The 72,089-nt window shown below is 40.1% G+C and overlaps 2 protein-coding genes across 3 annotated transcripts in view; one reads left to right on the forward strand and one right to left on the reverse strand.

Annotated features, from left to right (window-relative positions):
- Positions 1 to 1,702: 1,702 nt before the first annotated feature.
- On the reverse strand, positions 1,703 to 39,307 carry SH3BGRL2 (SH3 domain binding glutamate rich protein like 2). Its single transcript, XM_005518593.3, has 4 exons — positions 38,999 to 39,307; positions 18,294 to 18,479; positions 7,018 to 7,098; positions 1,703 to 5,946 (listed from the first exon to the last, which is right to left on the reverse strand). Exons 1-4 carry the CDS (start codon positions 39,041 to 39,043, stop codon positions 5,932 to 5,934), a joined length of 327 nt encoding a protein of 108 aa, XP_005518650.2. The 5' UTR covers positions 39,044 to 39,307; the 3' UTR covers positions 1,703 to 5,931.
- A 23,188-nt stretch (positions 39,308 to 62,495) lies between these two features.
- Positions 62,496 to 72,089, forward strand: part of LCA5 (lebercilin LCA5) — a 17,632-nt gene continuing 8,038 nt past the window's right edge. The window contains exons 1-5 of one of the 2 annotated variants that reach the window (XM_005518158.3): positions 62,496 to 62,594; positions 62,891 to 62,975; positions 63,078 to 63,199; positions 67,367 to 67,749; positions 70,213 to 70,742. In XM_005518158.3, coding sequence (XP_005518215.2) covers positions 67,551 to 67,749; positions 70,213 to 70,742 — 729 coding nt within the window. In that variant the 5' untranslated portion in view covers positions 62,496 to 62,594; positions 62,891 to 62,975; positions 63,078 to 63,199; positions 67,367 to 67,550. The remainder of the gene's footprint in view (positions 62,595 to 62,890; positions 62,976 to 63,077; positions 63,200 to 67,366; positions 67,750 to 70,212; positions 70,743 to 72,089) is intronic. The other variant, XM_088053856.1, reaches the window with a different exon arrangement.

The raw sequence follows: 72,089 nt of genomic DNA on the forward strand, positions 1-72,089 counted from the left end.
TTGCTCAGAGCAAGAATGTTCCAAAGGACATGAAATGGCCACTTAGGGCTTAAGTATCATAGTCCAGCTGGAGCAGCACTGATGCTACAGCAATTTACCTTAATGACTAAAGAGCATATTTCACAGCAATGCTGTATAGCTCTTCCAACCTAAAAGCCCTTTCATAGCTTAAACTCAAATTTATGCCACTCACAGAATACATCTAAAAGAAAAAAAGACATATCCTTCAAAATCAGGAATAAAAACAGAGGATTTGTAGCTATGAAAACCCAAAGATTAAAATGTGCAGAAGGAATATTATACCAAGAGTGCCAGTGATTATAGAAGTCTCATAGTAGGGAGATCATTTCCTTGGGGGTCAGCAGTGAAAGCCATTAAACAGACATCACCAGGTGCAGAGTGGTAGGGCAGCAGCAGGATGGCCAGACTGCAGCACCAGTAAGAGGCAGTGCTTGTGGGACCACAGCCATCTCAGCAAGCAGCATTCCTGTCTTTTGGAGATGGCACACGGCTGTGCCACTGTTCCAGGCAGGTGATATCACCAAAGGACTCTGCAAGGGCTATTCCCAGCAGACAGACCTTAGGCAATAGCTGAAAGAGAACAATATGGGTGTGTGGGCAAAGAAAACTGAAGCAGAAAAGCCAGAGCCCCATCCAGATACAGCTTTAATTAGAAAATCCACAATTAAATGACAAAGGTTATGTATCTGAACACATTAGTGTGCTGCTCATTTTACGTTCAAGAGTGATTCGGCTTTCTTAATTCTCACACCTGACAGGCTGACCTCTTCACATCCACATTCTTCCTGCTTCCCTCCGTTAGGCAGATAAAACTGTGAAATTCAGAGAATCTAAGGAAAAAAGAAGGGAAGGGCTGTTAGCCTTAACATCAGGCTCCATGAGGTGAATTTTTCAAATGAAGGATGAACTGGTGCTTATGTGCTGCAGACAGCAGCAGCACCCACACCATGTCCAGCACTGTGTGTGCTTTGCCCTGTGAAAGAGAAGTTGACACACAAATTGGCAGGAAAGAAGGAAAACTGGCTGAGGCAATATTGGAAATGCATGCAGAAAACATGAAATCTGAGAGTTACCCTTTTCCCATTGGGAAGCTGTGAACTGGAAGTGTTTAATGAAGAGCAGCAATGGGGCATCAGCAGCTGGAGAAGCAGAATGGGACAAACCTGAGCTGTTATCTTCAGCAAACCTCACCCACTACAGCTACATATTATTTGCCTGGCCTTGCCCCGAGCTCCTAGCCACCTTCTGCAGGTTTGTCTCCATGCCAGCATTGATCTGCTCCTCACTCCTTCAGTCACACATTGGTGAAACAAATCCCTCATGCCTAGGTGCAGTGGTGGTCTGGTCCTCTTGGAGTCAGAAAAGCAGCCATGCTTTTGTTTGGCATCTGGGGCTAGAAGTCCTCTACACCCTCACTCTGTTATTTAGCTGGGTAGACCCCAAACCTGCAGGTATTCTGGACACATTGCAATTCCCATGCAGCTACCGGGGTTCAAAGCCAATTAACATTTTACAGAATCAGGCTTTGAACCCATCCCAGGTGAAAAGTTCTGCAGTGCTTCCACCTGCAGAGGCTGCCCAAACCAAAGCACCAGGCTGCCACCAAAGCAAGCCACAGCAAGAATAAACTCTTATTTTTTCATTTCATATTTTCATTTTAGCACATACAGCACAGTGCAAATTTCTTTTTGTGAATTACAGTTCTTTATTAGATGAACACAGTTTAATACATAACACATACACAACCTAGGATGCAACATGCTCCCTCCCCTACTGAGTTACAGAATACTGATGCCATGAAGGGGAACACCAGCTCTGCGTTTGTGACCCCACAGGGATGTTACAGATGGCTGGGAGTGGAAGCTTTGCACACAGGTAGGTCTACACAGGACAGGACAACATACATGAGGAAGAGATAAAGATAAGGGAGTAAGCTGGATCTGCCCTGGCTGAAGGACTGCTCTCAAGAAGATGTTGTTTTCCCTCCCAAATTCCTTAGGGAGCAGGAGGGTGAAGCATAGGCCATGATGCAGCTGAAGTCCTGTGGAAAGCAGTGGTGTGTGGTGTCACACGTGGCGCTGCCAGTGAAGGGCCCCTGTGAGAACCTCTGCTCAGGGTGCCAGAGCAAGCTGAGGGCCATTCTGCACTGGGTCTTCCACTCGGGCTCCCTGTGAAGGGTGAACATATAGGGCTCCATCCTCCTCCCACTGTTCGTGCCAAGGGTAGTGAAATCAGTGAAGTTACTGAAAACCAATGAGATTTGGCATTTCCCTGGTGATCACCCCACTCTTGCACTCCTGTGAAGGGCCACAAGGCATTTCAGGGTCCTACTTCTGAACCATGGTAATGCCTGAATAAGACACCTCAAATAAATGGCCTGAGGGTGAAAAAGGACAGGGAGGGACAAGCAAGAAATCCACTGAGAGCTTGGCAGCTACTCTTCATTTCAGTGATAGCACTTGGGCTGCTCAACATTGAAATCAGACACTATTTTAAAGAAAGTGTAAACATGAATTTATGGGCTTTACTCCAGGTTCACTTCCCTTGGAAGGTTTGATGCTAGACAGTCAACAAAAAGGAAAAGAAAATTAAAAAAACAAAGTCACCTAGGAAAAATCAAGAGTTCAGAAGACTCATCAAAAACTGTTTCAGTCTTACAAAGAATGTGCCTTTTGACTCAGGCCTCAAAATAAATGTACTGTATTATTAAAAAAATAGCAATATAGAAACTATGCCTTTCTCAGTTCAAAGTTTAAGCACATCTAAGAAGACCCCACAGAAACAGTCCTCTTTCTGGCAAGGCACTATCCAGTAGTGTGTGGCACAAACAAAAACACCTCTATCAAAGCCACTGATACAGTGAATGTGCGCGTGCACGTCAGCCCACACAGCAACTTTAGCTAGGTACAAAGATTAAGTTTTACTCACACTGCTCTCCATTTCAAAAAGTGGGGTAGTTATAAGTATTAGCTAGAAACTGGGATCATTTGGTTCTTAAGCATAGTTTTATACACCAAAATTTTAAACAGAATTAAGAATTTCCTATCTCTTTCAATAAATGTCTCTAGTTTCCCCAGACCTTTTCAGTTACCTGATAGCTACATATCATTACTACAAAACTGATTTAAAAAATTCCAGATCATCTTGTGTAACAAACTAGAAGTCTACTTGCTTTAATTACAAAAATAAGGCTGTTGTACAACAGTCAAAATTCACATCCAAACATATATACTTTTTTTTTTTTTTTTTAAACTAGCTACTTATAATTCAAAAGCACACATTCTAAGGGACTTACACTGCCAATCCATGCAAGCAAGCAGGATATCTTTGGAGCTAGTGTTGTCCTCCATACAACTGACTATGCCCACACACATGCTCTGAAATAAGCCAGGTTTACTTAACAGCTGAAACAAGACTAACTCTCCACTAAACGAGAGCCTTCTATTCTACAATTATCAAAGTTCAAAAGGAGCTTTGTGAAATTAATTTCACCCCTGGAGAAATCAGAGTGTTTTTTCCTTTCACATCAGTAAGCCTGGGGTTTCACACCCAGGATTACTCATGTGTCTATGTTTACACACTTAGGTAAATTTATCAAACCTGGGACTTCAGGCAGTTCTCAAAGTTTACAACATATCAAGTACATGATAAATCCAGGATGGCTTCTCTGTAATCAACTGCAAAATTACATAAATTCATATATCTATTCATTTACAAAGTTAAATATTTAACTTCTTTTTAGGAATAGTTATATTGAATGTGGTGAAGTTAACAATGTACAGCTCCACCTCATGTCATATTCCCTTCCTATAGCGAGGTTCAAGTCTCATGAAAATATGGGATTGGTTACAAGAATGTCACAGTACCTTGACAGAGACAACATAATTCTTAAAAATGCATGTACATACATCAATGCCCATTCAAGATTCCTCTAAAGAAGGTGCTCTGGAAAAGATTTTGACCAGTGAATACAACCACAGACTTCAAATCTGTGTGTGCTCTTGTTCCATCTAGATCTTTAGCTCAGCTGAGCAGCCAGGTTTGTTCAGTCTGGTAAGAAGAAGGCTAAGAGGTGACCCAATGTTAGCCTACAACTATTTTGAGGGCCATTTAGAAAGGAATGGTGCCAATCTCTTCTTGTGACTGCCAAAAAAAAACATTGCAAAGGCAGCAGCCTCAAATTAAAGCCTAGAAGCCAAAGCTGGACTTGAAGAGATTTCAAAGTTTTCACTAGGAAAGCACTGCAGCAATGTCACTGGTTACTTAGAGAGTTATGAGATCTTCAGCTCTGGATATTCTTAATGCTCTGCTAGACAAACCCATATCTGATCCAAGCTAGTGTGGCTCTTCAGCCTGATTTTGACAGTGCCAGACCAGAAAACCTTCAGTTGTCCCTTCCAGCTGACATGTCTGGTATGCTATGATTAGTGATGTTAACAGAGTATGTGATCTGCTTCACAGTGGGGTTTTGTTGTGATAGTATTGCTTTCTGACACTTTTTACAAGTCTGGCTTCCTTCAAACCACACAGTCTGAGTAATTGCAAAGCAGCTTTTCTACACAGTGGCTGTCTTTCATTTGCCCAAATACATAAGGATGTCCACTCTGATGGCACTACCTTGCCAGTATGAAATCACTTGAGTAAAAGCTACATTACAGCATAGCTGTTATTTATGTATCTGGATTTGATTCAAAATGTGTGATGCAATTTTACTTCTGTCTAGAATGCATTTTGTAATGGTCACTGGCAAGTCATGGGCCTAAGTTCTGCTATGTGCATCAATGCAGTCCCACTGGAATAATCTCCACTTCCTTTACTTGGCTCCTGTTCCTCAGCTGAACAACCTCACTGGCCTCATTTGGCAAAGCACACACACAGCTTTCTCACTGCCTTTGAGGCACCTCCACATGACCACATCTGGGGATATAACCAGGACAGCAGCTAGGCAAGTTAAGCATGATCTTGGACCATGGTGGAGTGTTTAACCATGGGACTGAAACCTTGCTCTCAAAGTATCCCCCTGACCCTCATGTGATTTGTGGTGGAGCTGTGTGTTACTGAAGGTAAACTGAAGTTTTGGCAAAATTTCATTTTAAGACAGTCCAACTATAGAGCTCCAACCTTGGGTGTTAAGACTTTCTCAGTTAAGACATAACTTCATATTATCATTAGCTATGAGACTCCCTTTAGCTCTTCTGAATTCCCCAGTATTGCCACCAAGTGCTTTACTGAACATTTCACCTGCATTTGGAAACACGTCAAAATATTTCACTTTGGCACCTCCTTCGTGGTAGCAATTTGTTTTAAACAGTCAGTTGCAATGTGCATCATTAGACAAATTGAGTCTTCATTAACAAGATTAGCAGCCCATGTCTCTTAAAACAACAATGATCTAGAATAAACATCACAATAAATAAATGTAGAGCAAAAATATGGCAGTTATTGGCTTAGACTGAGATCTCAAGATTGATGCTTTTTACCTTCTGGATCATAGCCAGCACAAGCATCCTAATAACCACCAGCACTTCAACTATCATCATGAGCTAATTTGAACTACAGTAGTGGGAAGAATTAAAAAAGGTAAGGAATATGACAAGCCCTACACTTCCAATCCTTATTCTCAAACATACATGCCTGCTAGAATATCAGGGCCACTTGCAAAATCCAAAGACAAAAGTGAAACATCAACAGTGAGCATTTTTACAATGGAAGATGAGTAGCCCAGCCCTAATCCTATTTCATATGTGTGTTATTAGCTCCACATTATCAGAGAGCACCATCTCATGGCAAGCAGACTACTACTAATGGCATGTTTGCTCTATCACAGTGATCCAGTGGGGAAGCTGTTATGTGCTGAAGAATAAAGTCACTCATTCAGGAATGTGGTTGTTGATACTTCACACGAGCTTTCTACGGTTCTGACTCCTATTGAAAAGAGAAAAAATAAAGAGTATTATTAATTATTATTAACATATTATTAATGTTATTAATACATCCTTATCTCCCATACCTGTGACCTTTGCATATAAGGCGACACTAACCCCAGACCACTTAGGAGCTGAGGATGCATCTCTCTGAAGTACCACCAGACTGAAGCAGTAAGTTTATTGAGACACCCCTCCAGGCCTCCAACACAATATTTTCTAGGAACAGAGCTGCACAGAAGCTGCTATTTCAGATAGTGTTCTGACACAATCTTTTTCCTAGGACAAGTTATCCAATCTACAAGGTGAGGCAGGCTGCCAAAATAACCTGCTTCTGTGGTTCTCTGCTGAGGTTCCTTCCTACTCCTGTCCCTCAAGGGGTCCAGAAATAAATGAATTCCTGACAGAAGAAGAACTCTATAGACACCCAAGAGCTACCACCCAGGCCTGAAACAGTACTAGTACCAAATATAGATATACAGTATCCAAGGAAAGAAAAATCCTCCCCTCTGTGTCTGATCTACTGCCAAATGGTGCACCACAGACTGTGTTTGAACAAGTGTCCAGACTTCCATATGGCAATAAAATTTCCTGTTATACTGCCTTCAACAGAAAGATGCTACCTGGCTTTGTGTTTTGACCTATAGATATGTGTTTGCTAAAAATTAATTCAAAAAAGTTAAATTAAGTTCTGAGTGCTCCAACATTTCAGCATTAAAAAAATTGTTAATGCCTAATGAATAAATGCTGAGCCATTATGCCAGGCTTCAGAAAGTCCAGTGATTAAGATCCCAGTTCTGTCTCCTCTTATAATTAAGCCAGTTGCAATCTTTAAACTTAATTTACCTGCTGTCCCAAATTACTCCCATGTATATGCTTGTTTTCATTTAAAATGCTTTACTTTTCCTTACACCTATCTCAATTACTTCATTAGCATTAAGGTGATATGGACAAGGTATGGATCACAGCAAGGATGCATACAAACACAGAGTTCCATCCCACACAGGGATCAAAGAAAATTCAATCTCAACATCTCAATAATTCCATAAAAAGTCTGCAATACTCCACTAACCTTTGATGCCAAAGTAGGTTTCAGTCCAAGAAAGGAAAATACAGTGTTGCTCTCCTTTGATTCGAAAAAGCCATCATAATCCTAGAGAATTAAAAGAGCAAAAGATGAGTCAACGTTTGTATTCCTATTTTCCTGATTGATATTACCACACCTTGTATTAGACTAAAAAGTGACATGTAATAATGCTCATAAAAATATTGATACTTACCCCTATTCTCCTACCCAAACCTAAAACCTAAACAGAAATGATATCACAAACTACAACCTACAGTGGTGAAGAAAAACACATAAATTCTCTAACTTCAACATCTCCCACTACTCTGACAGAAAAGTATAAGCATGTACTTGCATCAAAAGAAACTCTGTTGTAGGTATATTTTAAAGGTATTTAAGTGCAGAATTTCTCCTAAAACCTTTATGGTGTGCTAGGATGAAGATGCTTTACCAGCATTTCAATAATGATACACTGCTATATCAGTGTGAACTCGGATACTTTGCAGTTGCATAATTATTTAAACAGCCTCAGCCCTCCCAAAAACACAACCATAGCTGCACAAGGGCAGCTCCTCAGCCTAACCCCCTATACTAAAAGCACCTGTGAAAGGCACCAAGAAGCCAGCAGGAGCATATAATGGTCCTCAGGCCTCAGATATATTAGCTGACAGAAGTAGAAAGAGTAAACCCTCTTAAGATGACTTTTTGTTGTTTTCTTCTTAAAACATGGCATATGCTAACTTAGGAATTAACAAAAATTTACAAGTAATTGCCAGAAAGCAAATCCAAGTAAAACAGGCAAATCAACTAAGCCATGGTGTAAACTGAAAGATTACTGAAAGGATTCCCAACAGTGCCATGGATTAAAAAGGGACAATATAATCATTGAATACCTAGAGGAGTAGTAAGTAATACTGAAGCTCTGCAGAAGGATGTCAGATTAAGCCCTTGACCTCTAAGAAGGAGACTTCAAAAGCTGCATGGACACTATTAAACCTTAAAAAGGTCTGTTCTGACTCTCCTAAAGTAGATGAAAACCCGTGAGGGATAAGGCTATATAAGCAACACACGGGAAGACAGTGTGTGATCTACCTGAGAAATAACCTTACTTTGCTCCACGGGGCTCATCAACAAGCGAGTCACACTGTCTCTGGGGCTGAAGGTAGGGCAGCAGTGGATGAGTACAACCCACAGCAAGAAGGACCCTTTCTTTAACATCAGGGCTGACCCAAACTGACTGAAGATGCCCATTACAACCCTGTAAACTACCAGCAGACAACCTGTGGGCATGCAGCCATTGTGGCAGACAAGGGGTCCCCACCAGGAATACTTTTTGGGTCCCCACCAGGAATACTCTCCCTCCTAAGCACCACAGGCAGTCTTCACTAACCTCCAGACACTTCTTTGTCTCAACAGTTTGTCCAAAGAAGGTTCTATGTTTGTTTGGGTGACTCATCATCTCTCAGCACCATTTCCAAGTTCTGGGGTTCTCCTGGAGTCTCTCAATCCCAGTAGTTCAGTTAGCTCTAGAAGTATCACTATTCTAAGACCATGGTTTTTACACTATTTGTTAATAAACTGGTAAGAAAAGAAAGCAGGAAAATGACTGAAAATAATGTCATAAGAAAAAGGGCCACACTCCTGGCTCAGACAATGACTGACACTCAGTTAATCCACCAAAATCTGTTTTTGAACATCTGTTTAACCTAACCTCCGTAAAGTAATTTAATACTTAATGATAAAAAGCTTTCTTCAAGTACTAGCTATCATTTTACTTTCAGAATTACCAAGTCCTGACTTGGTATGTTTTTTCCACATTTTTACTGATTACCAAACCTGGATTCACTTAATGAAAAAATTGTGAAGGTTAAGCGGCAAGCTAAACTGAGTCAGTCTGTGTTTGAAAGCACACAAAACCCAGTGGGGATTGATTCATTTTAAAAGGACCTGAATATTTAAGAACCACAAGAGATTATCCACCAGAAGCAATCTCCCTGATGTTTTGAAATATCTGCATTGCAAAATGTATTTAAATGCTATTGAAACTTACTTTCATGGGTGGTGGGGGAGAAAAAGCATAATGCTTTTAGATAAAGTAGAAGTAAATTTTAAATAGGAGAATTTTCCTAGTGATGTCTGCAATTACAACATATGATCTCAAAATATTCAAATGCGAAACAAAAAATGTTACAAAAAAGCATAACAGTCCTATAAAAATTTTAAGAAATCACTTTGGCACAGTAATTTCTTAAGAGATTATTGTGAAGTATGATCTCAATGACGCAATGGCTGTGTCATAAGTGGTAGGAGTTCAAAGTGGGCATCCCCAGCTTTTCCTGTAACACAGGCGAGATAAAAGATGTTCCAAAAACACCCTGCCTTTGATCTTACCATTAGAAGGGGAGGAAATCTGTGCAGATTTGGGCCACATGTAAAGACACTAAATCCATGAGTGAGGACATAAAAATTCTTATTGCAATAAAAAACATCACACTGCTACCAGCAGTAGATGCAGAGGCTGAAGAGGGAAAACAGCACAAGCTCAGTGAAAACGAGAATTTCATATCCAGGCAGGAGCCCAACTCACTGGTGACCCAATGGGTTCCATTTGGAAAAGTTCTGTGGGACATTCTGCCTCCCACAGAGGTTCATTCACTGGTTTTGGCAAGGCAGTGGTTCCCTCTTTCTTGCACCACTCTTCACCACCAGCAAAAGCAGCAAGTTACTACAACCTTCTTGTCACTGTCCCAAGCAGCTCTGCCCCAGGAGCACTGTGGCTTTGCTGGGATCAGTGGAGCAGTGCTGTCCTGTTCCTGTGCAAGAAGTGGCTCCCATTGTCAATGGGAGGCACTCTGAGAGCAGCTGCTAACCTAAAAATATACAAGTATGGCAAACTGCTACCCACTGCCCTACTTCAAAGGCAACTATGTGTACAAATATAATTTTAACTGTAGCATTTTAAATCATGAAACTTGGTGCTTTCCAGAGCTGCTAGTCACACTTCATTAATGTATAGAATTCTGGCAACATCGGTAGTTGATTAAAACTGATTAAAAACTGAGTACTAAAACTAGTAGGACATGGAGACAGTGGATATGAATCGTCAGCAATGCAGAGATGCTCAGTCCCTCTGGAGAACTTGAAAAGCCAAAAAACAGATGATAAATCCTATGACTGAGGGTATGAAATGTTAAAAAAAAGGACAAATGCCAGTTAGGAGGAAAAAGTACATCTCAGAATGGTTTAAAGGGACAAAGAAGGGATAGGAGGATAAAGAAGGTGAGTAAAAAGCTATTTCAAGGGACAATGGGCCTTTTAACAAGTTAACAACTAGCTGACTGCTTTAGACGTGGTTCCTCACCCTTAAAGTTGGTGGCAGGTCCATCACCCACCACATAACTGGAGCAGGATACAGCCTCTCTGTTTTAACACCACAACAGTTGCAGCATTCAATATGCTCAATGAGCTGCTGTGGAGTGGATTAGCTGACCTAATAAGCTCTTGCTTTGTTGAAAATAAACTGAAGCCACTGCAGGTGAACTACTTGCCTGCAGCTCACCTATAAACAAGCAAAATCTTGTTGGCCTTGTATGGCCTAAAGCTCTGCTTTGCTTTCCCAGCTCCTGCTGAGTGACTAAACTGGGATAGAGAGACAAGCTTTGGCTGCAAAGGTCTTCAGGACCAAAGTTACCCCAGAGGGTAATGGCAGGAAGGCGAGGAAGGCTGTGAAGCTCACTGTGGTGGCAGGATGCTTGGTAGTAGATGTGTTAGTGAGCATACGGAATGCATTTCCACAGCATAATGGAGATGTTAAAAGTTTCCACCACAAGGCTCCATGAAATAAAAATGTAGTAAGAATTACTAAATATGCTAAAGTGGCATTTATTTCAGAAAAATAACTAGAGACAAGGAAAATACTCAACCACTTTATATCTTGACTTGTTTGCAGTCTTTCCTAGGCTTAAGGTCACTGTTGGGACAAAACTAGGCTTGATGGACCTTCAGTCTCACAAATATAAGGCCATTTATGCCAATCTTAAGGTGTATCATACACTAGGTTTTAAAATTAACATGGAATCAGAGAATGACTTGGGCTGGAAGGGACCTCAAAGATCATCTAGTTCTAACCCCCCATAATCAGCAAAGCCATGTGGTGTTGTCTATTAAGTATGATGGTAAAAGAAAAAAAAGAAAAGAAAACAAAAAACAACCCAAGCCTCCAAGCCTCACACTCCCACAGCTTCATTTTTAAAATTTGAATCTTTGCAGTTTATCTTGGAAATAAAAGGTGCTATGGCTGCTTTGCACCTCTTTAAAACCAGATTAATCAAAGACAGGAGAACTTTGTTAATGTCTACATTGTGCAGTAATCCCAAAGACCATTGACTGCCCAAATGTTATATAAAACTAACATCAGTTTACTCTTTGAGACACTGGACAAGCATTCAGGAAATCTGACACAAATGCCTTAGGTTCTTCTGGCCTTCATGTGGGTTTTATGCCATTTTACTCCAGTAGGAAAACCACTGGTCCTTGGGAATTCTCTCCTCTTTAGAAATCCCACTTTCAGGGTAGGTTCTTCTCTCAACAGCAACAGCCTAGTTCACATAGCTCAAGGTGGCTACAGGATTAGCTGCATTCCAGCTGTGATGATTGCTAGACCTTAAGTGTGATGTATTCCTGGTGCTGGGAAACCAGATCACTGCAGTGGTGTGATTACAGACACTGCCATAATTAATTTGGCTCAGGATTTTGTTAAGCAGGTATACTCAGGATTGTTTAAATAAACACTGTCACTGCTAGGAGAAACTATTTACTGCACACCAAAGTTAAAATTGGCAGTACTGCAGATCAGCATAAATAATTATTTGGGCTTCAAAGAATATAACAGAAGCGTGAAGGCATTGGATCAAAGTAAAACACTAACACAGAGTAGATTTACAATTAGCAATTTTACCTTCACTGCTGCACCAAGATTAGGAGAACATTACATCTAATGAACTTTCAAAGACAGCAACTGTGAATAAAATTCTTTACAGAAAGTTTCTTTAAACAAGCATGTTGGTTTTGTTGCTGTTTGCTTTAGCTGGCAATGAGTGAGCTTGTTAAACATCTCAGACAAATCTTAATTGCTTACCACACCAAGAAGCAAAAAAACAAGAAACTCACCCAAATGCAGCTTGCATAGCTTTTCCTAACGATTTTTAAAGTGCAGTGATTACTGGACAACACTTACAGATTACTCCATTGGCATGCAATGAAATACATTCAAATGTATTTCTCTTTGCAGTATTTTTAATATAAGATTATGATCTCTCTATTCTTATGAAAGGGTCAACATAATTGCTCCTTCAAGTAGTAGTGAGGAACTCATAATTTAAACACATTCAATCAGCACTTTGCTACTGGCTGAGTTAATACTGTATGCCATTGAGAATGAGCTGTTAACATCCTCCCTGAAAAGGGCAGTTCAGTTCTCCAGAACAGATGACATTCATTTACTGATCTGATTAGGATTACAATAGAAAATTCTTACACAGCACAGCTACCCTCGTGGAATCTGTGTGCATGCGTGAGTCTCTTCTAATATTAAATAAATACACAAATAAAAGACGATCATGTCTCCACAAGATCAACACAGGACAAGCTAAACATGACAGTTTTCATTACCTAACCTTCTGATAAGATCTCTACACAGGGTTTTTAAAGAGCTTATAGAATTGACTCTACAAAGCAACTTGTTACTCCTCTACTAAAGGCCAGATGTTTATTTTGGTAATCTGTTTAGTTGTAGCCTTCCAGAAACAAAGGCTTTAATAAAAGGGAGCAGATGTCAGCCCCAGCTCTATTGTTTGGACAGTACAGGACAAACTCAGGCTGATGTGATGTTTGCCATTCATGCAGCAGTGGTGCCAGGGTACACAGACATCAGCAATCTAAGAACTGATATCCCTCACCTCCAAGGCAGGGAGTGCAGCAGGACTTCCCTTAGACAAGCACTGAAGACCTCAAACCTGGTGCCTAGTACCCACCTGGGGTAGGGGAATATTCAGGGGAGTTAGTGGCAGAATCTGTAAGTACTATGGATGGTAAGAGCTGTCACCTCCACCTTTTGTGCCCCTTCCAGCCCATTGTGTCATCTTGCAAATTGTTTGGATAAGAGTATTACCAAATCAGACCACAACAGGAATTTGAGATGGAAGTATCAGGGAGTTAACTATGGTAGTCAGGCTGTTGCACGAGTTAATGACTAAAAGACACAAAATGACCATGTTGCACAGAAGCTCTGCATGCCCATATTTTAACTTGGACACAAGTGGAAAAGTAATGGATTGAATTATTTCATCCTGGCTGTTGTTCGCTGACGGCAGCCATGACCTTTTCTAGATATTGTTCCAAAATACATCTGTATTCTGTGCAATACTATGTGACTTCAAAGTATTACTGCCTCTTACTAAGATTTCCTAGCCTTTCCTCAGGTACCATTTATCCTCTATTTTAGAGCTGGCCTTTAAAAAATACTTTAGTTAAGGTAGTCCAACATCTTTAATAATAAAACCTGCTTTTTCAAGAAAGCATGGCACAATAGGAAGTTTCTGTTCCATGGAAAGGAATATTAGGATCCCAAACAAAAATTTTAATGATTATGTCATACTTGCTGGTAAGTTTTGCAGAATATCAGTGTAATAAATATAAAAATTAAAAAGAAATGTGCTGTATTTTCTACGACATCCTGTAAAAGTAACAATTCTAATTTTACACCAGTCCCTTTTAAGTGTTCTAAAATACATGAACACCCTACATTATTATATTTATATATAAATATAAAATAATAATTAACTAAATAAGAAGTCTCCAAACAGAGTAAGGTATCTCCAGAGATGTCTTTGATGCCTATCATTTTTATGTAAAGGGATGGTTTACAAAATAACTGCTACTTCACTTTGAAACAACAACTAATGAAGTTTACTTAGCTCAAATAAAAACTGTGGTGTTCAACAGGATTGTAGTCTCTCCACTACAGGGTAAACAGCAGCACTACAATACATTACTGAAACGAGTCATGACCTCTCTGAGGAAGATAAAATTCTTGGATTATTTTATTTTTACTTAGTTGCTAAGCTTCTATTTTTTAAGCCTTGACATGGAGCAAGCTGGCTACTCTACACTTAGCCTCTGGTACTACATTTCCCTTTATAAAGTAGATATTACACAGAACTAAAACTCTTTTCCTCAGGAGACAGAAAAGCAATGACAAGTGGATGCCAAAAGCATAGGCATAATCTGAAAGTTATAACTAACCCTTGTGAATGATCTGAACAGAATCCTCCCAATGTAGAGAAGACTCTTGGGCAGAGGGTGCTTTCCAACACCAGCTCTGCCTTCTATATTCCTCACTTGAAAAAAGACCTTAATCAGGAAGATAAACAGTGCATGTCACTGGCCTCAAGTCACATTCAGCCTAGGGTTTGTGGATGAGCCAAAGCCTGCTCCAATACAACTGCAAAAGGCAATTAAGAACAATTTCACACACAGAGCTCAAATTTGCCATACAAGAAACTCTACTTCTGATAGCAAAAATAATTAGTCAAGAAAGTTTTAGCATCATTAGCCATTGTTACATGATCTCTGAGCAATTCACATTAACTTTTATCTAGCAAAATTATCCCACTTCTAAAAGCAGACCTGGACCAAAAAAATGCTAAGTGAATCAGACAAGATGTCTCTAAGGGTGCAGAGAATCAAATGTAGACTTGCTGGATACCGAATTAGCCTCACAACTCCTCTAGCTCCTAAAGTGAACACACTATAGCAGCATGCTAAGGGGAATTCTGCCACATTGTTTGAGGATCTAGAGTTCAAGCTCTCTGTACCTGTAGGCACAAGAATAATAACAAACTCCCCAAAGACAGGCCAGGGCAGAAAAGCTGAGGTGGCCTCTAGCCAGTTTTGTTAAATTCTTTTCTTTCTTTTATCAGTAAGCAGTTACTTATTTGCAATGTGACACCTATAAAAGAGGAAGAAAAAGAAACATGTCTGCATCTTTTCACAATCTTAAAAAAACCCAGAACAGAATGATGCATAACAGTGCAAAGAAATCAGGGCTACAATAATTGTCTGTGCACTGAATAGTTTCCCAAGAACACTGCACCTCTTTCAGCAGCCTATTTTATTTCTTTCTCGTCTATATGCCTTTGCTGTTTTGTTGGAGTTGACACCCATATATTACATTTCAGGGAAGGACAATAAATATCACATATCTCTGTTTCTACTGCTGCCCACTAGGCACTCTATCAGGACTTACCATAACACTCTAAACCATACAAACAGCCTCAAAGGGATAAACAAAACAAATTCCCACCTGGAGACAGATTTTCTGTTAATTTTGCTTGACCTAAATTTCAGGCAATCTCCCTTCAGTGGCAGATTTCTGCATATAAAGCTATCACTGTTCAAAGTGCTAACTTGCAGCTTCACAAGACTGCAGTTTCACTGGGAAGTGGGTATTTCCAGTCTTCTGAAAGATCCAGGAATCACTTCTACTCTAAAAAGAGTTGTGTACTCAGCTATGGAGAAGTGTGAAGCACAGCCCTAATTTCAGGCATTCCATTTTCCAGCATTTCTGACTTTCTGCTTAAATATCTGGGCTGCTGCAGGGCACTGCTGCCTGGGTGGAGAACCTTGTAAAAGGATGTTACGCAGATGTTCACATACCCGAGAGCCATGCCACTGAAGAACAAGGAAACAAGGATCAGGCAGACCAGGCTGCCAGAACTGAAATGGCTGCAGTGGACCTGGATTGGGAAGGTAAGGGCAAGCTGACCACAGCTCAGTGGGCCTGTGACACATCAGAACACCAAGGACGAGATGTAACATAGAGACAGGTTCATGATCAAGGGGTGGACCTGACCACTGAAGTCACTGAACAGGTGATCCAGGAATGTGAAACATGTACCACGACCAAGCAAGTCAGGTGGGTAAACCCCTCTGCTGTGGAGAACAGTGGCTGGGAAAGACAGTATGGGATTATTTTCTTGGGGGAACATAATCCACAATTTGAGTTTCATTTCATAGCCGTAGGTCAAAGTATTATAGCAGGAGCCACTAAATCTAACTGAAAATGAGCTCTGTAACAAAACCAGGCAAGACAAAACTGATTCCAGTGCCCAACAATGCAACACAACCTACCAGATCCTACTAAGGCTCTACTCCAAATTAACCCCACTTTACTATTCTTTATGCAAAGTACGTGAGTTTTCTCCAGAAACATGCACTAGACACTAGCATCCCCTCATTCTTACAAAGCACTAACTACAGCAAGATAACTATACTGATTTCAGATTTACACTACTGCAAATTTGAAAAGCAGGGTCATGTGTCTGATTTGTCTGAATGGTAGACTCTGTTCTCACATGCAATTTTATAGCAATGTCACTAAGATGAAACAACAGACTGTAAAGTCATTAAAACATGTAAATTATCGTATTGCTGGTGCTATAACATAGCACTTGATTATCACTAAAATTATTTGTGTTCTTGTGTGCTTGCACCTCTTATCTTGTTCACAGGAAATAAAAATTGTTCTTGCCAAGTACTTGATTTCAAAATCTCTTAGCATAGCTTGTTACTGAAAAATGGGGAGTGCATCTCAGAAGACTAAGAAAAGGAGACAGATTAATGATTAATAACTGTATCTGCAATTACATTTTATTAATGCAATTAATATTTTTAATAGAGAAAACTGGATTAAAAATTGCCTGGACACAAATCAGAAATTATTAACTACAAATTTCAGCAACTCAACTAACAGAAAGCTCAGCATTTTTTCAGTTTGTTACTTAATAGAGATTATGCTTTAGTTATTTATGTCAAGATAAACACATGAAGACACTCTGAATGTGTTTGAAATTAAAACACTCATGAAAACTGAAAATGACAAAGAGAAACAAGATGTGCAAGGTTTGCTGACTTCTACCTAATTGTAATATTTTACCCCCCTTTCCAGCACTGACCTCCTTTGCAATCTGCACAATGTTTTGCCTCCACTATATTACCTAAGAACTCCATTAACTAATGCAGCAGGTTAACTCATGAATGTTGGAGATGCTGCACATCCTTTCTCCTTCATCCTAGAAAATATAGTTTCTTTCAAAGCATATTTGGTCTTTGAAGATGTTCATGCAGACAGTGAAGTCTAGTAATAGGATTAAGTCTGCTCAACCAAAATGGCTATCAGCTCAGCAGACAGATTAATGAGATCATCTCACATGTTGCATGACATCTTCTGCCTTGCTAATTCCAAACAGCAACTTCTAAGACTAGGTTAAAACACTCTATAGGGTAAGAAACAACATGTAAAAATGTTGTATTTCCCAGGTAAACTAAAATCACACAGAACAATGTAAAGGTTATTATTGGTAAGTGAAGGGCTGATCCATAAGAGAGGGTAATAATCCCTTCCACGTCCCAGATACATTTCTTTGATTGACTTACCTTACCTGGAAGTAAGAAGATAAGAGTTAAACTGCTGAGGTAAACAAGTAAAACCAATACAAAGCACATGGGAAGGATGTTAAACACTTTGCTTCAAGAAACCAGTTAGCTGCTGCATCATACCCAATCTCTTTGCTGGAGAGGATCATAAATCACTTTTTATATGCTTCCTGCATTAAGCTAACAATTGCACTGCAGTCAACAGGCTCTCATCAGACCTGAGCAGCATAGCTGAATCTGCCAGGGACTAAGTCAGAGCCACTCTGGATGTACACATCAAAAGATACTGCTTCAGCTTGCACTGGTGGATGGAGAAGCTTACACCAAAAAAACAGTCCACCCATCAACCTCTTGTCAGACTTAAATCAAATAGTGTTCATTTATCCTAAACAATCTGATTGCATAAAGACAATCTGAGCATAAATGAAATTTACACCATGACAGCAGCAGAAAAGGTGTTTAATTACAATGAAAATAGAACTTAATCAAGCAGCAAGAACGCCACAAATTCCCAGCTTACAGTGGTCTCACCAGGCACTTTACCATCAATAGATTGTACATGAAGCTTGTGACATTTCTGATTTTTACATTCCTGGAGGGAATTCCCTAGACAGTCCTAGGACTTACATAAGAATGACCTGAATTTTCCCTGTATGATCATTACCTGATCCTATTGCCCCATTAATTCAGATTCTATTAGAGAAAGCTCAACAGCAAGTCCCATGTTTAAATGGCCAGCTGAGTGTACTGAATACTGAAACCCATTGAGAACCAAAAGAGCTACTTACCCCACAGTACCGATCATCACTGAATATCTGTGGTGGCAGTGGATTGCCTTGTGCAGGCTGCCTATCCTCAGGAATATTTTTATACATCCATTGTCTCTTCTCCTCTGACATGGTGATATCCACTTCTTCGAACTCAATGCGATTGGCTTCTAGAAACCGCACCACATCCTGTTGCCTCTTCTTTATCTAGATGGAAGAAGGAAAATTAAAAAACCTAGAGTCAGAGTAAGTCCTCCATAACACAGACATGCTTACAAATCTGAGAACATTCCACCTCTCCCACCCCACTTTCATAGGATGGGAAGTCACAAACTCAGAAAGACGAAGGAGAAAATATTTTTTGGTAATTTCAGCCTTTACCCTCTAAAGATATTTTTAAAAAGCCAGCTGTAGGGGTCTCTTCAGAAGTAGAAGTTAAAAGAGTCAGTCAGTTTTCAAAGACATTAGAGGCTACATTTTTAAAGTATACAGGCACCTAAAAATGTGAGGTAAATAACCTGGAAAGTCCCAGAAAAATTTACTCCTAGAAGTGTTCATTGAGATGAACATGTCAGTACATCTGAAAACACCCATTCCAGGTACACACATTTTTGTTTTTCTAGACACCTACACATTTTTTAAAATGCAGCTCAACAGTTTCCTGAGCAAGGCTTGTTGAATATTTAGCCAAGAGTGTCTCTCAGCATAATACACATGACTGAAAGTAAGCATGATGTCAACTCTTGAAAATGAACTCTTTTGCAAAAAAAGAAAAACATGAGTTTTGTATTAAATGTATGAGGTTTCTGCCCCTCAAAGAAATTATCATCTTTATACGAAGAGGCAGAACACTGGCAGTTTTTATCTCATTGTAGTTAAGATGGATTGAACTCAATGATCTTAGAGGTCTTTTCCAACCTTAATAATTCTATGATATTAAGATCACTCCTTAAGAGCTAGCTGGGCTTCAAGAAGATACACTCAGGTAAAGACAACCTCTGCCTCAAATACGACTTTACATCAATACAGCAACCTTTGAAATGAAAGTCTGTGTACTTTTTGCATCAATCTAATGAAATTATTACTTTCAGAAAGAAACTATAAATTATGTGCCACATTTTTTACAGCTATCATTGCTGTAATCTGTTTGAAAGATATCATTGCTGTCTTTTGAAAAAAAATTCAGCTTTAATAATTTTACAGTATTCCTGGAGTGTTGTATCCATGCAGTTGCTGGCTGGCATAAAGCCCAGGTGGATGAATCATGCCTGTGGGTATCATATGACCTAGATACTATTTGGAAATCAGAGGATTTTCAAAATGAATGTGCTAGTTGCTCCTGTCATACAACCAAGTCTATCTATCTAAATGCATCACAAAAATGCATAATTTGGGAAGCGATATTTCCTTGAAATAAGGCAGCCATCCCAAGAAACTACACATCCAAAGCTTTGAAACAATTACTGTCTTTCTTAAGAAGTGGAGTGCACAGTAAATTTGTGTCACGGTCTCCTATTCCTTTTCCTTTATTTGCACACACTGATACAATTTTTTAGGCATATGTGAAAGAATCACTTTTTCATAAAGAAGGCGGCTCCTAAACTTGCATGCAAGTAATGCATTATCAACAACAGCATAATTACTGCATCATCATCACTGGTGGTACCAAAGGCAACACGCCTTTTACTACATCCCTAAAAATTCAAAGTGTAGAAAGACAAAAATATTTTCCTCTGTCTTTCAACAAAAAAAAAAAGCTGAAAAAGCACACAAAAGAGATAGATTGAGATGGTCTTAATGCAAATATTAAATATCTGGTTAAACAGAAAAGAGATGTCTAAATTATATGTGGGAGAGGTCATTTCCTTACAGTGAAATGCTGCTAAATCTCACATGAATTCCCTCCTGCACTGGTCAGAGCCATGAGCAAACTCCAGAGTGCCTGGCCCAGCCCTCTGGCCCCAAGGCCAATTGGCATCCTCCAGCCAAAGCTACTACACCTTCAGCCTCTCAAAGCTGCTGCTTGCAAACTGCACACTGGGAATGATCCCTGGCATGCTGTAACATCTAAATCATGGCCACGGGCTGCCTGTGAGACTCTAAGTTAGCCTTGGCCAAAGCTGACTGTGCCAGCAATCATCCTTCAAACAGTTCCAGAGTACCAGAGTGCTCCATTCTCAGGGCCAGGAGATGCACCAGTACAGGTGTTTCCACATGGACCCATTTTCATCTGCTGTCTCCCAGCACCCTGTAAACTGAGCAACTTAGATTTAGTCAGATCCCTATTATTTCACAGTTCACACCATTAGAATTCTCCCACAAGCACAAGTTTCCTAATGCCTCATTTTATTTTTATAAACTAATTAAGATGTTGAAGTGAAGTAAATTGGAGTTTTTGGGTTTTTTTAGCCATAAGCCTTACAATTCTCCACATGACATCTGTATGAGTTATCAGCTGTGGATCTACCAGCTGCATAAACCTAAACAAAATAGCCTGAAAATTTCAAGCCAAAAAACTAGCATTTTCTCCTCCCCAATTTATTTGATTCAGGCCTTTAAACTGAAACAAGAGCATTAGTTGTATTTAAAATCCTATTAAATTATGCCTTGTTGTTTAAGATGGATGCTCAGAGCATCTGTCACAACAGAAGCCAGCTGATTATTCCCCAAGAAAACCACAGGACCTTTGTCTCTGTCTACAACTGGATCTGTGCCGCAGAAGTGCGTCAGCCTCACAATCCTGCCTGCAACTCTCATCTGTGCTCCCCCAGAGCCCTAAAAGCATTTGGCCACAGGAAACACCGAGAAAAGGCAACATGGCACAAAGAGCAGTGTCAGTCCTCGCTTCCTCACTAGCCTGTCCTGTCAAGAGCCCAGTGGAGAAAAATACATCCTCGTCTGACAAACTATGGAGGTGGATAATACTCTTTGTAAAGTATCTTGCTGCTACCAAGGTTTTCTCGAGTCTGATAATCCCATTTTCAGAGGTACCATGCTCAGAAAAATTTGGGTTGTGCCTATTCATACACCACTTTGGGAAAGCGTTTGTAGTCTTACATGACAGACTGCTTCAGCATCAAAATATTCTGGGTTTAATATCTTTCAGCACACCAAAAGTCACTGTAAAATACACCTTCAAAACATATATCCACTGTGAAGTTTCAGAGGAAAGTCTTTATGTAATATGATCCTAATCTATCTTTAAATGCAGTGAGAAAACTCTGATGGAGTTATCAGCAGTTATAGTCCAACATTTGCCTCCCCTATTTTTAGCTTGGTAATTCTTTTCTGAACATCATTTATCTGGGTTTGGTTTTATTGTTAATCTATATTTCTATTCACAAAACTAAGACAGGAAAAAAAATCCCCAGAGACAACTCAATTTTATCCTTGTATTCAGAGCCAGTATCTTTATTAGAATTAAAAAGCAGCAAAAATAGGATGCCCATTGTGATACATAAAACTGCTAAAATGAGCTAATCACTTAATCAGTAACCCAATTTATAAAGGAAGTCTATTGTAGCTAAAGTATTCTGTCTTTCTGTCCTAGTTTTCATTTCTTTATACTGATTTGCAACAGGTAACAGGAGGATGCATTTTCAGACCACTTTGGAGAAATATTTGGAAGACATACTCAGGCCAGTCCAGGTGGGACCACTGGGATTATCTGTTCTGACTATCAGCATCCCTGAATTAATTTCTTTTAGGAGCAAAGGGTTTCTTCAGACTTCTTTTCCCCTCTAAGCTCCATTCCTGAATTAATAATAACAGAGAGCTGGTCTTTGCAAATTGTTCCCATAATTAATTGACTGTCTTTACTTGAAATATTTGCTTGCTTCTGTTCAGAATCCACACCTCACTTCAGCCACCTCACTTTTCATGTCTTTGACCAGACTGAAAACTGTTCTGTTCTAAGATTTCTGTTTCCCACACAACTAATATCAGATCTCCCACCTAAGCTGAACAGTGATCTCTGGCAGCAAGAGAAATCATATTGCTCATTTAGTAGCCAAATGAGAATATGAGGATGTTACCATTATAAATCAGGTCCAGGTTGGAGCAGAAGTTTAGGAAAATCAGATAATATCCTCTAGCAAAGTTCCGTGGAAGCTTCTCATCACTTCCAACAAGTGACAGTTTCCTTCTTTTTTGCCCTGTCTATGGTTCCTGAACCTGCTTTCAGAAGTTCTCCTGTCCCAGAAAGGCTTCCCTACTGACAGCTGCTGAAAACCAGAGAAGCATAGCACGTGGTCTCTTCATTACTAAAAGTCAGCTGCATTTCATCATTTCTATACTATTTTAACAAAGATATTCAATATTTTGCAAAAATCTTGATAGTCCAGGATTTATCTAACCCAGATAGGATAAACAAATATTACTTCTACTCTACTATATCGAAGATGACTCAAGTTGCAATATTAATAGGAACTGTGCTATTATTAAAGATAACTTCTCTTTCTTTTTTCATTAGCCCAGATAATATAAATGGGACAAAGCAGACACAGTCTCAGTGTCAGATTTCTTCACAGTGTCAACAGCAGGAATATTGTCGAGTGTCTGGTGCTCACAGAGTGGACATGGAAGGTTGGTCTTCTGTAGACTCTACCTTCCACCTTCCGGAAATAAGGCACTCCCTGGGTTTTTGTCCTCCTGCCTGCAGGTGGAGGGAATGACAGCAGGTGCATTGGCTGGTGACTGAGATGTGCAGCACTGACTGTTTTACAGGCTCATCCTCTTGGACCTGAAGGAACTGAAAGCCTAGCCTGAGCTGTCCACTTATTCCAGACAGATCCCAAGAACAAACAGCCAACTTTCTGACACAAAATCCCACCCCCAAAATATATTTGGACCACACATGATGAGTGAGAACAAAGCCTTATGAGGTTATCTTCTAAGCTGGCTTGTCAGACCACAGGCACGTTTTAGAAGCCTGACATTTAAAAAACAAAAATTGAGTGCATGTTTAACTTCACCTTCTTACCAGGCTTGTTTCACAGCCTGGCATACCTGTGCCTCTAAAGATGGAGATGGTCCTACTAATTTTCCTCCTTTTTTTAATTTGGTTACTCTTTCCACACACCTGCCCTCACTCCAGAACTGCATCAGCCGTGTTATGCACCCACTGACTCAGCCAAAAACTGAATGTATTGCATTTGGCAGGGACACCTTTATGGTGCAGTTTGATGATACAGCTCAGCAGATCTCACTGCTGGCTGTCACTGAGATGACACAATGTTCCTCCCTCCTGCCAAGTAGCTCCTGCAGCTTTCCTCACACAAGCATAATGCAGGAACCAGGGGAACAAGGGAAGGAGCTTCAATAATGCCAGCACCACAGTCTCATCAGTTTATATCAGGAGCAAAACTGCATCCTTAGAAAATGGCTCAGCAGTGGCTAAAGCATGACCAGCTACAGGTATTTGAAATATGAACTGCATAAGCAGCATTTGTGTTACATAAACACAAGCTCGACTCACTCCCACGACTGAAAATATTAAATGTGAGACTCTGCCTTTACAAGTCATGTAAACATAACCAAAGGGACTGTTGCACTGTAAAATGCAAACATAATATAGCTACTGCAGAGGATTACTTACCTTCACTTCTCACACAGATGTGGCTTAACATATACTCCCAGATAATAAGGAGATACTATGCTCTAACAGATATAAGCCCTAAACACATTAAAGGAACAGGATTTTAAACTGTTTCAACACATTCTTTTCTTATGTTTCCACTATGTTTCTGCTCTCATAAAGAAGCAATAAAAAACTATCCCATGCATTCAAGAGTTTTAAATACAAATCTTCATGGTCCTGTTACATTTGAGACTGGGGTAATGATAGAGATTTTCTGCCAAATTTCTCTTTTCTTTGCCTGACTTAGGAAGGGAGAGAGTAACTGACCCCTGACGATTTTTTATTGCAGTGAAATGGCAGCACTGTGGCAGACCTTTACAAAGGTTCATATGATTAATTCATTGTTCTTGGCACAGGAAAATACAACTCAGCTATATACATATGAGAAAAAAAAAAAAAAAAAGGCATGAGAAGCTGTGATGAATAGAAGTAGGCTAATAGAGAAGAAATTTTTTAAATTAAAAAAAACAAAAATTAGCATTGTATAACTATTTCCAAAAATAAAGTGAGGGGCTCTCCACCGTAGCAAATACCACATTGCATCTAACATAAGGAAAACACTGTCTTCTCATAGCAGGCCTCCAAATAGCTAAAAGCACCTGAATGCTTCACCCTCAAAAAAATGAATGTTTTAATACCCCAAAAACTAACCACAGAACTTTTCAACCTGAAGAGAAACAGAACAGTGTGTGAACAGTGGCCACATGCAGCCAGCACTGCCCTGGTCTCCTGCTAGCAGCAACCTTCTGCTTGCACACAGAGACATAATTAAGGACACACAATATGAAACACTATTAAAGTGAGAGGGCAATCTGTTCAGCTTTATGCAAAATCAGTCTGCAGGTCTCTGGGAGCTGCTGAGATACTGCTTAGCCAAGGACTCTGCACACCTTTGCCTCTGTGCAATGTTTGCATGGTAACTTTGAAAAGAATCCAGCATTTAAGAAACACAAGTAAAATTTGAGACAGGTTTGGTTTTTAAGAGATTCTTAATCACAAGCAGTCAGCAAAGGAAGTCATTTTCTATAAAGCTACAAAGACAGTTAAACTGCTCCATGCCCAATGCCTGCTAGCCTCATACTGCCCTAGCCAGATGTTGCACTCTGATAAATGCATTTAAATCTATTTCTGTGTGTGCACATATGTCTATCACAAGGCGAGGGGAAAAGTTTATTATTTAAGGCAGTTTGTCTGCCTTAAATAATAAAAATTCATTGCTCTCAGTGCAAGTAACAGAGTAACATTCTGAAGCAAAAAGGAGTCTTTAGCAAGTATAAATACAACTATCACTGCTAAAAACAAGACATAATGGGAGTTTGCTCACAGGTTTATTAGGCATGGCTTCAATTAGCATAAAGGGAAAAAGAGAGACAAAAATGGAAGAAACAGAAAAAGGGGAAAGACCAAGAAAGGAAAAAGACAACATTCAACAGAAAAATCACCTAGAGACAGTGCCACATGGGGTGCCTTTGAGATGTACGCAGCTGGAAAAGCCTCTGAAGTCATACCCAGGTCTACTTCTTTTGAATTCTGTATTTTGGTAAACAAGGCTTGCTGCCAATGTACACAAATAAAGTAAGTAATTCTATAATTTTCTTCTTGCAATAGGAACAATGTGTTCTTACAGTGTTGAAAATCCATTTACACAGGAGTCTCCGATGGACTGTAGGAAAACAGATGCTATGAACCCCAAATTTTAGCTCATTGCTTCCCCATCAAAAGAATAAGAATGTCATTGATGCTGGATCTACCTTCCAATTAATAGCGTGATTTTTTTTTCTATCGTATCAATATGAAACTAAAAAATCAGCATTGCTGTGGAAATAAAAAATGGCTAAAACAAAGTGAAACTTGAAGACTGCACAGCAGGAATTGAACCAGAACCTGGAAGTCTCACTGAGGGTACAGGAAGCTCCAAATTAGTGACACACACAGAGCCAAAGGACTCCATGCAGACTGAGTAACATAGCCAGAAGATTCCCTGCCCAGCCTGGCAAGCAGCAGGTGACTGCCAGATTAAAGGTCAGGATGCAAAGCTGGTTGTTCTAGTAGGGGAGCTTGCAAAGCCTGCTGCCAGTTTAGATTATAACCTACAAAAAGAATCTTTCTATCTTGAAAACATTTATATTTGAGAAAATGCATGCTTGAAACTGCATTTTTGCTACAGATACAGGATCATTCCTAGTCATAGGTATTTTCTTGTGAGGACACTGGGAAAGCGTGTTGGTTCTTCAATGGTTCTTCACCTCTAACTAAAACAGAGGGCAGATTAGCAGAGCTTGTCCATAACTTCATCTGATTTTAAATGAGCCGCAAAATCCAAATTATTATACTAATTATACTAATATAATAGTTATTTTAAACATTATTATATATAATATATAAATGCATATTATGTTATATAGTCTATATAATAAATTATATATAATTATTATATATAATATTATTACATAATATTACATATTATTATATATAATGTAATTACATAATATAATTATTAATTATTCTATATTGTTATGTGTTAGGACCTTTTTTTTCCTTTTAAATGAAATTGAGGTACCTAGTGGCTAGCCCAAGAGACAGGAGAAACTTTGACCTGCTTGGAAGATCTCAGGGATTTGTAAAATATATCACTTCTCCTGATGGAACCATCCTGCAGGGCTAGACTATTGCTTCAAAAGGCTAACAACTCAAATCTTAGCTGGCAGCTAACTTCTTTCAATAGATAGATGTTTTTGTTTGCAATTTACCATATGTTTCAGTAGTTCAAGAGAGTGGTTAAAAAGAAAGTGTTATTTTCATGCATTTTTCCAGCAGAAACCTTTCAGAGATGCCAGAGAATAATATAAATCTCCTGTTTGGCATTCAACATTTAACTCCTCCTCGTACTACTCCCTTTTGTCAAAGTGGCATATTTATAGCAAGTATTTTGCATCACGAAAGAAACCCTTTCAACAAGCAGCATCTATCTTCCTTTTCAAAATACACACACATAAATACAAGTATGATAACTGCAACCCTTATTATTTCAATTACTTTTCAGCACCTACTAACTAAATGCAAGTTGTTCTCTGATCTCTATGCTATATTACATTTATTCATGTTTATTTCTTCTGATTTCTCCAAGTTTTTTGATTCTGGGGACTATCCTTTGCTCCCCAGCAAAGTTCCAGTTCAGCAAGGTGGACGAGAACCGTCAAGTCTAAACTATTGGAAAGTCAGTCCTGCATAGATGAACAGAAAGTTGATCTTTCGGTCTCACAGCTGTGCAGAGTAAGCGGAGTGGGGGACAGTTTGCACACTGGAGTCCAAAACTGCTGCAGTTAAAAATCTGCAGGGATTTAGAGATGCTGCCTTGTTGTGTGCATTGGCTTGCTTGGTAGAATTATGATTTTGGGAAGTAAAACATTAATCCATTTGTTTCTTTATTTTCCTAAAACATTAAATATTTGGTAATTGAGTGAAGTTCCCTGAAATAGCACCAAAAAGAGCAGCTTTTTAAGCATGTTTTGGAAAGTAAGCAAATGCTTACTTTCAGCAGTGTGCCCTGGCAGCCAGGAGGGCAGCCCACATCCTTGGGTTCACCAAGCACAGCATCACCAGCCGATCCAGAGGGGTGATTATCATCCCACTGCATTCAGCCTTGCTGCTGCCTCACCTCGAGTACTGTGAGCTGCTCTGGGCTCCAGAGTTTAGGAAGAATGTGAACGCCCTTGAATGAATCCAAAGGAAGGCAACAAAGCTGGTGGTGGGGCTGGAAGGAATGTCCTGTAAGGAGCACCTGAGGGCCCTGGGCTTGTCTAGTCTGGAGGAAGGGAGGCTGAGGGGCGACTTCATGGCTCCCTACAGTTTGCTGAGGAGGGGAAGCGGAATGGGAGGTGCAGATCTCTTCTCCCTGGTACCCAGTGATGGAATGTGTAATACCTTTGTCAGGGGAGGTTCAGACTTGTCATAAGGAAGTTCCAATGTTTGACTACCTCTCTTCACTGGAAGAGGCTTCCTAGCTTGTCATTGTTTAAGACACATTTAGACAATGCCATTAACAACATGCTTTAATTAACTTCTGGTGGGCACTGATGAGCGGTTAGATTAGATGATTATTGTAGGTTACTTCCAACTGAAATATTCCATTCTACTCTAAATTCTAAGAAGAAAAATGAAAGTTTAGAAACAAAAAATCCCCCTAACAAGATATTCACACACATTTCCTATTATGTAACATGTTTACCACCTGAATTTATAAGATGAAAACACAGAATTGACTTTTTTCATGATGAGGTGAGTCATCAGAACACAGAAAGTGTTTGAACTCGTTCTCTGTATTTATTAGTCACATTGTTTTGTTGCAATGAATAAAGCATTCCCAGCTGTATTTTCTGTATTTACTGCAAATGAGATATAAAAGAAAATTTTCAGCACTGAAAAAAGTAGGTCATGTTTCTTCCTTCTCATTATCTTTAAGCAGCAAAACCCAGTAGCACAGGAACATTTATCTATCAGAACGGATACAAACACCTAGCAGCCCAGGAGACACTTGTTTCATCTGGGTGGGGTCTTAATTCTGTCAGCTCAAGATACAAGTTCTTCTGGCCATCTCCTGCCGTAACCATGAAGTGCACCCTCTATATTTTGTCACTCAGGGCCCAAAGCCCAACATACAGGTACACCCAACTGCGGCTCCAAAACAGGAGCAAGAGCCAGTGGATGCAGAATGTGGATCCAAAAGATGCCACGTGCAGCTGTCTCCAGACAGCAGGGCAGAGGGTTTAAGGCACAAGAAGGCAAGCTTGAGGACTGCAGTGTTTTCTAGCCCAGCCAGTGGTATGCTGGGTTTAATGCAGAATCCTATTCCTACATAAGGAATATACAAGGTCACAGCCATATTATTCCCACACAGGTACTAATCCTCCTCCGTGAATCTGGGGGAATGATAAGTCCCCTTGACCACTTGGAAAAAACACCTAGCCTTTCCTTAAGGAGGACTATGCTTGCATTTACTATGATTCCAACATGTTTCCAAGATTTTCAAACATAAGTTTGTGAAATAAAGTTGTCAATGCTTTTGCTAGTTTCTCCTGACAGTTACTATCCACACAGCACAGATGTGTCATTCTGCCAACTACAGATATACACACCCCTGACAATGCACTTTAAAATAACAGCAGTAACAGCAGTGCAAGTCATGCAGAATTCATTATGCTAAGTTTCTGACGATATTTACAGGTTTTCTCAGCACTATATGAAACTGCAACAGAAAAAATGCACTTGTGGCTTGAGACAAATGTCATATTTCAGATAAAATTGGACTATATTACTGCAAAATTTTCTCATGTTTTTGTAATCCTAGAAGATGGATTTTATAAACCAGGGCTGACTGCCACTACTATTATTCAGATCTGTAACAAAATTATCTTTGAGTCAACTGAGCAGAGCAAGGTTTCTAACCGTATTAATAAATGTCAACATTATTTCTCTTTCAACAAATGCAACTTTATCTGTGTAGCTTGTGTGGTTTTGCAGCTCTGTATCTGTAAATTCTCTTTTCTTTATACTTCTGCAGACCCATTTCTTAGTGACAAGTTGCATCCCCAAACACAGCAGCCGATTATTGTTATCCCATAAACTGCAGACACATCTCCTGTAAGGTCAACAGGAGGCACCTCCACACAGCCAAAGGTATTGTTGAATACTAACTATGCTGCATAAACCCACTGACTTTCAGACTTCCCTGGGGCCTGATGCTGGGAATCTACTAGAAAACAGACCTTGCTGCAGGCAAGCCAGTTTGACTGAGCAGGAAGGGACTGCTTGCACAACAGGCCCTTCATAGCAGCTGTCTTCTTTGATCAAAGACTAGTTTTGTATCTCTTTTCTAACTAATTTTAGCTTCCTAGCTGGTCCCTACTGAAGAATGTGATGCTATCTACATGTTTCAAATGCCACTCTTGTCTCTGTTTCTACATAAACCTATCAGATCACTCAATTAGAAATGTTTCAGAAAGGCTATCTGACCTCAGGAGATGCAGATCCAGATCAAAGGTTTAATGCATACTTGAATTGCATTTCTTTAGATTGGACAGGGATGATAATTTCACTAACCCTGCAGCAATTTAATGACAGTTTTCAGTTGCTGATGCTCTATTGTTCATCAGATCAAAGGAAGCTTCCTTTCAAATGAAGGCACACAGAAATTCACTTGATTTTCTCAGAAAAACAGATTAAGAAAACAGTCTTTAATTGATTTCTAATGTTACTAATAATTTGTTCCAAATAATCACTCATAAAGGTTTTAATAGCACTGGTAATACCCAATATAATCCTCTGCAGCATATGAAAATGCCAGGAAACAAAACAAACTTGTGGAAGTTTTTATAGAATTTCTACTGTTAAATTCTGATTAATTTTTCTCTGAGTCACTTTCTCTTGCTTCAAGTGGGACCTATCCAGTGAATTCAGAGGACCTGTGCTACATGGACAGGTGAAAAGAATCACAAAACTGTATATCCTGCCCCTTTGTAACAGCAAAAAAATCCAAAAGCCAATGGAAAAGCATGTTAGCATGTGTCAATGGAACATACCCAATGATGTTTTGATTTGCATTTAATATGAAGTACAAGTTCATGGTTTCAGGCCTCTTCTGACAAACAAAAGCTCTGTGGGTAACCCTTCTGGCAGAGTTTGCAACAGAACAATCCCATGAAATGGGACATTCAGAAAGTCAGAAACTGTGGCTGTTCAGGGCTTTGCCACAAGCAGAAGCTTGTCCTAAGTTATCATTTCCCCTGTGACAATGGCATAACTGGACACAGCCTGGTGCCGCAGACACTCAGGTCCAGGGGTCAACGTGTCACTCGCCCACCTCAGCACCCATGGAGGACAATGTTCACAGCTGTGATGGAGGAGGCCAGAATTCGGCCAAGTGTTCAGTCCTGGAGCTCTGCAACAGCCAGAAGAACTGGCCAGAATACAGCCAGGTGTTCAGTTCTGGAGCTCTGCAACAGCCAGAAGAACAACTTTGAAATTATCAGCACTAAGGTCCACAAATGCCCCTGCCATTCCTGTCGGAACTGTCAGATAAAAATCTCTGTAACACTCTTTATACTGCTGATACCTTTTTCCTATGGAAAGGAAGGGAACTATTTTATTCCACTGTACATCCCCATTAGCCAGCACAATCATATTGGTGTGTATCTTATATTGGCATAACTATTCTGATATTCTGCAAAACAACTCATTAGCTGAAGTAAGGTACATAAATAAAGCTTTTAAGCACAGGCCAGATATGTGGAATAACACAGAATAATAGAGATAGGTGAGAAAGCACCACAATTTCAGCCCTCTAGTTTACACTGAAGATAGACATCCACAGCTGCAATAAAGGAGCAGGAATTTTTGACATGGCCCCAACAGGTGCAGACATATCTTGAACATCCTAAAGGCACCAGGACTTTATTTCTCTTTTGGAAATGCTAAAATCAGTGGTTTATTTTTACTGAGAGATAATTAGCATCTATCAGTGATTCAAAGGCTCAAGTATGTATATATAAACATATATATACATATCCATACCAAACATATATATATGGATATTTGTATCTCTCCATATGTATGTGTGCATGCAAAAGTACATATCTACATATGCATATTCAAACAAAATGCAAGTTGATACATATGCAAATGTCACTCCCAGGCATTGACTTCTACAAGTTTATTCCTTGCAGTAAAATGACAAACACCTTGTGTTTTCCCATTACGTCTTGGTAGGAATGACGGGGATTAGTTATTCAGGGACAGAACAGCAAAACCAACAATAACAAATCCTGGAACTCTAAAGTGTGAAGACAAGGTCAGTCCTACCCAAGGCAGATGGGCAGGAACAGAAGGACACACTGTCACTGATGATTCACTTTACTCCCTGAACAACCTGCATCGCCTAAGAACTTCTCTTCAGAAATCAGCTAGCAAGACTGTTGCTCCCTTTTCTTTGTACCAAATTCAATTACAGTGAAGTACAATATTAAATTTAGACTAAATAAGCTTGCTTACTGATGTAAATCAAATTGATTTTCCCTTCCTCCACTAATGAGATAAAAATAACTTGTTTTGAGTAGGTTCCTCATCACTGTACTTCTTATGACCACAAAAGGATACCCACGCTTTAGACTCAGTCCCTTCAGAACGGTGATAAATATCTTCCAGCAAAGTAGCACACCTGAATGGAAGGACTGCCACAGCTTTGAAATAAAGAATTAAAAGATTTCACTCAAAAATACTTCACAGATGGAGGTCTACAGCCCACATAAGACCAGAAGGAAGTTTTATGTCTCTGTTCTCTTGCAATAAGACAGGCTGTGTTAAATGAATTGCGTGAACAACGCTAGTATCTCAGCCACTGCTCCTGCTCAGCCATCAACAACTTGGAAAGATCAGGTCACCCTTTGCTCATTTACATGAGACACACTGAAATCTGGTGTTTTCAGAAATGACAGGCAACAGTGACTTAGGTCTCTGAATTGAGTCCATCTGCCCATCCAACAGGCACCAACTAAACAACACACCAACCCCAGGAAAGAAGATTATGGAAACAATATCTCAGCTACTGAGGAATTCAGAGGTTCTTCTAAGCTTTGGCAGCTATCTGCAGACCAATTTCACTGACAGTCACAGGTAAGAAACACCACCACTGCCTCTACATTTCCCCTCACCTTGCCAAGGAAGAATATTTGCCAACTTAAGGGACTTGTGAAATGTTAACTATCTTCTGTAAAACTTATTACAAAATTAAGCTGTTAAAAAACACTGGCATACTTGAACATGGTCATGCTTTTTTGGATACAGTAGATTTCAACCAGGAATAAATTCCATGGAGAGCTGTGTTTCTGCATTCATTACTCTTCTTAGCAAGCTTCCACACTGTCAGGAAAACAAAGACTGCAGCATTTCTTTTTGGACAGACTCCCTGAGGGGGCCAACACTTGAGGCTGCAGGTGGGGAAGATGTTGCCCTTAGTGTACTAAGCTAGTAAAGAGACACACTGGGTTACCAGCTCAGTGGCAATTCTCTATCTTCAAGTTGCACTCAGATTGTTAAATATAAAAGTGATACTGATATTATACAATGAAGAACTTACATGCTATTTTTCCACAACTCTCAATTTCTGAACATTCCTAAGTAATTTGTATTAAAAAGTTGCATGCAAGTTAGCTTTTACTTCAGTATTCTTTTTCATTTATTATAATCAAATTCAGCTATATGCAACATCCAGCAATCACTGGTACTATGACCAGAGTTAGAAAAAAAAATTTCTAAACTTTAACAACATGAGTGGAAGATTAAGGAGAACAGGTCACCATCACTGAAGTATGTCCATTTGGGTACTTGCACATTGATACTGCTGTACTCTATAGAAAAACAAAGGGGAAGTGTCTCCATAACCTCAACCAGAACAATACCTCCTTTGAAGTTTTATTACAGCTAACTAATCAAAGGTCGGTAACCAACCTTCTGCACATGACACAGTGTAGTCCAAAGCATGTTGTCTAAAGTAGCATTACTTCTGACATGATCTATCTGCCAAGAAGAAATGTAAATATTTGAAAAGCACTAGAGCATACAAGAATGGTGCAACAGTTAGGTACTAAAAACCATACACAAATTCAACCTGCATGCTTGTGACTAGGGCTCACACTCAGCTCCCTCCTGAACATATTCCTTATGCAGTCTCAACTGCTGTTTACAGGCTCACAGTTCTCTCCATCACAAGGCAGGAGAATGGAACTACAGTTTAGACTTATTTGGAATACAAACCTAAAACCCAGATGCACAGACAGGGAGTCCTTAAGGTGAGAACCAGTTAAAGCCCTCAACATTGACCTCCCTGCCTCACAGAATTCACAGTTGTGAGGCTCTCCAGCTCTCTGCCACAGCCCTGCAAAATAGGACTGAAAGAAGCCAGAAAAGGTGAATGAGTCACCTGACCCAATAAGAAACTTGAGGAAGAATGAAGGAACTAATTTTGTTTGTCAAAGGGACTAGATCCAGAAAGTCCCCAGATCTCTCCTAGGCACCTAATATAATTGATAATGTCCAAGGTGTGGATACACATGATGTGTCCAGTGACTGAGCAAGGACAGTGATTGTTCCAGTACCACTGCTGTGGTTACAGCAGTGCTCTGTAGGTGCACAGCCAAAAGCACCACCACCTTGAACAGGTGAAGTGACACAGTGTGATGTTCATGTGGGATTCATAAATCAGGCTTTGAGGATCCAGTCCAACAGGTGTATTCTCAGCATGCTGACAGGTGTAGATAATACTGTGGCTAAGGACTTAAAATACTGCTACTTCCTATGTAAATATTACATGATCACTTCCAACTGTAAAGAGTATTCTCTCATTTCTGAAAATCTTGCTTATCTGCTGCTCTGATCTGATTTTACAAAATTCAAATATTAAAAGATCATGATAATGTTTATAATTTACGAAGCTTTTTTTTTTTTGTTGAGCTTGCATAAATCACATGCAACAAGCTGCAAATTCCTCCAAATAACCACCATAACTAATACTGTTCTCTCAAAAAGCATTTGTATCACTCAACCACATCACTTTCAGTCTTGACTGTTGTGCTTTTGGGGTGCAGAAAGGCAAGCAAAAAAAAAAAAGTTAAAGATGGGGGATATTCTAGAAGTGACATATTCTAAGTTAACTTATTCCACAACTCCAACAAGAAGCACAATCTTTCTGAGAAGTGCTATGAGAAATGTTGAGTTACAATGACTTTTTACAAACAAGGGTGGAGTTGGAATTCATCATCCATCAGAAACCAGCTTAGCCTTAAGAATGCTAGCACTGTATTTGTCTCCATTACATTACCCAACAACACGTGAACCAAACAAACATGACTGAAATTATTCTGACATTCCAATGTTTTATAATGTGATTTAAAGTCATTCCAGGAAACAAAAAATCCAACTCATTTGACCTCCATAATACGCTTAATCAAAAGGAGAGCTTTAGTCTCATAAAACCAATATTTGCTATAGAAACAATTTAACTGTAACTGCACCCATCTTATCAAGCTTCCTAGTAAAAAATCCATAATCCTCTTCAGTCGCAAGAGTCAAAGTCCAAGTTTTGGTAATTTAAAAAAGTCTGTTATTTTCAGGTTGTTGTTGCTCTGCCCTGAAACACTCTTGTCCTCCCAAACATGTTCTCCTGAAGAATGTGGCTGAGCAGCACTTATATTTGTGCACTAAAAGGAATTCATTTCAGTGACCTGTTTTTCTCATCTTGTGAACATACAAAAAATTTCAATGGGAAAGTGTTTCGCATATCTCACTATGTGGATGGCACCTGCTGTGCCATTATTTCACTAATTCCCCTATATTATCTGTTCAGCTCAACAGATGAAGCTTCAATAAATTAATATCACAAAGGAGAAAGTACAAGTGAGGCAGTTGTTTGAAGGTCCTTCATTATTTAACAGCTCTTCAATGATATTTCCCTTACCTCATCTTCAGCCCTCTAACTGCAAGACTGAAGTCTTCTCTGGTTTGACATTTCTAGATAACTGTAGGAATTCCAAACTTAAAGTTACTTAGCTCATACTATCAGCTTCTTGACAAAGGGAAAGCTGCTTTAAAACACTGAAAACCATTTAACTATGAGTCCGTACGTGGTACAGTCGCACAAGTGTAAATTTTTATTGACAGGCTGGAGAAAGTGAAACAGATAAAATTACAGTCACCTTGGAATGATTTGGTGAAAAACGGGTATCAACTCCTGAAAACAGTGAAGCACTGCTGCGGGAGAAAAGTAAAGGCTACTTTTAAAGTAACCTTTCTCTTAGGCACAAAAGAACATTGATTGTCCTTATCAGGGAGGAGTACAAAGCCTGCCTCCCCAGCCCTACAAAGAAGTGCTTGGAATTCGAGACACAGCAACCAACACAAGTAGAAAATCAGGTCAGAAAGAGCAGGACACAGTAAGGCTTGTAGAAACATGCCTGTCTACCTATTCAGAGGCTTCGCATTGCGATTCAATTGAATCTGCCTAATGCATGCTTAAAACAACACGAGGTGATTTAGAATTGTACCCGCACGCACAATGCCTCCCTCCTCCCTTCCCACAAGAAGGTCTCAGAAACTTCTCTACAGCGTCCCTACAGGCTAAACCCACTGTCCAGCCTCCATAAACACTCAAAATCAATGTTTCCACTCAAGCAACAACTATATTTTGGGATCTGTGAGTTATTTTAAGCTCACGAAGCATTTATAGTCACAAGTTTTATTAAACAAACAAAAAGCAGTTACAACGATTAACCTCTCAGGGATATTTGCAAGATGCTGCAGAGAGAACTCCAAAACCAAATGAAGGGAAAATTCACATTACTCTTGGCTCCTCATTCGTTTCAATTACTTCCTTTTCTCATTCTTTGGAATGACCCTCAAAATATTTTATGCACTAGACTCTTAGAATTGTGTGTGACAATTACATATTTTTATCTTCTTTAATACAAAACAAATTACACCAAGTATCAAGATCAATAAATGTTTTAGTAGTTTCTAAATAAAGTTATATTTATGCAAACTAAAAGCCTTTCCTGAGTGTGTATATATATATATATACATATATATCAGTGTATTTCTCGGGAATGTTTCAGCCATCATGCCTATCATTTGACCTGGGTATTCTGAAGATTTCAAAAGGACTCATACACCAAGAGTTTAGCTCATTATATTTGCCAAAACAAAAGCTTACTCTAGAGACTACATGAACTTTCCACTGTAAAATAAAGATTAACTTAAAGTATGTCTAGAGAGATTGGAAAAATAATTATAATTATGTCACAATGGCACTGCTTTTTTTTTTGTCAATCAGTATTACATATAGAAGTTTCTGGCCAATTACAGCAGGTCAGATATTAATCTGAGAAACAGCCACTCTCACAAGCAGCTAGCCTACAATTTGACTCAAGTTGACTTACAGGTAGAAATTAAACCATGGATTCCGACACAATTTTTAGCAGGAGACAGAGCAGGATCTATATGAGGTACTCATTTTTCTTGATGGGGAAATAATTCTGTCTCGTGAATTGCACGGGATCCCAAAAAATAGCTGATATAGTGCTGAAGGCTGGAGGAGATGACAAATGTATGACTCAAAGACTTTTTCTTGCCTTTCACTGATGTTTAGTTCTAGAAGAATGATAAGAAGTTTAAAACTTCCCTTAAAACTGCTTAGAGACATGAAATACAGTAACCACCTTCTTCTCCAGATGCAGATTCCCACATAACTAGCTAATAATAGTGTTTTCTTCATCATTTTCTTCCATCCTTAGCCTGGATCTAAGGACACCTCCTGCAAAGCCTACAGAAAAAAAGAAAAGCCTCCATGATGCAATACTGAGAACAGCAGGAACCCAGACCATAATTAAAGTTCTTATATGCTGTGATAACACAGATGAAAAAAAACCCAAAACTGACAGAAAAGAGACATCACAGCTCTGGCCCTTTATAACAGTTCCTTCAATGACTGAATCATCTGTTCTGCTCTGGTTAGGCTGCACTCAGGTGACTAGGTCATCATTAGGCTGACTAGATGAAGAAAGTTGACCATCACCAGAATGCAAACTGTTACCCATATTCTGTCATCTTCTTGTCATCCAACCCAGAAAAAAAAAGGCAGCAAGAAAACTGATGTGCAACTGAAATTGCTTGTCAAACTCCGATTTGGTTTGCTGGGTTAATAGATAGTTATGAGGATTATATTTCTCTGCTAACTGCATATGTACCTTGCAGGCAGACAGCATAAGGAGAGAGCAGAATCAAAAACTCCTATCAGCAACCTCCTTGCAAACTGGAGATGGGGGCGGGTGAACTACGTAGCCCTTCTCTACCCCTCCAACAAAAACAAAATACAAAACTATGTATTCTGTTCAGCCCATGGGGCATGAAACAGAAACTAAAACCAGCAACGCTACACTATCACAGCGTGAACCAATTGCCCATGCAGGGAAGGTGATGTTTCTCTTATGGATGCTTGATGGACACGGATTACGGAGTTCTGAGGATGCTGTGTTTACTCAGTTGGCTACTGAAATGGATAATTAATTCGTTTTTATTAGCTGTAATGCAGCCACTAAGCATTTTGAACACTTCATGCCAAAACATACCAGAACACACACATACCTGTCATGTTACTGAACTGAAAACCAGATCCACACAGTAAAAGGCTGAAGGAACTGAATACACAATAAACCTTCAGATAGGAATGTGCTACGTCTTTCTGCAACACAGAAAGTGCTGCTGCCCTCACTGCTGAACCATAAAGAATATCAATTATATCTAAATCCTTTTGATGTTTCTTATTAAAGAACGAATTCAGTACGACGTTTACGCCCAGATTTCCTTAACAGAAAGCTGTCACTTTATATGAAGATATGGAAATTCATAGGTCACACGCATTTTAACAAGAGAATGATGTACAAGCTTCAATTAAACAGAGAACGCAGTGATGCCCTTCAAAATAGAGTCTGAGAAGAGCTGTACCTATTCCCAATATTTCTTAATGCAGAGGTGCTAGCGGCCTGAAGTCTGTCCCTAGGCTCTCCTCGAATTTATCTCTTCATCCTGCCGTGGGTGGCAGGCACCGAGGCACCGCACCTGCCCGGGCTCGGCTCCCCTCGGGATCGTCTCCCCTGCACCGCCGCGCTGATCGCCTCCCAGCAGGGAAAGTTCGGCCTCACTTAACAACCTCCAAGACCCTTTAAATACACCCGAGACTTCTCGCCTACAAAGGTTTGGTTTGCCAAAAGCAATTTACGAACTAGTTAAGCTTCGGCAGCCTTGCGGAGGAGAGTTGTCTTTTCCGCCCCCATCGCACAAGCAACCGGGCAAATTCAGCCCCGCGTCCCAGGGCAGCCCACGGCCGGGCTGGGGTCCGTGCGGGGCGAGGCTCGGAGCCGAGGGCAGGCTGGGCAGGGCGGCCAGGACGAGCTGCCAGCCCCGCGAGTCCCCGGCCCCGCAGGCTGAGCCCTGCCCGCGGCGGCCGCGCTCCTCTCCCCGCTCCCCGCCGCTCGCCCCCACTCACCGCCACCGAGCCCGAGGAGGAGGCGACGAAGACGCGGATCACCATCTTCACCTCATGAGCCGCGGCGACAGGAGCGGTGGGGACGGGGCAGCGAGGCTGCGAGGAGCCGCTCCCCCGCACGGGACGGGGCCGGGGCCGCCCAGCTCCACCCCGCCGCTGCCGCCCCCGAGAGTGGCCGCCTCCCGCAGCACCCCTGCCCTGCCCTGCCTTGCCCTGCCCGGCAGCGCAGCCCCTCTCGGGCGAGCCGGGTCCGGCTCCCGGCTGGCAGGAGGCAGCGATAGCTGCGAGAGGCGGGGGTGTGTGGGCGACGCGCAGGGACCGACGGGCTCTGTAGTCCTCCCCGGGCGGGCACAGCCGTAGCACGGAGCCGGGAGGGAGCCGGGAAGGAGTCTGCCCGCCCCCAGCTGCCGGAGGAAAGCGAGGAAACGGAGGCATGCGGCAGCCTGCCCGCCCCAGCTGCCGTGCCCCAGCGCCCGGGGCTGCCCGCTGCCGCCCGGGAGAGGCTGAGAGGGGCTTGTGGCAGCCTCCAGGTGCGCTGCCCGCCGGTCGAGGTGAACAGCGCCTGAAATTGCTCCCCCACGCCACGAGGGCTGCCCCTCGCTCCAGCTGAGGCTGCTCCTGGTTCTCCTACCCCGTGTGGAGCCGCCAGATCTGATCCGCTGGGTCCCTCGGCCCCTTGGCCGCCGCTTACTGCGGCAAAGGTGGAAAATGAGCCGTTCTGGACAGGAGTTCCTGTCAAGGCAAGCAACAGGGATAACGCAAGAGAGGCAGGACACTGGGTGAGAGGGCTGTCCCACGCCATACATCCCAAAGGAGCTAAACAGCGCTGCCCCTTTTCACTCCCTGGTGTGGATGTACAGCGCCCAATGTTGTCAGCTGTGGAGCAGATGTTATTAATCATCAGGATAAGCAGATAACCCCAAATAACCCTTCGTCAGTCAGCTCATCTGCAAGTGACCGCGGGGAACTCGGTCTTCATCAGCTTTTGGGTCTGTGAGGATGCAGCCTGCCTTTATTTAAAGTCAAGGATCACACAGCTGACAACCTTATACATTGCTACTACCATCGTAAGCCTCATCCTCTTTCTTCCATGCGTGCAGCCCGATGGTTGCTCATTCCCTCTGACTAAATTTTCCCTTCATGCCGTTTCACCCCAATGATGAAGTGTGCTGTGTCATCCTCCTTGACACCTTTGCATTGCCACTGCCCTCAGTAAATTTCCATTGTTCAGACTAAGCACAGACCTCGACTTGCTGCTAAATATATCCTTAAAGCTTGTCGTATATTTTAATATTGATTATTTATTTTGAAATCCTGAATTTCTTGAGGAAGGTATACCTAGCAAGAGCCATAAAACTCTCAGTTAGATCTTGATTTATCTTGTGGGAGTCATTGGAAAGCTTTCTACTGATTTCACTGTCTCTGGACTGGAACTTAATATCAGGAATATAAAGTCCTAAAATGGGAATTCAAGTAGCAATCTTGCAGAGATGTATGCATTAATTTGCTTTCATGAGAGTGCTTGTTGAAAGAAAAAAAGCAAACATTATTGGAGTGCACTTAGGTACAAAGGTTAAGATTTTCTGGCTTCAGTGCTCCTGTCTTCACTTAAGCATAACTTTTACTATGGGAACCACAAACTGGTGAACAAAGAGTGTTTATTGTTTAATTGCTGCTGACTGACCAGGGGAAGCAGCAAAGGAGACAAACTTGTTTTTATGTTGGTTTGTAAGAGAACACCAAGCAATGTGTTAAAATTCTGTGATAGGTGAGTAATTATAGGAATTTGCTGGAAAGTTCCCATTACCTTAGTGAATTTCTTTCACACTGCAGGATTATTTCTGACAACAAATTTTCCTGGATTTCTCAAAGTTTTCTTTAAAAGATGAAGGTGCTTACTTCCTACTTATTTCTCTATTTACTCACTACTAGAAAATATTTGGTTTAATATTCTGTTTTGACCACATTCTCATTTTATGAAACAAAATCTGGGCAACCCCCTGCAGCTGGTTGTACATGATTCACTCACAGCACAAATACATAACTTTAAACTATAATATTAATAACTCCTACTTGCTAATATATTTCATAGATACTGCAAAGTGGGGGAAAAAAGGCAGCAAGAGTGATTCTGAAGCATGCTGGACATCTTCATCTCTCACTAAATAGAAGAAGAGAATGCTCCTACATCTCAGAGACAGCCTTGACACATAACCAATATCTCAGAGAAAGCATGTGGCAATGGCATTATATGGAAAAAAATCCACAAGCTGTAAATAAGAAAATTAAGAATTCTAATGGGACGGTAAAAACTGTAACGGAAGTGGTTTTTATGATTGTTTCCTCTTCCTATAAGAATCCTCTATTTTGTTAGTTCCAAAAGCCACAGATACAGTCTCCTTTCCCATGTGAAAAACAGCTGTCATTTCAGTTCATTTCAAAGTGTTTATAAGCTGCATAAATTCTCAAAAGCTATGGGGAAAAAATTACAGACAAGACACTGCACATTTTTCTTTTTTATTGTTTTTAGAGTCTCCCTTTTGTTCCTGCAGCCCTTGGTTTGGCAGGTTCCTACCTAGGTTGGTAGGTTCCTAGTCTGAACTTAAAAACAGTCTGAGCAGCTAAATTCATCACCAGAGTTGATAGACTCAAATTGAGCTGAAGTCATGACCAGTCTGGTCTTCATGACAGAGCTCATGAAGAACTTCCTTTTATCACACTTGGCACAGCTTTAGCCAAAGCTTCAGCATCTTTATTCCACACATATTTTGAGAAACCATCAAAGAGTAGAGGACTTCTTGCCCACATTCAACTTGATAATGAATGCAGCAATTAAAGCATCCTTTCAAACACTCTTTGGAACTGATTTTGAAAAATCTTAGTCTGTATTTCAATTTTCTTGTAATTCTCAAATTTTTAAGTATATTTATAGTATTTCAGGCTAAAAATTCTGCACCTAGATCTTATCAGTATGCAACATGGGAATTGAAAATCCAGACATCTCTCTCATGTCTCTCTTTTCCCAGTTTTTCCATACACACAATGAAGCTAGTTCGTTGTGGAAGTAATCCAGAAAGTTAGGAAAAATAAACATTACACTGAGAAGCTGGAGATTTTAAAGCTTGTAGAGTAGCATCTTACTTTATGTGGCTTCTAAGCATTGTTCCTCTGTGGAATGTAAAACCTATTGGACATCACTCTGTGATGTTTTGCACTTTCAAGTGGTGTACAGGTTAAGACTGGACATCACCCTTTGTCCTGCAGCTGCTGCTGGTAAATGTCCTGAGGCCACACCTTTAACTCCATTTCCATTGTACAGTTCTGGATGATTGAAGACAAAATAGTATGAACTTTCAGTTAAGTAGAAGAAATGTAACAAATTAAAAACATTGCCAAAATGATTTATGAGCAATTTCCCATGTTTACAGGAGGTACAGGAAGACTGGAGTAGACGATGTGGATTTACGGGGGGCAGGGGTAGTTTCTAAAGATTTCGTGGTCAGAATGATCCATTGTTATGCCAGGCCTTCATGGAAGATTAAACAGAACTTTACTGCTGCTAAGGTAACAAAATACACACAAACCTGAAGCTCATGAGTGTGTGGAAACAGAAGTATAAATGTACAACTTTAAGCAAAGAACATTCTAGTTATGATAAAAGGTGATTGTACAGTAAGATGCAACAGGCATAGGATAAAAATACAGGAGAAACATAATATTATTTTTAGGACTGAAAAAATTGTTAAGTTGGCTTTTTTTCCACCTGAAAGAAGTAGTCTGTCTGAGGCATTTTAGAAGTTTCTTGGTCTGTGGGTTGTTGGTACCAATCAATTATTTCTCTGGGTTCCGTGAAACATTGCTAAGAAACTGTGAAGTCTCACAGACTCTGAAACAGTCCACATACTTTAAATTTTTAAAGAGGTCTTTATCACTTTTTAAAAATTCCAAGGATCAAAACATGTTGAAAATTACAAATTTAGAATGCCCTTAAAAGCTCTGACAGTTCAGATCAATCTTTTTTTTGGGAGAAATGTGACTGTCATGGTAGGGAACAGAAAATTAAGTTAAGGGGTGAAGAAGACAGAGTGCTCCAGCTTCAATAGAGCTACAGAGTATCATCAGCTGCTCTTGCACTGCAGAACACCAGAGAAAGATAACTTAAATGCTCCAAACCTTACAAAATGGCCAAGATAATGTAATGTAAGTACAGGAGTGTTTCACTTGTTGAGTAATGGCACTCATTGTGGTGGCTGATAGCTGTCTTGGCCAGACACAGCTTGAAAGAACATGAGATAATGCTGCTTGGAGTCCAACTCTCTGCATACATCCTAGAAGCCACTGTATTTTTAAGGTATCATTTTATTCACAGAAGTAACCTCCAGGACACATTTTCTCTGCTATGCTTAAATGTCTGCAGCTGTGGTCTGTGCATACTCTTATGAATCTTCCTCTACATGCACAACAGGTCAAGCAGCTCCTAGTCAAGATCACTCTATCCTTTGTAAAATTGTTTTGGATGTCTTATTAATCATTGATGTTTCTCAATAACAAACTCATTTTCATCCAAGCCTCTGTTCTTTCCAGAACCTTCACTGTGGCTACACAGTGAAGGCCATTTCTGATTTTTTCCCACAGTCAGATTTTAGAGATAACATCCCAAGATAGAGCTCTTTCTCTTTTGACTGGAATTACTCTGAAGCTACGACAAAGCCCATGTGTTAAAACAGGCTCTTGGGAAGAGACAGAGCTGGAAAAATTTTGAGAAAGCTTTTGATTCTTTCATTTACAAATTTGTGGCATATTGAGGAAAGCAGAGAGGTACAGCTGTTCTTCATTTCAGAATTATTTCTGTACCATCTCTTTATAACTGACAGAACAAAATAAACCCAAACAAACAAAAAAATTTTTAAAAATTCCAGAGATCTTAAGTGAACTTTCCTTCATGCCATTTATATCTAAATGTACTTAGATAATTACAAAGCCCTATGAGTCCATTCTTCTCAGTGGATGCTCTTTAGCTGAAGTCACAATCTGCTGCTCTTTAGTTAAAACATGAATAGTTCTAGTATCTGTGGCTGCTTTGATTCCCTCACTGAATTTCTAATACTAAGGACCTTTGAAATGAAAAACATTTTCCTGTGAAATTCCACATCTGACATAGGTCAGTCATCTGACTTGCTCAGTCAACTGAACCTGGAGATTAAAACATCTTTCATGTTCTGTATAAATCAGACATCATTCCTTAAACTTCCAGCTCCATCATGTAAAAAGTTCTAGAGTTCATCCTCTACTTGTGTCTTTAATGATCCAGTCTTAACCAGATGAACTGTTTCTGAAGGTGGTGGCTCTGACTGAGGAGCAGGAATTCAGGCAGGTTTCAGTCAGTGTCAAGCCTTCTACCCTGTCTACACTTTCAGCACAAGATACTGCAAGCAAATCAGGCTCAACAATGTCAAGTCCAGTAAGTTTACGTCTGTATTTCTGCTGATTTGAACAATCTTTAGTAATCTACATTACTGCAAAGCGATGAGGGACGAAAGCCCCCACAAATCTCATTTCTCCATCTGCACTTCCAATGAAACCTAAATTAGAAAGCACTCAAGATGTGAAGTGCACTCAAAGAGCAGCCATGGAGCCTTACATTCCTGCCAGCCCTTTCCGGGAGGGGCCTTCTGCCAAGCCCTTGGAAAAACAATCTACCACCACATTCATTTTGGCTTTTTTTCAGCTCTTTCCCCATATCTGTTCAGTTCCACTCTGACAAGGCACTTTAGAAGACTAATTTCTTGCAGGATGCAGAAGTGGGTCGGCAATAATATTTACATATGCAAGGACAAAAAGAGAGTCATCTTGTGGAGAATAAGAAGCAGTTGAGTACATGAATTTTGGTAACTTTCCTAAAATATATGCACTAAATGAACTAAGAATACTTATTATTTTTATAGTATTCAGAATTTTTTTTAGATGTTTCACAGAACAGAGAGGTGGGGAAACATCTCAAACAGGGAAAGCTGATGTAAATTTGAGGATAAGGATTATGTGTGCTCTGCATTTCAAGCATGGGTACAAGCCCACACAAGGAGGCCACTCCCCGACTAAGGGGACACAAGACTGTAATCAGTCACAAAGTCTGAGACAATCTTTAGGAATCATCAGAAAAAAATCTTTGGCCCACCTTTTATCCTCATCTCAGAGATCAAAGGTGTCCCCACATGCAGCATGGGTGGCCCAGCAGTGGTCTGCTGTCAGGTGTAGCCCATCTCTCTGCAGAGGATGACACAGAGCTGACAGAACCCTTCCCCACAGACAGGAGGCACAAACAGCCTGAATTTAACTCCACAGAAACTGTGCAGACAACTGCAGCCAACCTGCTGGCATTCTTCTGGACCAGGGCAGCAATGCCCTGGCACTGGGCATTGTTGGCTTCTTGGACAGGGGCCAAGGAGAATGAAAGTGTGGAGAAATCACATGGGTCCTGTTTCCCAAACTGGAGAGGGGATGACCCAATCTGGAGAGGGGACTAGCAAGTGGGAGCTGAAGCTGGTAGAGGGAGAAGGCAGAAAAGGAAAGAGGGACAGCAGTAATTAGCCCTGTGCTGCAGACAGGCTGTATTGACCTACATGGGAAGTGATTGCAATGTCATAGGCTGTTTGAACCAAGATGACCCTTTTCTGCCTGGCCAGAAGCTGAAGAGATGTGGGTTCAGAGTGGGAGAACACAGAATGGAAACAAGATGCTTGCTGTAGCACCATCAGGTTAGCATAGGTACAACCTGTGCAGCCAATGCACTGAACAATGGAACATGTAGGAGGCAATGTAAGCCAAATAAAAAGACAGCCAAATAAATGAGAAACCATACAGTGTGTCAGGTGATGGGTAGAGAAATCATTCATGTTCTTCCATGCACAGCCTTTGTATTCTTTGGTAGCGTAACCCTGCAAAATTTGCTAATATTTGTTTATTCCTTTTAGATTTGTAGAATAAAGTTTGTTACATTTTGCATTTCCATCTCCTGTGTTCTGTACAATGTTTTCCCTGATCAGATCTTTGATACAGCTGCTACCCTGTCTCAGAGCTACCTGAGATTTATTTTCCCTTGCTGTAAAGGTACTGGGGAGGCAGCAGTTGGAAAGCAGAATTTTCCATAGAGGGCTAATTAACCTCCAACTGTTGTTCAGTTGTAAAATGTAAAGTGGTGAAAATGCTAAGTGGAATATTTTAGCACTTCCCAAAAGTCAGCTACAAAACTCAGTACTGTTACCCCGGCCTTGTTTGATCTTACCATATCTTCTTTGCAGAAAAAGAATGACATTCTTTTCATCTGTGATTTTCCACTGGGAGAACTGCTGGTTGACACAACAGGTATGTATGATTTTTGTCAGTGAAGGCTTGGCTTAGGCCAGCTTCCAGACTAGTCAGAGCATGAATTGGATGGTAAGAAAAAAAAGCTAATACAGCCCCATTTGTCTGGGGTTTTTTAATTAACTAGAAAATAATGATGAAAGACACACAACTGGTCTTCATAGGAAATTTCTAAAACAAGCATGGTTTGATCAAAGTGAGAAGCTATGAGAGGTTAGCAAAATTAATCTTGCTGCAAGAAATTGTGAATTCATCAAAACCATCTTCTCAAGATATATGTTTTCTATTTCACTAAACAACAGACATCATGCAGCCGGCAGGGTCAAGTCTGCTGCTCTGCTAATGGCATGGCATGGGTAAGCATGTCAAAGCTGCCATTGATTTTTTCTAAATGAAGCTAGACTGAACTAAAATTACTTCCAGAATAGCAGATATAAAATAACCAATGAAGGTATGGCCAAGTAACTATGCTGCTAAACATATTTTGACAGCATACCTCTCTTGATCATAACCTATTTTACTCATGGTCTGCATAGTTTGTTCTTAGATAACTCCTGAAAAAGAAGCTACAGTATTTAAAAAAATCTTACTTGTCTAAATTTCCTTATTTGTGTATAGGAAGTTGTCTTTTGACCACAATTTGTCCACAAATGGACAAATACGATATAACAGCTCTATGAGGCCCTAAGTGGGTGAATATTTGTGATGTCTACTTTCAACATGTAAGCCTCCTCCACCCCCCAACCAGTCCTATTTAAAACAACAGGAGATAACATTGACTCAATACTAACTTTTTAATCATGATAACTAAAGTTTAGGAAAGTCTGAGGAATATTAAACTCAACACAATAGTGTTATAATTAGATGCAATATTTTTCAAAGGAATCTAGGTAGCAGGACTTACAACAGACCCATTCTCAGAGTTTTTGAACTACATAATAGGCTGCACTGGAAGACAGTGTGAGAGGTTCCTCCTCACATCATCAGCAGTTCAAAGACTAGCAAGGGTTCAGCAAAGACCTTATGGGAGACTTGACAGAAGGGAAAAATATTGTTTCATATACCCACAGAGCCAATTCAAATCTTTCACTTCAAATCCCCATTGAATTACTGAAGCCTGCAGCTGTGGTTCTTATTCCCATTGAGTAGACCCCACTCAGAGAAGTAGCATTCAGTGAAATAAATGGGACTATCAGTAGGAAAGACAGATACTCCACAAGATGGGTTGCAGATTCAGGCTGGGAGACAACGGTGAATCATTGTGAAAGCACGAGCAGACTTCTTTTTAGAATATGACTAAAGGCAAGAGCCTTACAAACCTTCTATTGAATGACCCAGTGGTGAGACATGGGCCTAGAGAAATCTGGCTTGGTTCTGATTTTAACAGCCAAACTAGCTGCGGCAGGCAGAAAATCAGAGAATCATATGCATCTTGCACATCTTCTTGAAAGCAACTTCTGAGAGACACTCTCTCTTGCAATATTTCTTTTTGGATCTTTCAATTTTGTCACTTTCTGTGATGTAGCCATTAAGCATGACAAGCAGTAAATAAATGTTAAACATGGTCTTCATACCTACAGATATTTCCATCTTACTCAGGCTCAGCTTTATCTATGGTATCTTCACATTGTCTCCATGTCACTGCCACTTCCAAGGCTGGGCTGCATCACCTCTTGGTCTGGAATTGCATCTGGTTCAACACAGATGCTGAGCCAATGAGAATGGTTTTTATGGGACTAGGATATGACGAAGATCATGGCTGAAGATAGTTTCCCTCACAGGCTGGAATTCACGTATTAAGAATAAAACCTTTAAGTATTCAGAGCAAATTTCTCATGAGACTGATGAAAAACAGTGCCATTCCCCAGGAACTAAGGGCTATTTATATTTCTTGGTACAAGTTACACTAACAAACAAAACCAAGTAAACTGGGATATATTATTTCTCCTATGTTTGGAACTTGCTGAATTCCAACAGAGATATGAACCTTTGTCAGTGAACCAAATATTTTTTTGTCTGTGACATGGAAATTCATGCCTTGTTTTAATATGGGAAATGAAAGACTGTTTCCAGATGGGTTTAGTGCCATAGAGCTGGTTCTTGCACAGAAGCATCTCTCTTATCTACAGAATATTAGTATGGACTTACTAAATTCAAGTTACATCTGCCTACATGATATATTTTATTATATTTATATTCTTCAGGAATTCAGGAGACTAGAGGAGGAAAAACAACAAAAAAGCAACCCTACATACAGTCTTAATCTCAGCTCCTCACTCTCTGTTTCCTTCTGTGACCTTGGAGTTCTTTGCAGTACAGATTTGTAGCATTTCCTAAAATATTAGTTCTTTTCTAAAGGTTTTGCTGTCCTTTTGCTATTTTTTTGGAAAGAAAAAAAAAAAAGTTTGTTTTAGTAATAATGAATGATTCATAGCTCCTGCAGATCATTCAGGGACACCATTCATAGTTAATGATTAAAATGCAGTAATAAAACATGAAATGTTTGAAAGTCAACAGTGATGCCTCTGAAGGTAGATCTTTGACAAAAATTGCTGACAGTATCAGAAGATCTCCCTTTATAAATATATATCCAAACATAATAATTTTGCTCTTTATTTTTTTCTCCTTTTGCCTTCTCTTCCTTGCAGGCACCTTTTGTATGTGCAGTTTCAGGTCAATATTCTACCAAAATGGCAGTTTGTCTGTAATTTAATTTAGTATTTTTCTCTCTTCGTTTAAATTTTTACTCATTTTTAGCCTGCAGTGATTATTTGCATGGAAAGAAATTGTCTTCAAAGTCTATATTTAGCCTGATATATCGGATTAGAAATGTAAGCCAATCATCCAATGAGGTTAATTTTAAATCCTGTGGAAATTGTACCACTCTATTCAGTTTTCTCAGCACTGGCACCCATCTTGTGTGCAGTCATATGACCTTTAACTCCAATGTCGAATGTAATTTTCCACCAAAGGGAGTACATGCAATACCCTTAAAACAGTAATTTTAGAATTTATAAGGAGAAGCCTGAGCAGCAGCCTTTTCTTTAAGTTTCTTTCTTTGAAGAACTGAGGGCTCTGATTGTGTTTTAAAATATGCAAAGAATGAACATAAATGTCAAGATAAAAAAGCAGAAACTTGTGCTCATTCTACTTTTCCTACCACAAGCAGTATTCACCAATTTTGGTGGGTTCAGGGTCACCCACCAATATTGGTAGACCTGCATTTTAGCTAGGGCTTTATTTATTATTTATTATATTTAGTCAACATTACTATCAGTTTATACTATTTTTAAGTTTTACATCTGCCTTAACTGCTGCTTTCCAGCTCAGCATTCTGTCCCCATTCTGCCGCCCCAAAAAATCCTAACTTTTTTTTTATTATTATTTTTTAATAATACTGCAGTTTTCTTGGCAGTGACTGTCTAGGGATGACTATCACATTCATCATCTCCATCGAATCTATTTATATCCATTGGTTAAAATCCAGCTTGTGATCACTGAGCTGCAGATGGAGCTCCCTGAACAGCCAAGGAGTCCATGCATCCATGCCAGGAGCACTTGGAGTCTCTGTGGAGAAGGAGCTGAGAGGATCTGTCATCACACACTGTTTATCCCATCACCCTCAGAGAGGTGGCAAAAAAAGGAAAAGACTGCTACCTTACCTATGTATTAGTGTCAGGACTTTCAGCAGGCTTCAAGGTTTTTTTGAAGGTGACACAAATTTTATGAGTTATTAAAGACAATTTAGGTAGTAGATGTGATGTCAAACTTCCAATTAACTATTAACAAAATATTAAATAGATAAACTTTTAAAGTATGTGAAATGCAGGGCAGGAGTTCTTTTTAAAACATATTTTTCAGCAGAGCTTGTTAAATGAGAAAAAGCAGTTCTAACCTATAAACTTCTGGATGATCTGCGATAGGGTTATTTTTGTTTTCTAGGGCATGGGCTCACTTGAATATTTCATTCCTCAAAGTGCATGAACAGGAACTGAACAAAAGGTTTTAGAAAAGAAGGAATACAGTCAGATTATTCTCTTTCAAGGCCATGAGCCATGGAGGAGGGTTCCATCCCTATGCAGAGCTGAACTGGTTTCAAAAGGGCTCCACTCCAGGTGGACATCAGGGTGTCTCCTCATGGAGCGCTGCAGAATTAGGCTAAACCGAACATATTTAATATGATCGCAGAGAGCTAAGCTGCTTATCGCTGTGTGACAGATAATACATTATACTGCTGAGTGGCTAATAGATTAAACAGAGAAAGGCTGATGGCAGGGCATTTTCACTTCCTTTGGCTTACATCCTCCCCCCAGAAACAACACTGTGATTTGGAAGGTGCAGGAAAGATTCTCGGTTTCCTCAGTTTCTCCAGAAAACCTGCTTTAAAATATGTATAAAGGAAATACTATCTTTGGTATATGAAAAACTAAGCAATCCTTAAAGTCATCATGTCTCATAAATCTTGATATGAATGGATTCTAAACAGAAGTAAGGAATTAGTAATTAGCTAAATGTATTATTGCAAGAAATCAGTTAAATGTTAAGAACTCTTCAGCTCAGTTTGGAAATTTCCATTTTGAGAAGAGGTTTCAATCTACAAAAGTACAAAGGAATTATCTCTGCTAATGAAAAGACATCTGTATTTAGTTGAACTGGTGTGTACAAGCCACTGATGATACCTGTCACAAACACAGCCTGAGAAGGCTGTCTGTCATAAATCAGATGAACAGAATGAACAGCACTTGCATGGAAAATAAAGAGGTGTTTTTATTTTCTGAATTTATATTTTAGGAAACTGTGTTTATTTAGTCAGACTGTTACAGAACTGTAACTCTGTCTCCTTCCCTGTGAAAATGTGACCACAGCCAGTGCCATGGCATTCATGGTTCAGCTAGCACTCTCCACAATGATCCCTGTGCATGCTTTGAGAAGCAGCACAGGCCAGGGCACACTCCTGGCTTGGAAACAGCAACACAATTTCAGAATCACTGCATTACAAACTAAGGTAGTTTGAAGGGACTTCTGGAGGCCATCAGTCAGACAAGCTGCTCAAAAAGGCAACTACATTGGGTTGCTTGGGGCTGCATCCAGTTAAGGTCTTAATATTGCCAAAGCTGAAGACTCCAAAACATTTCTGGGCATCCTTCTTCAGTGTTCAACCACTCTCACGGTGAACAAATTTTTCCTACCATCTGGTCAGAATTCCCTGTGTTGCAATGTGCATTCAGCTGCTTCTCATCCTTCCACTGGGCACTTTGGGAAGAGAGTGGATCAATCTTTCCCACACCCTCCCAGCAGACAGCACTAATTTCTCCCTGAAGCATCTCTTCTGCAGGCTGAGCAAACTGAGCAGCCTCAGCTTCACCTTGAATATCCTGTGTTCCAGCTCCTCGCTGGCTTGGTGGTCCTTTACAGGATTCAATCCAGGTTTTAAATGTTTTTTCTTGTACTGGAGATCCCAAGACACGTTGCTGAGTCATGCTCATCACTAGGATCCTAGGGCTTTTTCTGGAGAACTGCATCCTGGCCCATACTTGCCTCATGGGGTTTCTCTGTCCCCAAGGGTGACGGGCTGAGGCCAGCGCCTGCAGAGCCAGCAGGGCCGGGCTGGGACGGCGATGTGGTCAGCCCAGACGCCGCGGTCACCAGGCTGCTCCACAGCCACGGTGCTGCTGTGCCCGAGCTGAGGTCCCGTCTGCAGGGCAGTGCCCTTGGCACAACACAAGCAGCTGAAAGCAGCTGCCGATGGCAAGGGTTGGCCCGGCTGCATCCCCTCCACAGCACTTTGGAGAGCTCCCCCGGTCCCCAGAGGCCACTCTTGTCTGCACAGGCACGGAACGAGCCCCCAGCCCAAGAGCCAAACCTCAGAAATGGGAATATGTACCCAAAACCCCAACAAACTCCATCCCTTGGCCAGCTCAATAATAAAGACACTAAACAACACTGGCTCCAGCTTCCACCCTTGAGGGATGCCTCTAGTTACTAGCGAGCCTTTGTGAAAAAAAGGCAACTGGATGAAAGGAAGAAGGACGTATTTAAAGGCGGGACGACGCTATTTCCAACCCCTCCATCTCCTTTCAGGGCCGGTTTTATTCGCTGCCTCCGCCGGTGCTGAAGCCCCATCTAGAGCATGGCCGCGCTATTGCGCCCGCCGCCCCGCCGGGACCGGGCACCCGCAGCTCCGGGGCGAGCCACAAAAACCTTCCGCCTTTAAGGACGTGGAGAAGGGTTAAGAAACCGAAAACAAAATGTCCTGCTCGGCAATCCTGTGCTTCTGCTGACTCGGCCCTTGGCAATGGCACCGCGGTAATTTGAATTTCAGACCTTGTATAGAAAAAGTTGAACCAGACTTTTCAGGCAATAAATATAATCGCTTGGGTACCTACAGGCAGCTTTAGCTAGCAAGCGTCATCAAGCAAACGAACAGAAATGCTGATACTGGATACTAATGAAGGAATTAACGGATTATGGGTTTATTAACGTCAGTCGACACAATTTCCCAAGAACCCAGACTGTCAAACAAATTTGATACTGTTTTAATGAGATTAAGCATTAGACTGATAATGAAGATTGTGGCTGAAATAGTGTCTTTGCCAAATATTTGACACAATCTTGCATTACAAAACAACTATAAACAAAATCAATGTAGCATATTACATATTAATTTTTAAAACTAGTTAACAACTGGGTCATAAAAATACACTATAGCTGAAGTGTTTTCATTTCAAGGGATTGCATATTTTTCAAACCTATGGAAGAATCTTTTGGGTACGAATTTTTTCAATACATTTATCAATGCCTTTGACAAGAACTGCATCTCTGTACATAAAATTTGCACTATGACACATAAATTGCTGCTAATGTGAAAAACAATAAAGGTAACCATTCCATTATACAGACTCACTGATCAATTGTTGAGATTAAAAAATTGTCCAGTTTTGTTAATTCAAATGCCATCACAAATGCAAGCTCTTGCACTTCAAAACCAGAACCAAATATCTAGTCCTAAAATGCACTAGGGCAAAAAGAAGTTCATAAGAAGTAAAGGGGTTAATCAACAGCAGTTGACTGATGATGCCACACTAAAAGTCCTAATCAAAACCTTGTGCATATCCATGAGATATGCACACATGAGAATTTAAATGACACAGTGTCTAAGTAGGACCAGTGTCATCAGCTCTAGCATTCCTTGTCCATAATATGTATTCTGGAATTGCAGAATCAGAGAATTACAGGGACCTCTCAATATTTCTGAGACAATACCTACCTGCTCAGGTAGGTCAGCTAGAGTAGGTTGTTCAGGACCATGTTCAATCACATTTTAAAGCATCTCCAAGGATGGAAATTCCTCAACCTCCCTGGGCAAACTTCTTGTCTTTGATTGCCTGCACCATTACAATCTTACAAATCTTATGTTTAAACGGAAGTGTCTGTATTTCAAAGTGTGTCCACTGCTTCTTGTACTGGGCATCTGCCATTGGGCATCACTGAGAAGCACCTGATTTCTTCATCAGGTATTTACAGCCTCTCATACACCAGATGCCTCAATCTCTTCATGGTCCTTCACCAGACCCACTCCAGCATATCCATGTCTTTCTTCTACTGAACTGGTGTCCTGAACTGGTCCCAGCATTCGCAAAGTGTGCCACCAGAGCTGAACAGAAGGAAAGATCCCTTCCCTCCCCAGCTGACAGCACTCCCCCTCGCAGCCCCAGGTGGCATTGGTTGCAAGAGTGCACTGCTGACTTGTGTTAATGTGCATACATCACACATCCAGTACAACCTCACCAGCATGTTCAACCAATCTGCACCTAATTATCTCCCCGGCACAGGTACCCAGCTTTCCTTGTCAATGTTGATGCTGTTCCAGATTGGAAGTGACCTTGGAGCTGGGATCCAGTTAAAACCATGAGATTAGCTAATTTCAACATCGTGCCTTTGAGAACCCCTCCAGCCTGCTTTAGTCATAATTATTTCACCAAGTGACAGGTAGTCAGTGTCAATCAGGTCTTACAGGTCGTACTTTCACGGCATTGAGGATACAACCCCCCAGCTCTGCCAAACATTGTAAGGGTAATTTATCATTGTAAACTTCCCAATTCCCTGAAAGGACAGTTACAGCCACGAGTGAAGATGACTTTGATTCAAAAAAACAGATTTATCCCAGAATACCTGACATACAGCCACTCACCTCTTTCTGTGGGCTCTTCAGCAGGCAGCTGAGGCCTTAAAACTTAATTAAATATAAAATAACTTAAAACTCACACATCTCTCCCATTCCAATTCATCTGGGTAGAAGCACTTCCTTCCACTACTAAAAAATGAGCATTTTCTTGCTTGGAACTAGTACCAGCTTCTCACCACTAAAGTTCATTTTTACCTCTGGACTAAAAGTCCTCTACCAAGAGGAACAATAGAGCTCACCATCAAACAATCTCTCAACCTTTATTGGTATTGAATATTTTCTTGGGTGTCTCTCCCTGTAACACTGAGTTTTATGGGACCCTGGTGATTCTTGAAATGAGTATGTGAAGCTTTTAGTTTTTCAATACCTTTCTCCAAGTGTGGACACCACAACCACCCACCTTATTTCAGCTGACAGGTTTCACTTGTGAAACAGAGAGATATGATGACACTTTTCTCTCCAAACTGTTATCTCCTGGAAGTATCCAGGGAATGAACTGGACTAAATCTCCAACGATCAATACTTCTTATCGTTTTTTTATTACTTTAACCACATGGTGACCAGAAAAAGATACGGCAAGTGAGAGTAAAGCCTATTTCATCCACTTTGTTTGGATGGACATATGTCGTTCTATTAGGAACGGCGAAAAGAACGACACAGACTCTCAAGGGAGTCAGAACAGGAGAATTCCTTAGTTTATTGCTTTAGCCTTGTTTTATAGACTAGTTTGTGGAAAGTACAGAAAATAAACTCTTATTGGTTAGTAAACTGCTACATCACCATCATTGGTCAGTGGTGTACACCACCTCCTGACTTTCTCCTGCAACGAAAACAAGAGACAGACAAACAGTACCTGGCATGGCTGTTTTCTGTTCCTGAGGATTGTTTTGAAATCCTCCCATGAATTTCTCAGGCTAGCTCTCAGGCAGGACTGAGCTATGTAGCCTGTAATAGCTACAGGCACTCTGGTTCAGATTTAGCATCCATAGACATATCTCCTTTTTCATTGATGGTATGAGTTGTCAGAGGACTAGACCCTTGAAGCCAGCGTTAGCTTTTGTAAACATCTCATGTGCAGTCCTTCAATCTGTCTGAGCAGACCCAGGATTTTTCTTTGACTATATGAAACTTCCCTCCCCAGCAGTCCAGGTTAGTTCAGTCACTGTCCTTGCTTTTCTAACAGCCACACAGTTACTTATTAGGTTTTAGAAGAGGATCGACAGTTTTGATTATAAAACAGAAGGGGAAAAAACATTCAGAAAGTAGTCTTCATCAATCTAAGCATCCTTGAAGCACAGTATGGAACAGTATAGAGGCACAACACGAGTAGTATAATATTCTAGCATTTGGGAAGGGGGAGTAGGGGGGGGAGTTAAACTACTTCATATCCAGAGAAGACAAAAAGGATGTTCATAGAATCATAGAACATCCTGAGTTGGAAGGGACCCACAAGGATGACTGAAGCCAGTGTTATTTAATACTAATAAGGAGAATTCCAGTAAACTGATTAATATATTGCAGGAGTTTATGCACTACAAGCTGTAAAGGCTCAAATGCACCCTTCATAGGATTTTAACAAATCAAGGATATGAAGTCAAAACTGCTGTTACCAAGCTGCTATCCTACACAGTGGTGCCCAAAGTGCCCAAGGAACATGTTTGGGTCAGAGGCATCTGAACCTTCACAGCAATGGGCAGCTCTGGATGCATATCTCATGGATAATTTCAGTCTGCCTACACAAACAAGTTTTACTTAGGGCACATCCAAAAATCCAAGGACCCAAGTTCCAACTCTCTTCTATGAATGGGTTTAAATCCCTGCCTCCTACTTGCCCAAAGTCTGTGATACACAAGACTGTGGGCTGACATGCTGGCACTTCTTCCACATGGGAAAGCATTCCATTTTTCTTTAAAAAAAATAAAAACAAAGAGAATTTGATGACATGATTAGTTGTCTAGAAGTGGTGTGAGTTCTTCAGACCTCTTTCTGGGTTTAACAATACCAATCAAGATGTGTCTATCTTCTGAATAAAGATTTCTTTTTAAGGGGATAATTTTTCTGTGTAACTGAAGCAATAAAACTGTTTTCAAAACAGTTCACATTGAACACTGAGCCAAATTTATTTTGATATAACATCCATTCTTTTTGCTGGTATCAAGGATGCATTTGACCTCATTCCTCTACAACATAATATATATCACAAAACTGTACAGAGACAGAAGAAAATTAATTTTCTATCCTAGCAATAAGAATAAATTTTAAAGCCAAAAGAGATGGATATTCAAAAGCAATAAACATTGCTTATGATTAAAGAATTTTTCAAAATTATTTGATCACTGCTTTCTTTTTTTTTTTTTTTTGTCAAAGACTAATTTACATATTGTTAATATGAAATTACAGATTGTGAAAAAGCAACAGAAACAAGTCCACAGATATCATATTTGTCCTTCAAATAGTGGTTTTCTGGAAAAATGTTACTGAAAACTTCCAAGAACAAATGCAGTATTTAACATAAAACTGCCAGATTCTGAATAATATGTGTGAAATTTTCCTCCCAGTAGCACATGTCTTCCAGAGAAAGATGTCCTTAGCTGAAATGCCTCCTTCAAATAATATTTTTTTTCCTAATCCAACATTCAATACTTCTTTGCTCAGCAACCTTCCCAGGCTTTACTGGGCTTTTTTGTAATTTAAATAGCTTTTAAAACACTTGTTGCTAGACCACTGGCAATAATTACCTTGTTTTAATTTGCGTCCCTGCTAAAACACACCTATATTCACAACATAAGCAGTTAAAGCTTCGCATTATAGTAAAGGAGTACCTTATTTTATTATATAGAAGTGTTAACTCACCACATTGTAAATTGTATTCCTGTGATTCACCAGCAATCACTTTATGTTATTCACTTAGTGTTTCTCCACAAGGCAGCTGTGAGCTCAAAATCCAAGCAGGTATACTAACACAAAGAATTCTGATAAATTTGTAAAACCTCTGAAATCACCTAGTGCTGTGAAGTATACATAAATGTTTCTTTCATTGCACTATATCTACCCTTTAATATTTCAATATTTCACAGCCTTGGAAATTTGTATTGTTAAAAACAAATCCCCATGAACAATGCCCAGTGTGCTTCTTTTATACATCCTCAAATTCAGCTGAGTTCACAGAAGCCCTTTCTCCGGTGCCTGTCAGAGACACAAAAGGGGTGTCAGGAGCACCAAAACAGCTCCAATACCACCACGGTCAGAGAATGCTCAAGAAAATCCTCTTGAGGGGGTTGAAAGAAGTCTTAGTATGAGAAGTGACACCAAAAGACATTCTTTCAAAGAGTTATAACACTAAGTTGTCAAAGGTGAGCTGTCGCTTCTCAGCCGATGACTCAGGAGCACTTGTGAAAAGAAACAGTGGAGAGGTCTTGGGTCACTTCAGAGCCCAGGACATGGGAGGTAAGCTCTGAAAGTGATCTTGGGCTTTTGATTTCTCAAGGTAGGTGAGCATGCAGTAAGAAAAACAGCTGGCCTCCAACAAAACCACAGCTTATTTTGACACATGCATTAAAAAGTACAGGGAGACCATGAATATTTATGATGTCAAAACAGACTGACATTTATTTGCATTACAATTTGAAATATTTTGATTATATGATTGCAGAGAGCTCAGAGCAAAGGGAAGTGTGTGCTCATACACAACACATGCTGTATTCAGGACAATATGCCAACACCTGTTAAGAAAAAAACCTTCAGCTGGACCCTAGTTATGTCCATGTTCATGCTCTAATACAGAGACCTTAGTCACCTCATAGGCCACCTTTATAGCAGTGGACAGAGGGAATAAATTATGGGGGGACTTAGCAATCTTAAAGGTATTTTCCAAACTAAATGATTCTATGATTCTCTTCCTAAATATCTCCCTTGCTACTGGACACTGAACAAGCAGTCCTGGCCACCCAGACCTGCTTTGAACCAAAACCTCTATAGCACAAACCCCTCAATTCCAAACAGAGATGTTTTTGCAAGTGTGTATGCAAGGTACTACCTTTGGTATATACGCAGGGAGATGTATATAAAGGTTTATGCATGTACAAGGCAGTTTCACATGGCCTATTCTGAGGGAAAACACCAGAAAATGCAAAGGCTGAAGGAGCCAAAAGGGGTCTTCTTTGGTACTTCATATCTTGTCTGATAGTTTTAACCAGCCTTTGATCTTCTGCAGAAACTGAATGTGTAAATCTGAATCTCACAGTGAATTTTCACATCATGTACTCTGGTTAAAGCAAGCAGCACATCACTTTGGCTCCTTCATTTGTATGACCATGTGTTCTCTAAGTCCCCACTTCTTATAGAACTTTTGGTATTGAAAGCAACACTAGAAAGATACTCCCTTTTCATATCTGAACGTCGTCTTTGTTCTGTCAGTTCAGGGATTCTTCCAACAATCACATTAGATGTAGTTATTGTAACAGTTCCCACCCTGTTTGCCTCAGCTATTTCTATAGTGCAGTGGAAATCAATAGCATTTTTTCTATGCGTCAGGGATTTCCCATCAATATTTATGTACAACAATTAAATGAGCACAGGTTTCACTCATCTGAATAAGCCTGGTGGCTTTATCCCTTTTGGAACCTCTGCAAGTAGCAAACTGTGACATTATGACCTGATTTAGTATTTGAAGGTTTCCACCCCCCTCTCTAGAGCATCCCTCCCCTCAGTTAAGCTCCAAGGCTAGGGCTGTTCCTTCTGAGCCTTCTACTTCTCCCTCCAGCTCTCAAATTAAATACTCTGTTTAAATTACCTTCCCAACCAAGCAAGCAGTTAAGACATCAGACTTGCTTTACAGAGACTGAAGAAAACTGCAAAACTTCATTTCATTCTCAGGTGATTCATCTATTTGTCCTGTCCAAGGGAACGTGAAATACAGCACCATCAATTATCTGCTGTGTATCAACTGTTTGGTTGTTAGGACAATATCTAAAATACATTATTTGTAGTTTAGACTAACACATTTCTATCAATTAATCCTTATGCCAAAATTTCACAATATCTGAATTTATTCCAGCTCAGCACCTGATTCAAGTCTGTTTGCATTATTCTGGATGGAGCATTTGATGGAGAAATCAGATGTCATTTGTTGTGAACAAGAGACCTGTTTCCATTATGACTCAATACTTGAATTCAATACCTGGATTACACACACACACTGCCTAAATTCAATACCTATGTTACCCATATTCAGTAATTCAGCAAGTAATGATTATTTAGTCACTAACCAGGCCTCAAATGGTTAGCCATGGCAATTAGTCTAAAAATTATCAACACAAAAAAAAGGTCTCTCCCACGTATTTTAATGCTTTCTCATGTTTGTTTATTTTTTTAATTGCTTTTTCTGCTTACAATTTTCCTAGCTACGGTGGGCATGGAGATGGATTATGAATTCCTTTCATCCTATTTACAGCAGCAACTGCATCTCAGATTCTGGCCTGGCTTGCTGCCAGATACAAGCAATACATTTCCTCCACTTGCAAGCAATAAAATTATTCCGTCTTTGTCATTCCCTGGATCTTTTTGAAGGACATCAATGATTCTCTGCCAGCGTTGCTGTGATGAATTATATGCTTTTACTGTTTAGCACAAGGGTGAGCTACACAAAGCCACAGAGGATGAATTTAGAAAGATCCACATGAGTTTTTATTGTTTATTGAAACCAATTTCATAATAGCAATGCAAGTACAGTGAAAATATTAAGTGCAATTAGGGAGACAATCAAAATTAGGAAATTCACAGACTGGTTGTTGGGGATTTTTGCACGCTTCATGCATGTTTTCTTGGGTATTAGGATCAAAAATTAAAAGCTCGATTCAGCTTGGGAGACTCCATATCAGTTTTGTGCTGCACAGCTACTTCTGTGTTTCTGAAATACCAGAATACATCTTCTCTCCTTTTACAGGAGTTTTTGCTGACTTGTTTCTGATTGCATTCTAGCCTACCCACTAAATTACATTTTCCAGTAATTTAATTAAACATATTCAGAGTTCCTGTGCACAATACACATAATTTTTGAGAATCTCTCAAGTCTTTCATAAGCATGTTTGGCTTTTTTCTTTTTCCTCCTAAAATTTATAGTCAGAGAAGTGGGGGTGGTAATATCTTAATTTCAAGTGCATTTAAACCGTATTTTCCTCAAATATTTCCTTATTTTTATTGTGAAGTGACAGGTTACACCCAAAAATATCACTTTGGTAAACAAGCCCAAAACTTTGTCCTGTTTCTTCCATTTTTATTATTTTCATTTAATGGTCACTGAGCATTCATTTTGAACATTCAGAATTGTGGAGACACAGTTCTGCCAAGGGCAAATATGTCTCCCTTCCAAGAATGTCCCATTTATGCTTTCCCATACAGGCAGGTTATAATCTTCATCTGAAAAATTCTACTTTATCCTACTCCACCCAAATTCTTGTGTCATTTTCATCACTGTGCTATCATAACATACACCAGCAAGTGAAGCAAGCAAGATCTCCTGTTGCCTTTCCCCTTCCTCTCTCCAGAAAGAAATTTGCTTAACTACATTTGTTAATAAACATTAGCATTAGGGAAAAAAGAATAGCAGTAACTTGGAGTAATAAAAGCCAAGGTTTAGAAACCCTCTTACTTCTTTGTGGAATAAACCACAACAGCCTCATTACATTGGGCCTGCCTTTGAATTCAAGCCTTTTTGCCAGCCTTAGGCAATACTTTCATCCTTTTTTCAGCACCTGCATTCTTATTCTCCCTTTTACTCTCATCCCTGACCCATCACCTGACCCAAAGCCTTGTATTTAAACTGGCAATGCCACAACATGCCCAAGGCTCCCCAAAGGGAGCCTTGGTCCCACTGCCTGGACAGGTTGTGAGGGGACACGATGGGTCCCAGCACTGTGGCAGGCTGCTCTCCTACTCTTGTACTCCCTGGCAGCTCTCTGAACAGAATCACAGAAATAATAATGTTGAAAAAGCCCTCTGAGTTCATCAAGTCCAACCTATGAGTGAACACCACCATGTCAATTAGACCATGACACTAAGTCCCACATCCAGTCCTTTCTTAAATACCCAGGGACTCTACCACCTCCCTGGGCAGTCCATTCCAATGTCTAATATCCCTTTCTGTGAAAAAAATCCCTCCTAATTTCCAATCTAAGCCTCCCCTGGAGCAGCTTGAAGGAAGCTATGTCCTCTTGTCCTACCATTAGCTGCCTGGAAAGAAAGGCTGACCCCCAACTGGCTACAACCTCCTTTCAGGGAGCTGCAGAAAGCCAAAAAGCCTCCCCTGAGACACCTCTTCTCCAGGCTAAACACCTTCAGCTCCCTCAGCCGCTCCTCACAGGACTTGTGCTCCAGACTCTTCTCCAGCTCTGCTGCCCTTCTCTGGACTCGCTCCAGTGACCTCACCAGTGCTGAGTACAGGGGCACAATCCCTGCCCTGGTCCTGCTGGCCACACCATTGCTGATACAGGCCAGGAAGTCCTTGGCCGCCTTGGCCACCTGGGCACATCCTGGCTCATGTCTGCCCAGCTGTCAACCAGCACCCCCGGTGCTTTTCCATGGGCCGCTTTCCTTCAATGTCACACACGCGCCCAACAGAACCAAGATGGTGAGGGAGGGCAGAGCATGGTGTGGAGCCTGCCGCTGCCGGGGAACAGCCCCGCGGAGGCCGCCACGGCTCCCCTCAGGCAGCAGCTCGGCGGAGCTGACCCTGGCCCGGCCCGCAGCGCCCCCTGCAGGCGCCGCCGGGGCACCGCGGCGCGGAGAGGCAGCGCAGCAGGGCTCAGCCCCTCCACATCCCCCGCTAGCGTCTCCTCAGCCAATCAGCAACCGGAGCTCAGACCCCCGCCAATGGGAAGAGCGGCTGTCGCCGAACTGGCAGGGCGGACAACCAATGGCTGACGAAGGGAGCCCGCCCCAGGCCCGCCGCCCGTTGCCGGGCAGCCGCTGTCAATGGCCGCCGCGCGGCCCCTTTAAGCGTAACGCGGCAACCGCCGGCGCGTTCTCCGGGCGGGCCCAGGGGCTGGGCAGGTACCGCCAGGACGGGCTGGGGACGGCGGGGACATTGCGGGCACCGTGGGGTGGAGGGAGCGGCACGGGGTGGGGGGGGGTGGGGGGGGGGTGGTGGTGACAGGACCGTCGCGGAGCCGTGTTTTCCTGGGGGCTGTGGGGCCTAGGCCCTGGGTTGGCCTCCGAGCGGTCTCGGGCCGCTGGTATTCAGTTCCTTTCCTCCGAAGTCGTTTAGTGTATGTTGGTTTCGGTGATTGCGTTTAAAATGTGCCATCGCGAAGTGCTGCTTGAAAATAACATTCGGTATGTTCTTTAAGAAGGGCTCCGCTGAGTGAAGGAAAGCTGCCTGGCTGCGCTGCGGGAGCCGGAGGGTTCCTCTCGGGGGTGGCCGAGCTGGACTGGGTAAGTCCGCACGCACCGGGGGCCGGGGGAGAATATGAGCGACTGCTCGGGCCTCCGTGGTGCAGTCTGATTTAGAAACATAATCTCTTCTCCCGGTTGTAGGACTGGCCTGCATGTGATTTGTTTGAAGTGCCATTTCCTCATTTCTGACCTGGGACTTACAGCAGCTTCTTCGTTTTGAGATCTGACGCAAGTAACGTTGTGGTTTACTGGGACAGAGTCAGGTAAATTTAACACTGGCTTTTAAAACTGTACAGCGTTTTAATTCACCAAAATGCAGGGCAAGGCAACAGTCTTAAGCTGTGCCAGGGGAGATTTATGTTGGACATTAGAAGCAATTTCTTCGCACAAAGTGTGATTAAACATAGGAGTGGGCTGCTCAGGGTGGTGGAGTCATCATCCCTGGATGTGTTTAAGGAAAAGACTGGACATGACACTTTATGCCCTGATTTACTTGGCATGCTGATATCCAGTCATAGGTTGGACTTGATGATTTCAGAGGTCTTTCCCAACCTAATTGATTCTGTGATTTTGTAAAAAGCTAGTAAACGTAGAAAAACTACGTACAGTTAAGTCAGCAGCCTCAGTACCTAATAAAGTTATACTTAGTCCTCACTAAGGCTCATCACTCAATATGTTTTGATGTCATAAAAGTAAATTATTTTGCTCTGCTCTCTTCTGGAAAACCAGAAATATTTAGATATTAAAAAGATGGATGCAGGGAGAGGAGGGAGACAAATTTCTTCTGAAGTTACTCTTTGCTCTTAAGTTCAGCACTTCAGTAACTTGGATTGATGTTTTCATACTTGTCTGAAGCTGGCTTTCTCGTACTGTGCCTGTCTCAGAATAGGTGGAAGAATGGAGCGGGCCGTTAGAGGTCAGTGTTTGTACGGGGGAAGTGCCATTCGGTGACCAGCGAAAGCACTGAGCTTCCCCTGGTCTGGGAAGCTTCCCTGGTCTGTTAATTCTGAAGCGGACATAAAAAGTTTTATGAGTCTTGCACTGCAGAACTAAGCTCTGGGTGCATTGCATGAGAAGAGTTGTTAAGTAATTTTCCTTTCTGTCTACTGCATAATACCTGTAATCTCACAGTTCAATTTCTATTTGTGTGATTTACTTAGGAGTAATAGGGAATCTCCTGTCAGCTTTGCAGTTGTTTTGTGTTCTGTGTTTTGTCAGTCATGTCCTTTGCGATAACCTGGTGCTTGACTGTTTTTTACATTGATGAACATGTTTTTGATACAAAATATTTAATAATAGCAACAGATAGAAGTAGCAGAAGTGAAGGAGTATGAACTCCTGGAAACAAAAACTCTAAAGTTCGTGCAAGTCCCAGATTTCCTTCAGCCACTCTGTATTGATGTGATCTCAATTCATTAGGCTTCTAAAAGTATGCCTTGAGCTTTGGAGGGGAGCGGGTTGGGATTTTGGTGGTGGAGCTTTGTAGACCCACTACTAATCCTCAAGTGTTTTGCTCCTCACAACTTATTAAACATATGGGGAAAATACATATCTGTGTGGATCTTATTCATGTGAGTTAAATTCAATTTATAATCAACTCAAACTAGTTTGTAACAATTGGAAAGTCAGGGAACCAAAACATTTCTTAATTAAACAGTCCTTAGGCTCACTGAAGTAAAACTCAAATATCCTAGTTATTATTTTGTTCTCAAGATAAACTGTGCATTCTTTTGTTAATCAAATTGTATTATAAACTGCTGGAAAAATTAATTTGGTAAGACTTGACAGATTAAGGTTTTTTTGGTTTTGTATGGAAAATACGATAATATCACCAGTTTATAAAACTGAAAACCATTTGATGATCCAAAAGATGTTTTTGGGGATTCCTCAAGAGAGGTTTCTTTGTTTTACCTTTTTCAATTTGTTTTCATTCTATTGCCTTTCAAGTACTTCCGGAATACATTGAAAATTCCTTTTCATTTATGTTGCTGTATGTCAAAATGATACTTAGCAAAATATTCTCAGGAGTGGGGAATATCCACTACAGGAGCGGTGGATAATTCTAATCCTCCAGTTCTTACAATTTGTTTGTTTTAAATACACTGAGTTATGAAAAGCATTCTTCAAGAAGATTATTGCCTCTTCAGTGAACTCTTGTGAGGCTATAAAATAACTGATCAGCTTTAAGTTGGTACGTGAAAGTGAGTGCTCTTGTTTTATATATATAATTAGACATGAACTGTAGGCATTTATGCTTTCCCTAAATCTAAGAATATGACGTCTGTGCCTCCAGAGTACTATTTTTATATCTCATATTATGTTAGTGCTTTAATATGAATATATTAGCTTCTATTTTTTTGTATTCCCTGAAATTCTGCCCTATGGAGACAGACCTGATGCAGTCTTGCCTGTGCATCTTCTAGAGAACAGATTGTCCCCAAAACGCTTCCTGTTCAGGCTTGTTTTGCTCTTCAAGGAGCAAAATAACATCGATTCTACACAGGTGTTTGTGGGGCCAGGAGTTAGGAAAGGAAGTGTTTGGGAGTAGGGAAGCACCCTGATATGTTCTTCATGATCTTAGTTACAGTTATGATTAGGTACATCCTTTCAAGATAATTTTAGTAACTCCATTGTCTTGTAAGGAAAAAGAACAATTGTTCCTGATTATTTGAATGTTCACAATAATGATACCTTCCAGCATGTGTTTAGCAATCTCTAGGGCAGGTGATCTCAAGCATAACTTATTTAACTTTCTAGGCCTTGCAGTGAAATTTTTGTTTTCCTCAGAATCTATTGATGAAAGCTTTCAGCATCTAACTTTTTTGGATCACTTTGAAAATATTTAGGTGTTTAAAAATATTATTTTGGCAAGTTACTTCCTAGGTAATGAAAAATACTCTTTTGCAGGTAATTCAATATTAATTTCCGAGCATCTTCCCAGTTTAGAAACCTGATGGAATATTTATTCCTCTAATGCCTTTTGTATAGATTATGAGGCCAAATGGATTCCAGTCACTGGAGACAGTTATACTAACAGTGAACTGAGCCAGAAAGCTTGAATTTGTGATGAAAACTGTCTTGGCAGATGACATTTCTGTTCTGCTTGGCTCTGCAATAATGCATGTATAGGCAGTGAAGGCTGAGAAGCAGGCCAAGTTTATTTTATTGGGAAATAATATTGTGAAGAATTTACAGCTCATTTATAGGTATGTTGAATGTCCTGCAGCGTAAAGCACTTTTGACTGAAAGCAGTTCAATTTTTTGGTGTGTAATTTGCTTTGTCATTTAGAAATCAGCTAGGAGGTTATGTCATTCAACAGGTGGAACTGATGGGCTCTGATGCAGATCCTATTTATTCACCCGCTAGAGGCTTGATATCTCAAAGTTGGATTGAAAACAAAGAGATGGTGAAATTAAGCTTGAAAGCTGCCAAGAGTGGTGAGAGAGACAGAAGACAAGGGAAGTTGAGCGTAGTCAGTAAAACACTTCCTAAACTGTCAAGAGAATTCTTTTGACTGAGAAGGTAGAGAAAATTTTGAATATATTTGCTCCATTACATTCTCACAAAGTGTCTCCAAATATGAAATGGGATGATTTCACCTTGAGATGATGGGATTTTTCAGTTTTCATCAGGCTACAGGAGTGGCCCTTCTTATTTTATAGTTGCTGTAGGTGTAATGTTTATCATGTACTGGTGGTATGATGTCTCTTGTCAAATATAAAAAGGTATAAATATAGATATAGATATATAAATAAGCATGACACAAACATGTATGCTCTGGCCAATCCTTGAAGGTATGAAGCACCATGTGTTGTAGGGTATGGGAGTACTTTTCAGGGTGAAGATTGGGATCGATATGATTAGGGGTTAGGGACTAGATGTCTTCCAGACAAATGTGACAATTGATTTTCAAGCCCATTATTTAACATCATTGGAATGTCAAAAAATTAGAAAAGGAAGATTTAGTCAAATTCTACAAATATCTCAATTCTAGTCACACAAATAAGTTTTTAATTAATTTGGTTAAAAAGTTTTAAAACATGTCTAAATTGGTTTCCTGAACATCAACAAACTTTCACTTGTGTTCTGTTTTGTTTTCCAGATTCTTCTTTTCCCTTGTCTAACTTGGGAGTAGTTTCTTATTCCAGATTTAGCTGTGTTAATATTCTGATTTCTCTTTTGAGATTGAAATACCTCAGACTATTGAATGTAATACGAGTAGCATTCCTAGAGTGATGCCTGTCACATTTAATATAAATAATTAATATAAATGTAATTACTAATATAAACAATAGATAACACAATGTGTGGCATAGGTTATAGGAATCATGAATAATTTTACAGCTTTTTTACCTTTCTTTCTTAAACAACTTTATTTCTTAACAAAACCATTCTCACTGTTTTTTTTTCTCTCTCTAAATTGTTACAGACAGATGTGTTCTGAATGATAACTACTGCTTGCTGAACTGAACTGCAGAGATCTCATGCTTGGAGATGAAGATGATAAACCAGAGGAAATAATCCAACTGCTGCCATTGTGACAACTAAAAGATCCTTTGTGCCAAAGTGAGCCGTCTTTGAGAAAAAAACTGGAAAGCCATTAAATCTGAAAAATGGGAGAAAGAGTAAGGAGCTCAGATTCTGAACAGGAGAGGAAATCAGATGAGGATAAAAATAGTGACTCCTATTATTCAGATGAAGGTAATGCATCTCGTTCATCCAGCCAGTCACCAGCCCTAAGCACTCCATCTACAAGCCAAGAAAAAAGACATCACAAAACACAGACTTCAAACAGCCTGTTGCACTACCGAGGTAGGTAGGTAGCAGAAATTGCTGCTTTGTAACTGCTCCAAAGAGTTAATTATATTTGAAAACTCAAAAAAGAGAAACTAGCATTATGAGTATCTACAAATACAGTTCATGTGAATTATGCTACAGATGGCAGGTAGATAGTAGCTGATCTATTGAAAACTGAAATTAACCTACTCCTGCATAAGGAGGAATTTTGGTGGTTTTCAGAATTCTCCATAATTTTCTTAACAAGTGAATATGGCTTTTATACTAGCCTTCTGTTGAATCATGCTGACACTTTCTTTTTGTCATTGACAAAAAGCTCAAGGCAAAAAACCCAAGGCAAGTCCTTGCTATGCAGTCTGTAAAAAGAGAATTGTTAAGATTTCCCTGACCAAATAACCTACAGATACTTGTCTTATGGAAGCCTAGTTGACTAAGCTTTACAGGATAATACTGTGACTTTAAATGACCACTAATGTGGCCAAAAAAAAAAAAAACCAGAAAATAAAACATTTTTGATGAAAGTTAGATTCAGATGGAGATTCAAAGTTTTTCCTGCTTCTTCTCTGAAGGTAAAATATTTCCAATTTGAGATGACCCAGCTCCACTTTGAGCTCCCTCAAAGACATAGGCTGCTATTTTTATAGTTTGTAGGGAGGTGAACATCCCTGAAAGGAAGAGTAGAATGGTTATGCAGGCCTGGGCTGAAGTAGGGCTGTGAAGGCTTTCTGCCACACTTTGACAGCTTGTTCTGAATAACTGTATACATTTTTTGCTGAAGTCATAGCATGTCCTACCTTTCTTGGGCAGATATTTTTGTTCATTGATAAATGCTTGATACCGTGTGAATCATCTGGTCTTTGTTGTAATCTAGGCTGTGCCAGAAGGTCTGACCTTAAGTGTTTAATTTGCTCAGGGATGTATCTCTTCAGATCCTTGATAGTGTGGGTATCCTGGTGCAACTGGTGTTTTGATGACCTTCTCTGTGTTCAGAAGTGGCATCTCCTCCATGGCAGTCATGGGCTATCTGTCTGGGAACCAAATACTGCACTTCCATCATGCTGTTTAATTTGGAGGGGGCAAATGTGTGACCTGTTCTTTGTTTACATAGTGAGAATTGAATATAAGTATTACATGAAGGTATTGTGAATGTCATATTACATTATATTGAAATACAGTATTCCCCAATGTAACTATATAATCTAAAGTACAATACTGGTAGTGGAATTTCTCCTAAAATAAGGAGAAATTCTTACAGGGCTGCAGGTCTAGGGTTAATGGGAACTCCCTTAGTTGGTGATAGGAGTGGCATCCTTCCTGCAGTGCATGTATTAGATAATCTTTTCACACTTGAATGTGACATAAATGTTCTTTGTAAAGGAAGAAAACACACCTTCTTTTGTTTGCCCAACCTGTGGAAAAAATGAGCACCAAACAGAAAATAAATGAGTATTTTTGCAAAATGTCTAGAGGAAATTATAAGAAGGTGTTTTTGAGCTGTTATTTTTGCTGATAAGTATTCTTGGTAGAATAGAAACATGGTGAGTGGCAAAGGGGAGGAAGAATTTGCTGTCACACGCGCTGTCTGTGTGCATGTAACTGGACTATTGCTGTATCCCAGCTTTTGAGCTAGAATTACAAACTGCTGCTCAGTGTACTCCCTTCAAACACTGATGTACCTTAAGGAATTATGCACTCTCTATTAATTCAGTTGTTTTAAGAGATATTTTTAGTGGATTATGTGATTCATTCTTTGAGCTTGGCATGAGAGGCACATAAGATAGAAACAAAATGTTCAGCTTTTATGTGTGGGGATGACAATAATAATAATAGTAACAAAAAAGGATGCAAGCGATACATACAAGTAATCAAATGAAAATACAGTGTGGAAAATAACTTGTGATACAAGAATAAATTATTCAGGGAGAACTGAATTTTCATGGGATTTATAATTTTGCTTTGGAGGCTTTTTTGCATTGAGCCTTTGAAATCTGCTGTTTTGTCTGTAAGCATGGCAGCTGGATTTGAAAATACTACTGCATTTGTCTGGGAGAATTACATCTTGCATAATACATAACTAGCTAATGCTCGGCTAATTGTTGTCATTTCAAAAGCATGTGATAATTTTGTATGCATTTAGAGTATAGTATTTCTAAACCATTTTAATAAACAATATCAAATATTAACAAAATACGACTCTTATTTCTGATACGATTTGCAGATGATTACTTTACAAGGGTCCTATATTAATGGCTGCAGATATTACCTCCTACAGTAGATCGCAGCCATAAATCTCCATTTTTTAGCTATCAAAAGGAGCATAACTCTATCATATATATGCCTTTTATTGTCTGGTTTGAAAGCTGCCATCTCTGCTAGATATTGTATGATTGTTTCAGGCAGAGCTTGGTTCCAAGGATGTCTGAATAGACAAACTTCATTGTCTAATAGTAAACATGCTTTTTATTTTTCCTCTCTCAGCCACAAAGAAATTGGATTCCAAATATGCACCAAGCAAAAGAGGGACACGGTGGGGTTTCCGTTCTCAGAGCCTCACTAGGGATTCTCCTGCAAAAGATATAGATCTTGTTACAAAAAGAGTTCTTTCTGCTAGGCTGCTGAAAATCAATGAGCTCCGAAATGAACTGACTGAACTCCACATCAAACTGGATGAGCTGCAGAAGGAAAACAGGGCACTGAAGAGGCTTCAGCACAGGCAGGAGAAAGCATTGAATAAGTTTGAAGATACAGAAAACGAAATCTCTCAGCTCCTTGCTCGGCACAACAATGAGATTAGAATATTAAGGGAGCGCCTACGAAAATCTCAGGAGAGAGAACGTGTGACTGAGAGACGGCTGAAAGATACGGAAGATGAACTGTACAGGAGTAAATCTGTCTTGCAGAAACTGAAAAAGCTGTCTGCAGATAAGCACCTTGCTGAAAGAGATGACCTGGCAAAGAAACTAGCCTTAGCAGAGAGCAAGCTAGAGGACAGGGAAAAAAGAATTAAGGTGGGATGACTTTCTTTTCATAAGAAATTCTGGCACAGATATTTCTTTCCACAATGAATTGTAATTTTACACAGCTGTGGAGCAAATAGAACCAGTATTTTTTAGTTTTACCCCTAAGTAGAATCACGTAAATTATTTCTGAGGTGATTATATGGTTACAGATAAGGTAGTTATGCATTCAAATTTTTGTTTATAAATGAAGCATATTTTGTCAGAATATATCCTGTGGATTTGTGCTTTTAAATGTTTTTATTCCTAGCAATAACATTTCAGAAGTGCATGCAGATGTAATACAACTTTATGCAATCTAAATCCTCCTTTTGGAAGGAAACAGTTTGTAAAATCTTCTGGGTATTCAGGGAATTTTGCCTTAAAATTCTAAAAAAAAATAAAATACATATAATAATTTTGTTTCAATTTTTGAAGAGCATTCATACAGTGTATGATTGTCCACTATTCTGCACATCTAAGAGTTCAGCTGGGCAAAATTACATCATGTTTTTTAAATACTGAAATAATTTTTAGACTTTTTTATGGGTATCCATTATAAGAAATATGTCCAATATACTTTAATTTCATCCAGCAAAAATGTTTGTTTTTGTAAACATGTCTAAACTGTAAATATGTCTATAAACTCATCTTAAAAATTATGTTAACACTATTAAATCTGTTGGTAGTTGTAGTGTTTTGATAGATATATTGTAGATATATTTTATATATAGTATATAAATTTTATACTATTCTTAGCTTAAATTATGTCATTGAGATGGCATTAAGGTTTGGTGTCTATATTAGTAATTAAACCTAAATTACACTACAGAGATAATGGATCTGGAAATCCAAGGATTAAGCTGGAAACTAAGCTTTCATAAAATAAATCCCAAAGTACCAAGATATAAATGTCTGAGTTAGTCAAACCACCTCATCTTGTAGTGTCACCATCTGTCATCTGTACTTTTATGATTAGGTACTTCAGCATTTGTAATACTGGATCATGTTAAAATGAATCATGCTTTTAAAAGTAAGGGATTTTCTTTTAGTTTTTTTCCTGCTTTCATCAACATAGCTTCACTTAAAACAGCTATTACAAGATGAGGACATATACATGAAATTGTAATCACAAGATAGTTTCTAAGTAGTAAGGTTAAAAATTCCTTCTTGTTTTTTTCCTTCTAATGCTGCACTTTCAGGGAAGTATTCTCTCTCTTACCCATCAGTAGGAGATTTGTCTTAGAGATGTGGAGGTCCACTATGGCAAGAGCCTTGAGAAAGTAGTGCGAGTTTCTATCATGTCCTCAAATCACCTCTCAATACTCAAAAGAAGGAGCTGCAGCATCTGCAGGTGCT

This window comes from Pseudopodoces humilis, chromosome 3 (assembly GCF_049639895.1).
Source record: "Pseudopodoces humilis isolate 2021_Gansu_Grassland_sample_001 chromosome 3, ASM4963989v1, whole genome shotgun sequence".
Classification (NCBI taxonomy): domain Eukaryota; kingdom Metazoa; phylum Chordata; class Aves; order Passeriformes; family Paridae; genus Pseudopodoces; species Pseudopodoces humilis.

What these genes read in the sequence shown, in the direction of transcription:
- SH3BGRL2 (XM_005518593.3), bottom strand. Translation starts at nt 39,043, where the DNA reads ATGGTGATCCGCGTCTTCGTCGCCTCCTCCTCGGGCTCGGTGGCG. An exon ending in CCTCCTCGGGCTCGGTGGCG is followed by an intron (nt 18,480 to 38,998) that starts GTGAGTGGGGGC and finishes TCTTCCATCTAG; the next exon opens with ATAAAGAAGAGGCAACAGGA. An exon ending in GTGATGATCGGTACTGTGGG is followed by an intron (nt 7,099 to 18,293) that starts GTAAGTAGCTCT and finishes TTAATTCTCTAG; the next exon opens with GATTATGATGGCTTTTTCGA.